The sequence below is a fragment of the Hydractinia symbiolongicarpus genome, chromosome 7, assembly GCF_029227915.1.
Source record: "Hydractinia symbiolongicarpus strain clone_291-10 chromosome 7, HSymV2.1, whole genome shotgun sequence".
NCBI classification, from domain to species: Eukaryota; Metazoa; Cnidaria; class Hydrozoa; order Anthoathecata; family Hydractiniidae; genus Hydractinia; species Hydractinia symbiolongicarpus.
The window spans coordinates 31,540,897-31,612,985 of NC_079881.1; positions in this window are offsets into that span (position 1 = coordinate 31,540,897).

Below are 72,089 nucleotides of genomic sequence, written 5' to 3' on the forward strand. Positions count from 1 at the left end.
ACTGAAGCGGATTGATACCGTTAGAAAGTCAATGAAATTTAGTTTTTGAAACTGTCGCTGCTTCTTTAGCGCGCGATAACGGCTAGGAATGGTGCCACAGTAAAAAATGACTTATTAATCAAAATTTTTGAATGAAGCGCTACCACAGCGCCCAGTGTAATCGCTGAGTCCCGGAAATCCCGTCAAATTAAGAAGAATGTTATTTCTTGGAGTCCAATTGTCTCATTTATCACATTTATCAGGTCACAGTCCAAAGTTAGTTCAATTAAGTCCCACAGTCCTTAGTTTCATTGTTGAAAGCGATGCAACGTAGTAATATCAGAAAAATACCGCTAAATACATGTTAGTACGAGTATGTGACCCAACCGTTGTAACTCTAACGGACTGACACCGTTAGAAAGTCAATGAAATGTAGTTTTTGAAACTGTCGCTATTTCTTCAGCGCGCCATAACGGCTAGGATTGGTCCCACAGTAAAAAATTACTTATTAATCTAAATTTTTAAATGAAGTGCTACCACAGCGCCCAGTGTAATCGCTGAGTTCCGGCAATCATGTCAAATTGAGAAGAATGTTATTTCTTGGAGTCTAATTTTCTCATTTATCACATTTATTAGGTCACAGTCCAAAGTTAGTTCAATTAAGTCCCGCAGGCAATCGTTTCATAGTTAAAAGCGATGCAACCTAGTAATATCAGAAAAATATCGCTAAATACATGTTGGTACGAGTATGTGACCCAACTGTTGTAACTCAAACGGACTGACACCGTTAGAAAGTCAATGAAATGTAGTTTTTGAAACTGTTGCTATTTCTTCAGCGCGCGTTAACGGCTAGGATTGGTCCCATAGTAAAAAAATGACTTTCTTTAGCTTAATTCTTAAATGAAGCGCTACCACAGCGCCCAGTGTAATCGCTGAAGTTCGGCAATCATGTCAAATTAAGAAGAAAGTTATTTTTTGAAGTCCAATTGTCTCATTTATCACATTTATCAGGTCACAGTCCAAGGTTAGTTCAATTAAGTCCCACAGTCATTCGTTTCATTGTTAAAAGCGATGCAACCTAGTAATATCAAAAAAAATGTCGCTAAACACATGTTGGTACGAATATGTGACCCAACCGTTCTAACTCAAACGGACTGACACCGTTAGTAAGTCAATGAGATATAGTTTTTGAAACTGCCGATATTTCTTCAGCGCGCGATAACGGATAGGATTGGTCCCACTGTAAAGAATGACTTATTTATCTAAATTTTTGAATGAAGCGCTACACCAGCATCCAGTGTAATCGCTGTGTTCCGGAAATCACGTCAAATTAAGAAGAATGTTATTTCGTGGAGTCCAATTGTCTCATTTATCACATTTATCAGGTCACAGTCCAAAGTTGGTTCAATTAAGTCCCACAGTCATTCGTTTTATTGTTAAAAGCGATGCAACCTAGTAATATCAAAACCAATATCGCTAAATACATGTTGGTACGAATATGTGACCCAACCGTTGTAACTCAAACGGACTGACACCGTTAGAAAGTCAATGAAATGTAGTTTATGAAACTGCTGATATTTCTTCAGCGCGCGATAACGGCTAGGATTGGTCTCACAGTAAAGAATGACTTATTTATCTAAATTTTCAAATGAAGCGTTACCACAGCGCCCAGTGTAATCGCTGAGATCCGGCAATCATGTCAAATTAAGAAGAATGTTATTTGTTGGAGTCCAGTTGGCTCACTTATAGCATTTATAAGGTCACAGTCAAAAATCAGTTCAATTTAGTCCCACAGTTAATCGTTTCACTGTTAAAATCGATGCAACCTAGTAATATGAGAAAAACATCGCTAAATACATGTTGGTACGAATATGTAACCCAACCGTTGAAACTCAAACGGACTGACATCGTTAGAAATTCAGTGAAAGGTAGCATTTGAAACTGTCTCTATTTCTTTAGCGCGCGCTAACGGCTAGGATTAGTCCCACAGTAAAAAAATGACTTTTTTTAGCCTAATTCTTAAATAAAGCGCCACCACAGCGCCCAGTGTAATCGCTGAAGTCCGGCAATCCCGTCTAATTAAGAAGAATGTTATTTCTTAGAGTCCAATTGTCTCATTTATCACATTTATCAGGTCACAGTCCAAGGTTAGTTCAATTAAGTCCCACAGTCAATCGTTTCATTGTTAAAAGCGATGCAACCTAGTAATATGAAAAAAACATCGCTAAATACATGTTGGTACGAATATTTGACCCAACCTTTGTAACTCAAACGGACTGACACCATTAGAAATTCAATAAAATGTAGTTTTTGAAACTGTTGCTATTACTTCAGCGCGCAATAACGGCTAGGATTGGTCCCACAGTAAAAAATGACTTATTAATCTAAATTTTTAAAAGAAGCGCTATCACAGCGCCCAGTGTAAACGCTGAGTTACGGCAATCATGTCAAATTAAGAAGAATGTTTTTTCTTGGAGACCAATTTTCTCATTTATCACTCTTATTATGTCACAGTCCAAAGTTAGTTCAATTAATTCCACAGTCAATCGTTTCATTGTTAAAAGCAATGCAACCTAGTATTATCAGAAAAATATCGCTAAATACATGTTGGTACGAACAGGTGGCACAACCTTTGTAACTCAAACGGACTGACACCGTTAGAAAGTTAATGAAATGTAGTTTTTGAAACTGTCGCTATTTCTTCAGCGCGCGATAACGGCTAGGATTGGTCCCACAATAAAAAATGACTTATTAATCTAAATTTTTAAATGAAGCGCTACCACAGCGCTCAGTGTAATCGCAGAGTTCCGGCAATCATGTCAAATTAAGAAGAATGTTATTTCTTGGAGTCCAATTGTCTCATTTATCACATTTATCAGGTCACAGTGCAAGGTTAGTTCAATTAAATCCTACAGTCATTCGTTTCATTGTTAAAATCGATGCAACCTAGTAATATCAACAAAAATGTCGCTAAACACATGTTGGTACGAATATGTGACCCAACCGTTGTAACTCAAACGGACTGACACCGTTAGAAAGTCAATGAAATGTAGTTTTTGAAACTGTCGTTATTTCTTCAACGCGCAATAACGGCTACGATTGGTCCCACAGTAAAAAATAACTTATTAATCTAAATTTTTAAAAGAAGCGCTATCACAGCGCCCAGTGTAAACGCTGAGTTCCGGCAATCATGTCAAATTAAGAAGAATGTTATTTCTTGGAGTCCAATTGTCTTATTTATCACATTTATCAGGTCACAGTCCAAAGTTAGTTCAATTAAGTCCCACAGTCAATCGTTTCATTGTTAAAAGCGATGCAACCTAGTAATATCAAAAAAATATCGCTAAATACATGTTGGTACAAATATTTGAGCCAACCTTTATAACTCAAACGGACTGACACCATTAGAAATTCAATAAAATGTAGTTTTTGATACTGTCGCTATTTCTTCAGCGCGCAATAACGGCTAGGATTGGTCCCACAGTAAAAAATGACTTACTAATCTAAATTCTTAAAAGAAGCGCTATCACAGCGCCCAGTGTAAACGCTGAGTTCCGGCAATCATGTCAAATTAAGAAGAATGTTATTTCTTGGAGTCCAATTGTCTCATTTATCACATTTATCAAGTCACAGTCCAAAGTTAGTTCAATTAAGTCCTGCAGTCAATCGTTTCATTGTTAAAAGCGATGCAACCTAGTAATATCAGAAAAATATCGCTAAATACATGTTGGTACGGATAGGTGATCCAACCGTTGTAACTCAAACGGACTGACACCATTAGAAATTCAATAAAATGTAGTTTTTGAAACTGTCGCTATTTCTTCAGCGCGCAATAATGGCTAGGATTGGTCCCACAGTAAAAAATGACTTATTAATCTAAATTTTTAAAAGAAGCGCTATCACAGCGCCCAGTGTAAACGCTGAGTTCCGGCAATCATGTCAAATTAAGAAGAATGTTATTTCTTGGAGTCCAATTGTCTCATTTATCACATTTATCAGGTCACAGTCCAAAGTTAGTTCAATTAAGTCCCACAGTCATTCGTTTCATTGTTAAAAGCGATGCAACCTAGAAATATCAAAACAAATATCGCTAAATACATGTTGGTACGAATATGTGACCCAACCGTTGTAACTTAAACGGACTGACGTCGTTAGAAAGTCAGTGAAATGTAGCATCTGAAACTGTCTCTATTTCGTCAGCGCGCGCTAACAGCTAGGATTGGTCCCACAGTAAAGAAATGACTTTTTTTAGCTTAATTCTTAAATGAAGCGCTGCCACAGCGCCCAGTGTAATCGCTGAAGTTCGGCAATCATGTCAAATTAAGAAGAATGTTATTTCTTGGAGTCCAATTGTCTCATTTATCACATTTATCAGGTCACAGTGCAAGGTTAGTTCAATTAAATCCTACAGTCATTCGTTTCATTGTTAAAATCGATGCAACCTAGTAATATCAACAAAAATGTCGCTAAACACATGTTGGTACGAGTATGTGACCCAACCGTTGTAACTCAAACGGACTGACACCGTTACAAAGTCAATGAAATGTAGTTTTGAAACTGTCGATATTTCTTCAGCGCGCGATAACGGCCAGGATTGGTTCCACAGTAAAAAATGACTTATAAATCTAAATTTTTAAATGAAGTGCTACCACAGCGGCCAGTGTTATCGCTGAGTTCCGGCAATCATGTCAAATTGAGAAGAATGTTATTTCTTGGAGTCAAATTTTCTCATTTATCACATTTATTAGGTCACAGTCCAAAGTTAGTTCAATTAAGTCCCACAGTCAATCGTTTCATTGTTAAAAGCGATGCAACCTAGTAATATCAAAATCATATCGCTAAATACATGTTGGTACGAATATTTGAGCCAACATTTATAACTCAAACGGACTGACACCATTAGAAATTTAATAAAATGTAGTTTTTGAAACTGTCGCTATTTCTTCAGCGCGCAATAACGGCTAGGATTGGTCCCACAGTAAAAAATGACTTATTAATCTAAATTTTTAAAAGAAGCGCTATCACAGCGCCCAGTGCAATCGCTGAGTTCCGGCAATCATGTCAAATTAGGAAGAATGTTTTTTCTTGGAGTCCAACTTTCTCATTTATCACTCTTATTAGGTCACAGTCCAAAGTTAGTTCAATTAATTCCACAGTCAATCGTTTCATTGTTAAAAGCAATGCAACCTAGTAATATCAGAAAAATATCGCTAAATACATGTTGGTACGAATAGGTGACCCAACCTTTGTAACTCAAACGGACTGACACCGTTAGAAAGTCAATGAAATGTAGTTTTTGAAGCTGTCGCTATTTCTTCAGCGCGCGATAACGGCTAGGATTGGTCCCCCAGTAAAAAATGACTTATTATTCTAAATTTTTAAATGAAGCGCTACCACGGCGCCCAGTGTAATCGCTGAGTTCCGGCAATCTTGTCAAATTAAGAAGAATGTTATTTCTTAGAGTCCAATTTTCTCATTTATCACATTTATCAGGTCACAGTCCAAAGTTAGTTCAATTAAGTCCCACAGTCAATCGTTTCATTGTTAAAAGCGATGCAACCTAGTAATATCAGAAAAATATGGCTAAATACATGTTGGTACGAATAGGTGACCCAACCGTTGTAACTCAAACGGACTGACACCGTTAGAAAGTTAGTGAAATGTAGTTTTTGAAACTGTCGCTATTTCTTCAGCGCGCGATAACGGCTAGGATTGGTCCCACAATAAAAAATGGCTTATTAATCTAAATTTTTAAATGAAGCGCTACCACAGCGCTCAGTGTAATCGCAGAGTTCCGGCAATCATGTCAAATTAGGAAGAATGTTTTTTCTTGGAGTCCAATTTTCTCATTTATCACATTTATCAGGTCACAGTTTAAAGTTAGTTCAATTAAGTCCCACGGTCAATCGTTTCACTGTTAAAAGCGATGCAACCTAGTAATATCAGATAATTATCGCTAAATACATGTTGGTACGAATATGTGACCCAACCGTTGTAACTCAAACGGACTGACACCGCTACAAAGTCAATGAAATGTAGTTTTTGAAACTGTCGCTATTTCTTCAGCGCGCGATAACGGCTAGGATTGGTCCCCCAGTAAAAAATGACTAATTATTCTAAATTTTTAAATGAAGCGCTACCACGGCGCCCAGTGTAATCGCTGAGTTCCGGCAATCTTGTCAAATTAAGAAGAATGTTATTTCTTAGAGTCCAATTGTTTCATTTATCACATTTATCAGGTCACAGTCCAAAGTTAGTTCAATTAAGTCCCACAGTCAATCGTTTCATTGTTAAAAGCGATGCAACCTAGTCATATCAGAAAAATATGGCTAAATACATGTTGGTACGAATAGGTGACCCAACCGTTGTAACTCAAACGGACTGACACCGTTAGAAAGTTAATGAAATGTAGTTTTTGAAACTGTCGCTATTTCTTCAGCGCGCGATAACGGCTAGGATTGGTCCCACAATAAAAAATGGCTTATTAATCTAAATTTTTAAATGAAGCGCTACCACAGCGCTCAGTGTAATCGCAGAGTTTCGGCAATCATGTCAAATTAGGAAGAATGTTTTTTCTTGGAGTCCAATTTTCTCATTTATCACATTTATCAGGTCACAGTTTAAAATTAGTTCAATTAAGTCCCACGGTCAATCGTTTCACTGTTAAAAGCGATGCAACCTAGTAATATCAGATAATTATCGCTAAATACATGCTGGTACGAATATGTAACCCAACCGTTGAAACTCAAGCGGACTGACATCGTTAGAAAGTCAGTGAAAGGTAGCATTTGAAACTGTCTCTATTTCTTCAGCGCGCTAACGGCTAGGATTAGTCCCACAGTAAAAAAATGACTTTTTTTAGCCTAATTCTTAAATAAAGCGCCACCACAGCGCCCAGTGTAATCGCTGAAGTCCGGCAATCCCGTCTAATTAAGAAGAATGTTATTTCTTAGAGTCCAATTATCTCATTTATCACATTTATCAGGTCACAGTCCAAGGTTAGTTCAATTAAGTCCCACAGTCATTCGTTTCATTGTTAAAATCTATGCAACCTAGTAATATCAAAAAAATGTCGCTAAATACATGTTGGTACGAATATGTGACCCAACCGATCTAACTCAAACGGACTGACACCGTTAGAAAGTCACTGAAATGTAGTTTTTGAAACTGTCGATATTTCTTCGGCGCGCGATAACGGATAGGTTTGGTCTCACAGTAAAGAATGACTTATTTATCTAAATTTTTGAATGAAGCGCTACACCAGCATCCAGTGTAATCGCTGTGTTCCGGAAATCACGTCAAATTAAGAAGAATGTTATTTCGTGGAGTCCAATTGTCTCATTTATCACATTTATCAGGTCACAGTCCAAAGTTGGTTCAATTAAGTCCCACAGTCATTCGTTTTATTGTTAAAAGCGATGCAACCTAGTAATATCAAAACAAATATCGCTAAATACAAGTTGGTACGAATATGTGACCCAACCGTTGTAACTCAAACGGACTGACACCGTTAGAAAGTCAATGAAATGTAGTTTATGAAACTGCTGATATTTCTTCAGCGCGCGATAACGGCTAGGATTGGTCTCACAGTAAAGAATGACTTATTTATCTAAATTTTTAAATGAAGCGCCACCACAGCGCCCATTGTAATCGCTGAAGTCCGGCAATCATGTCAAATTAAGAAGAATGTTATTTGTTGGAGTCCAGTTGGCTCACTTATAGCATTTATAAGGTCACAGTCAAAAATCAGTTCAATTTAGTCCCACAGTCAATCGTTTCACTGTTAAAATCGATGCAACCTAGTAATATGAAAAAAACATCGCTAAATACATGTTGGTACGATTATGTAACCCAACCGTTGAAACTCAAACGGACTGACATCGTTAGAAATTCAGTGAAAGGTAGCATTTGAAACTGTCTCTATTTCTTTAGCGCGCGCTAACGGCTAGGATTGGTCCCACAGTAAAAAAATGACTTTTTTTAGCCTAATTCTTAAATGAAGCGCCACCACAGCGCCCAGTGTAATCGCTGAAGTCCGGCAATCCCGTCTAATTAAGAAGAATGTTATTTCTTATAGTCCAATTGTCTCATTTATCACATTTATCAGGTCACAGTCCAAGGTTAGTTCAATTAAGTCCCACAGTCAATCGTTTCATTGTTAAAAGCGATGCAACCTAGTAATATCAAAAAAATATCGCTAAAAACATGTTGGTACGAATATTTGACCCAACCTTTGTAACTCAAACGGACTGACACCATTAGAAATTCAATAAAATGTAGTTTTTGAAACTGTTGCTATTACTTCAGCGCGCAATAACGGCTAGAATTGGCCCCACAGTAAAAAATGACTTATTAATCTAAATTTTTAAAAGAAGCGCTATCACAGCGCCCAGTGTAAACGCTGAGTTACGGCAATCATGTCAAATTAAGAAGAATGTTTTTTCTTGGAGACCAATTTTCTCATTTATCACTCTTATTATGTCACAGTCCAAAGTTAGTTCAATTAATTCCACAGTCAATCGTTTCATTGTTAAAAGCAATGCAACCTAGTATTATCAGAAAAATATCGCTAAATACATGTTGGTACGAACAGGTGGCACAACCTTTGTAACTCAAACGGACTGACACCGTTAGAAAGTTAATGAAATGTAGTTTTTGAAACTGTCGCTATTTCTTCAGCGCGCGATAACGGCTAGGATTGGTCCCACAATAAAAAAATGACTTATTAATCTAAATTTTTAAATGAAGCGCTACCACAGCGCTCAGTGTAATCGCAGAGTTCCGGCAATCATGTCAAATTAAGAAGAATGTTATTTCTTGGAGTCCAATTGTCTCATTTATCACATTTATCAGGTCACAGTGCAAGGTTAGTTCAATTAAAACCTACAGTCATTCGTTTCATTGTTAAAATCGATGCAACCTAGTAATATCAACAAAAATGTCGCTAAACACATGTTGGTACGAATATGTGACCCAACCGTTGTAACTCAAACGGACTGACACCGTTAGAAAGTCAATGAAATGTAGTTTTTGAAACTGTCGTTATTTCTTCAACGCGCAATAACGGCTAGGATTGGTCCCACAGTAAAAAATAACTTATTAATCTAAATTTTTAAAAGAAGCGCTATCACAGCGCCCAGTGTAAACGCTGAGTTCCGGCAATCATGTCAAATTAAGAAGAATGTTATTTCTTGGAGTCCAATTGTCTCATTTATCACATTTATCAGGTCACAGTCCAAAGTTAGTTCAATTAAGTCCCACAGTCAATCGTTTCATTGTTAAAAGCGATGCAACCTAGTAATATCAAAAAAATATCGCTAAATACATGTTGGTACAAATATTTGAGCCAACCTTTATAACTCAAACGGACTGACACCATTAGAAATTCAATAAAATGTAGTTTTTGATACTGTCGCTATTTCTTCAGCGCGCAATAACGGCTAGGATTGGTCCCACAGTAAAAAATGACTTACTAATCTAAATTCTTAAAAGAAGCGCTATCACAGCGCCCAGTGTAAACGCTGAGTTCCGGCAATCATGTCAAATTAAGAAGAATGTTATTTCTTGGAGTCCAATTGTCTCATTTATCACATTTATCAAGTCACAGTCCAAAGTTAGTTCAATTAAGTCCTGCAGTCAATCGTTTCATTGTTAAAAGCGATGCAACCTAGTAATATCAGAAAAATATCGCTAAATACATGTTGGTACGGATAGGTGATCCAACCGTTGTAACTCAAACGGACTGACACCATTAGAAATTCAATAAAATGTAGTTTTTGAAACTGTAGCTATTTCTTCAGCGCGCAATAACGGCTAGGATTGGTCCCACAGTAAAAAATGACTTATTAATCTAAATTTTTAAAAAAAACGCTATCACAGCGCCCAGTGTAAACGCTGAGTTCCAGCAATCATGTCAAATTAAGAAGAATGTTATTTCTTGGAGTCCAATTGTCTCATTTATCACATTTATCAGGTCACAGTCCAAAGTTAGTTCAATTAAGTCCCACAGTCATTCGTTTCATTGTTAAAAGCGATGCAACCTAGAAATATCAAAACAAATATCGCTAAATACATGTTGGTACGAATATGTGACCCAACCGTTGTAACTTAAACGGACTGACGTCGTTAGAAAGTCAGTGAAATGTAGCATCTGAAACTGTCTCTATTTCGTCAGCGCGCGCTAACAGCTAGGATTGGTCCCACAGTAGAGAAATGACTTTTTTCAGCTTAATTCTTAAATGAAGCGCTACCACAGCGCCCAGTGTAATCGCTGAAGTTCGGCAATCATGTCAAATTAAGAAGAATGTTATTTCTTGGAGTCCAATTGTCTCATTTATCACATTTATCAGGTCACAGTGCAAGGTTAGTTCAATTAAATCCTACAGTCATTCGTTTCATTGTTAAAATCGATGCAACCTAGTAATATCAACAAAAATGTCGCTAAACACATGTTGGTACGAGTATGTGACCCAACCGTTGTAACTCAAACGGACTGACACCGTTACAAAGTCAATGAAATGTAGTTTTGAAACTGTCGATATTTCTTCAGCGCGCGATAACGGCCAGGATTGGTTCCACAGTAAAAAATGACTTATAAATCTAAATTTTTAAATGAAGTGCTACCACAGCGGCCAGTGTTATCGCTGAGTTCCGGCAATCATGTCAAATTGAGAAGAATGTTATTTCTTGGAGTCAAATTTTCTCATTTATCACATTTATTAGGTCACAGTCCAAAGTTAGTTCAATTAAGTCCCACAGTCAATCGTTTCATTGTTAAAAGCGATGCAACCTAGTAATATCAAAATCATATCGCTAAATACATGTTGGTACGAATATTTGAGCCAACATTTATAACTCAAACGGTTTGACACCATTAGAAATTTAATAAAATGTAGTTTTTGAAACTGTCCCTATTTCTTCAGCGCGCAATAACGGCTAGGATTGGTCCCACAGTAAAAAATGACTTATTAATCTAAATTTTTAAAAGAAGCGCTATCACAGCGCCCAGTGCAATCGCTGAGTTCCGGCAATCATGTCAAATTAGGAAGAATGTTTTTTCTTGGAGTCCAACTTTCTCATTTATCACTCTTATTAGGTCACAGTCCAAAGTTAGTTCAATTAATTCCACAGTCAATCGTTTCATTGTTAAAAGCAATGCAACCTAGTAATATCAGAAAAATATCGCTAAATACATGTTGGTACGAATAGGTGACCCAACCTTTGTAACTCAAACGGACTGACACCGTTAGAAAGTCAATGAAATGTAGTTTTTGAAGCTGTCGCTATTTCTTCAGCGCGCGATAACGGCTAGGATTGGTCCCCCAGTAAAAAATGACTTATTATTCTAAATTTTTAAATGAAGCGCTACCACGGCGCCCAGTGTAATCGCTGAGTTCCGGCAATCTTGTCAAATTAAGAAGAATGTTATTTCTTAGAGTCCAATTGTCTCATTTATCACATTTATCAGGTCACAGTCCAAAGTTAGTTCAATTAAGTCCCACAGTCAATCGTTTCACTGTTAAAAGCGATGCAACCTAGTAATATCAGATAATTATCGCTAAATACATGTTGGTACGAATATGTGACCCAACCGTTGTAACTCAAACGGACTGACACCGCTACAAAGTCAATGAAATGTAGTTTTTGAAACTGTCGCTATTTCTTCAGCGCGCGATAACGGCTAGGATTGGTCCCCCAGTAAAAAATGACTAATTATTCTAAATTTTTAAATGAAGCGCTACCACGGCGCCCAGTGTAATCGCTGAGTTCCGGCAATCTTGTCAAATTAAGAAGAATGTTATTTCTTAGAGTCCAATTGTTTCATTTATCACATTTATCAGGTCACAGTCCAAAGTTAGTTCAATTAAGTCCCACAGTCAATCGTTTCATTGTTAAAAGCGATGCAACCTAGTCATATCAGAAAAATATGGCTAAATACATGTTGGTACGAATAGGTGACCCAACCGTTGTAACTCAAACGGACTGACACCGTTAGAAAGTTAATGAAATGTAGTTTTTGAAACTGTCGCTATTTCTTCAGCGCGCGATAACGGCTAGGATTGGTCCCACAATAAAAAATGGCTTATTAATCTAAATTTTTAAATGAAGCGCTACCACAGCGCTCAGTGTAATCGCAGAGTTTCGGCAATAATGTCAAATTAGGAAGAATGTTTTTTCTTGGAGTCCAATTTTCTCATTTATCACATTTATCAGGTCACAGTTTAAAGTTAGTTCAATTAAGTCCCACGGTCAATCGTTTCACTGTTAAAAGCGATGCAACCTAGTAATATCAGATAATTATCGCTAAATACATGCTGGTACGAATATGTGACCCAACCGTTGTAACTCAAACGGACTGACACCGCTACAAAGTCAATGAAATGTAGTTTTTGAAACTGTCGCTATTTCTTCAGCGCGCGATAACGGCTAGGATTGGTCCCACAGTAAAAATGACTTATTAATCTAAATTTTTAAATGAAGCGCTACCACAGCGCCCAGTGTAATCGCTGAGTTCCGGCAATCATGTCAAATTAGGAAGAATGTTTTTTCTTGGAGTCCAATTTTCTCATTTATCACTCTTATTAGGTCACAGTCCAAAGTTAGTTCAATTAAGTCCCACAGTCAATCGTTTCATTGGTAAAAGCGATGCAACCTAGTAATATCAGAAAAATATCGCTAAATACATGTTGGTACGAATAGGTGACCCAACCGTTGTAATTCAAACGGACTGACACCGTTAGAAAGTCAATGAAATGTAGTTTTTGAAACTGTCGCTATTTGTTCAGCGCACGATAACATCTAGGATTGGTCCCACAATAAAAAATGACTTATTAATCTAAATTTTTAAATGAAGCGCTACCACAGCGCCCAGTGTAATCGCTGAGTTCCAGCAATCATGTCAAATTAGGAAGAATGTTTTTTCTTGGAGTCCAATTTTCTCATTTATCACTCTTATTAGGTCACAGTCCAAAGATAGTTCAATTAAGTCCCACAGTCAATCGTTTCGCTTTTAAAAGCGATGCAACCTAGTAATATCAGATAAATATCGCTAAATACATGTTGGTACGAATATGTGACCCAACCGTTGTAACTCAAACGGACTGACAAAGCTACAAAGTCAATGAAATATAGTTTTTGAAACTATCGCTATTACTTCAACGCGCAATAAAGGCTAGGATTGCTCCCACAGTAAAAAATGACTTATTAATCTAAATTTTTAAATGAAGCGCTACCACAGCGCCCAGCGTAATCGCTGAGTTCCGGCAATCATGTCAAATTAGGAAGAATGTTTTTCATTGGAGTCCAATTTTCTCATTTAGCACTCTTATTAGGTCACAGTCCACAGTTAGTTCAATTAAGTCCCACAGTCAATCGTTTCATTGTTAAAAGCGATGCAACCTAGTAATATCAGAAAAATATCGCTAAATACATGTTGGTACGAATATGTGACCCAACCGTTGTAACTCAAACGGACTGACAACGCTACAAAGTCAATGAAATATAGTTTTTGAAACTATCGCTATTTCTTCAACGCGCAATAACGGCTAGGATTGCTCCCACAGTAAAAAATGACTTATTAATCTAAATTTTTAAATGAAGCGCTACCACAGCGCCCAGCGTAATCGCTGAGTTCCGGCAATCATGTCAAATTAGGAAGAATGTTTTTTCTTGGAGTCCAATTTTCTCATTTATCACTCTTATTAGGTCACAGTCCAAAGTTAGTTCAATTAAGTCCCACAGTCAATCGTTTCATTGTTAAAAGCGATGCAACCTAGTAATATCAGAAAAATATCGCTAAATACATGTTGGTACGAATAGGTGACCCAACCGTTGTAACTCAAACGGACTGACACCGTTAGAATGTCAATGAAATGTAGTTTTTGAAACTGTCGCTATTTCTTCAGCGCGCGATAACGGCTAGGATTGGTCCCAGAATAAAAAATGACTTATTAATCTAAATTTTTAAATGAAGCGCTACCACAGCGCCCAGTGTAATCGCTGAGTTCCGGCAATCATGTGAAATTAGGAAGAATGTTTTTTCTTGGAGTCCAATTTTCCCATTTCTCACTCTTATTAGGTCACAGTCCAAAGTTAGTTCAATTAAGTCCCACAGTCAATCGTTTCATTGTTAAAAGCGATGCAACCTAGTAATATCAGAAAAATATCGCTAAATACATGTTGGTACGAATAGGTGACCCAACCGTTGTAAGTCAAACGGACTGACACCGCTAGAAAGTCAATGAAATGTAGTTTTTGAAACTGTGGCTATCTTTTCAGCGCGTGATAAAGGCTAGGATTGGTCCCACAGTAAAGAATGACTTAATAATCTACGTTTTTAAATGAAGCGCTACCACAGCGTTCAGTGTATTCGATGAGTTCCGGCCATCATGTCAAATTAAGAAGAATGTTATTTCTCGGAGTCCAATTTTTTTCACTTATCACATTTATCAGGTCACAGTCCAAAGTTAGTTCAATGAAGTCCCACAGTCAATCGTTTCACTGCTAAAAGCGATGCAACCTAGTAATATCAAATAAATATCGCTAAATACATGTTGGTACGATTATGTGACCCAACCGTTGAAACTCAAACGGACTGAAACCGTTAGAAAGTCACTGAAATGTAGTATTTGAAATCTGTCTCTATTACTTCAACGCGCGCTAACGGCTAGGATTGGTCCCACAGTAAAAAATGACTTTTTTATCTTAATTTTTAATTGAAGCGCTACCACAGCGCCTAGTGTAATCGCTGAGTTTCGGCAGTCATGTCAAAGTAAAAAGAATGTTATTTCTTGGAGTCCAATTGTCTCACTTTCACATTTTTAAGGTCACAGTCCATAATCAGTTCAATTAAGTCCCACAGTCAATCGTTTCATTGTTAAAAGCGATGCAACCTAGTAATATCAGAAAAAAATCGCTAAATTCATGTTGGTACGAATATGTGACCCAACCGTTATAACTCAAACGGACTGACACCATTAGAATGTCAATGAAATGTAGTTTTTGAAACTGTCGCTATTTCTTCAGCGCGCGATAACGGCTAGGATTGGTCCCACAGTAAAAATTGACTTATTTATCGAAATTTTTAAATGAGGCGCTACCACAGCACCCTGTATATTCGCTGAGTTCCGGCAATCACGTCAAAATAAGAAGAATGTTATTTCTTGGAGTCCAATTGTCTCATTTAACATATTTATCATGTCGCAGTCCAAAGTTAGTTCAATTAAGTCCCACAGTCAATCGTTTCATTGTTAAAGGCGATGCAACCTAGTAATATCAGAAAAATATCGCTAAATACATGTTGGTACGAATAGGTGACCCAACCGTTGTAACTCAAACGGACTGAAACCGTTAGAAAGTCAATGAGATGTATTTTTGAAACTGTCGCTATTTTTTCAGCGCGCGATAACGGCTAGGATTGGTCCTACAGTAAAAATTGACTTATTTATCTAAATTTTTAAATGAAGCGATACCACAGAGCCTACTGTAATCGCTGAGTTTCGGCAATCATGTCAAATTAAGGAGAATGTTATTTCTTGGAGTCCAATTTTCTCATTTATCACATTTATCAGGTCACAGTCCAAAGTTAGTTCAGTTAAGTCCCACAGTAAATCGTTTCACTGTTAAAAACGATGCAACTTAGTAATATCAGATAAATATCGCTAAAGACATGTTCGTACGAATATGTGACCCAACCGTTGTAACTCAAACGGTCTGACACCGCTACAAAGTCAATGAAATGTAGTTTTTGAAACTATCGCTATTTCTTCAGCGCACGATAACGGATAGGATTGGCCCCACTGTAAAGAATGACTTATTTTTCTAAATTTGTAAATGAAGCGCTACCACAGCGCCCAGTGTAATCGCTGAGTTCCGGCAATCACGTCAAATTAAGAAGAATGTTATTTCTTGGAGTCAAATTGTCTCATTTATCATATTTATCAGGTAGCATTCCAAAGTTAGTTTAATTAAGTCCCACAGTCAATCGTTTCATTGTTAAAAGCGATTGAACCTAGTAATATCAGAAAAATATCGCTAAATACATGTTGGTACGAATATGTGACACAACCGTTGAAACTCAAACGGACTGACACTGTTAGAAACTCAGTGAAATGTAGTATTTGAAACTGTCTTTATAACTTCAGCGCGCGCTAACGGCTAGGATTGGTCCCACAGTGAAAAATGACTTTTTTATCTTAATTTTTAATTGAAGCGCTACCACAGCGCCTAGTGTAATCACTGAGATTCGGGAGTCATATCAAATTAAGAAGAATGTTATTTCTTGGAGTCCAATTGTCTCACTTTCACATTTTAAAGGTCACAGTCCATAATCAGTTTAATTAAGTCCCACAGTCAATCGTTTCATTGTTAAAAGCGATGCAACCTAGTAATATCAGAAAAATATCGCTAAATACATGTTGGTACGAATATGTGACCCAACCGTTATAACTCAAACGGACTGACACCGTTAGAAAGTCAATGAAATGCAGTTTTTAAAACTGTCGCCATTTCTTCAGCGCGCGATAACGCCTATGATTGGTCCCACAGTAAAAATTGACTTTTTTATCTTAATTTTAAATTGAAGCGCTACCACAGCGCCTAGTGTAATCGCTGAGTCTCGGCAGTCATATCAAATTAAGAAGAATGTTATTTCTTGGAGACCAATTGTCTCACTTTCACATTTTAAAGGTCACAGTCCATAATCAGTTCAATTAAGTTCCACAGTCAATCGTTTCATTGTTAAAAGCGATGCAACCTAGTAATATCCGAAAAATATCGCTAAATACATGTTGGTACGAATATGTGACCCAACCGTTATAACTCAAACGGACTAACACCGTTAGAAAGTCAATGAAATGTAGTTTTTGAAACTGTAAAGAATGGCTTATTTTTCTAAATTTGTAAATGAAGCGCTACCACAGCGCCCAGTGTAATCGCTGAGTTCCGGCAATCACGTCAAATTAAGAAGAATGTTATTTCTTGGAGTCCAATTTTCTCATTTATCACATTTATCAGGTCACAGTCCAAAGTTAGTTCAGTTAAGTCCCACAGTAAATCGTTTCACTGTTAAAAACGATGCAACTTAGTAATATCAGATAAATATCGCTAAAGACATGTTCGTACGAATATGTGACCCAACCGTTGTAACTCAAACGGTCTGACACCGCTACAAAGTCAATGAAATGTAGTTTTTGAAACTATCGCTATTTCTTCAGCGCGCGATAACAGCTAGGATTGGTCCTACAGTAAAAATTGACTTATTTATCTAAATTTTTAAATGAAGCGATACCACAGCGCCCAGTGTAATCGCTGAGTTTCGGCAATCATGTCAAATTAAGGAGAATGTTATTTCTTGGAGTCCAATTTTCTCATTTATCACATTTATCAGGTCACAGTCCAAAGTTAGTTCAGTTAAGTCCCACAGTAAATCGTTTCACTGTTAAAAACGATGCAACTTAGAAATATCAGATAAATATCGCTAAAGACATGTTCGTACGAATATGTGACCCAACCGTTGTAACTCAAACGGTCTGACACCGCTACAAAGTCAATGAAATGTAGTTTTTGAAACTATCGCTATTTCTTCAGCGCACGATAACGGATAGGATTGGCCCCACTGTAAAGAATGACTTATTTTTCTAAATTTGTAAATGAAGCGCTACCACAGCGCCCAGTGTAATCGCTGAGTTCCGGCAATCACGTCAAATTAAGAAGAATGTTATTTCTTGGAGTCCAATTGTCTCATTTATCATATTTATCAGGTTGCAGTCCAAAGTTAGTTTAATTAAGTCCCACAGTCAATCGTTTCATTGTTAAAAGCGATTGAACCTAGTAATATCAGAAAAATATCGCTAAATACATGTTGGTACGAATATGTGACACAACCGTTGAAACTCAAACGGACTGACACCGTTAGAAACTCAGTCAAATGTAGTATTTGAAACTGTCTTTATAACTTCAGCGCGCGCTAACGGCTAGGATTGGTCCCACAGTAAGAAATGACTCATTAATCTAAATTTTTAAAAGAAGCGCTACCACAGCGCCCAGTGTAATCGCTGAGTTCCGGCAATCATGTCAAATTAAGAAGAATGTTTTTTCTTGGAGTCCAATTGTCTCACTTTCCCCTTTATCAGGTCACAGTCCATAATCAGTTCAATTAAGTCCTACAGTCAATCGTTTCACTGCTAAAAGCGGTGCAACCTAGTAATATCAGAAAAAAATCGCTAAATACATGTTGGTACGAATATGTGACCCAACCGTTATAACTCAAACGGACTGATACCGTTGAAAAGTCAGTGAAATGTAGTATCTGAAACTGCCTCTATTACTTCACCGCCCTAACGGCTAGGATTGGTGCCACAGTGAAAAATGACTTTTTTATCTTATTTTTTAATTGAAGCGCTACCACAGCGCCTAGTGTAATCACTGAGATTCGGAAGTCATATCAAATTAAGAAGAATGTTATTTCTTGGAGTCCAATTGTCTCACTTTCACATTTTAAAGGTCACAGTCCATAATCAGTTTAATTAAGTCCCACAGTCAATCGTTTCATTGTTAAAAGCGATGCAACCTAGTAATATCCGAAAAATATCGCTAAATACATGTTGGTACGAATATGTGACCCAACCGTTATAACTCAAACGGACTACCACCGTTAGAAAGTCAATGAAATGCAGTTTTTGAAACTGTAAAGAATGACTTATTTTTCTAAATTTGTAAATGAAGCGCTACCAAAGCGCCCAGTGTAATCGCTGAGTTCCGGCAATCACGTCAAATTAAGAAGAATGTTATTTCTTGGAGTCCAATTGTCTCATTTATCATATTTATCAGGCCACAGTCCATAATCAGTTCAATTAAGTCCTACAGTCAATCGTTTCACTGCTAAAAGCGGTGCAACCTAGTAATATCAGAAAAAAATCGCTAAATACATGTTGGTACGAATATGTGACCCAACCGTTGTAACTCAAACGGACTGACAACGCTACAAAGTCAATGAAATGTAGTTTTTGAAACTATCGCTATTTCTTCAACGCGCAATAACGGCTAGGATTGGTCCCCCAGTAAAAAATGACTTATTAATCTAAATTTTTAAATGAAGCGCTACCACAGCGAACAGTGTAATCGCTGAGTTCCGGCAATCATGTCAAATTAGGAAGAATGTTTTTTCTTGGAGTCCAATTTTCTCATTTATCACTCTTATTAGGTCACAGTTCAAAGTTAGTTCAATTAAGTCCCACAGTCAATCGTTTCATTGTTAAAAGCGATGCAACCTAGTAATATCAGAAAAATATCGCTAAATACATGTTGGTACGGATAGGTGATCCAACCGTTGTAGCTCAAACGGACTGACACCGTTAGAAAGTCAATGAAGTGTAGTTTTTGAAACTGTCGCTATTTCTTCAGCGCGCGATAACGGATAGGTTTGGTCCTACAGTAAAAAATGACTTATTTCTCTAAATTTTTAAATGAAGAGCTACCACAGCGCCCAGTGTAATCGCTGAGTTCCGGCAATCATGTCAAATTAAGAAGAATGTTTTTTCTTGGAGTCCAATTTTCTCATTTATCACTCTTATTAGGTCACAGTCCAAAGTTAGTTCAATTATGTCTCACAGTCAATCGTTTCACTGTTAAAAGCGATGCAACCTAGTAATATCAGATAAATATCGCTAAATACATGTTGGTGCGAATATGTGACCCAATCGTTGTAACTCAAACGGACTGACAACGCTACAAAGTCAATGAAATGTAGTTTTTGAAACTATCGCTATTTCTTCAACGCGCAATAACGGATAGGATTGGTCCCACAGTAAAGAATGACTTATTTCTCTAAATTTTTAAATGAAGCGCTACCACAGCGCCCAGTATATTCGCTGAGTTCCGGCAATCACGTCAAAATAAGAAGAATGTTATTTCTTGGAATCCAATTGTCTCATTTAACATATTTATCATGTCGCAGTCCAAAGTTAGTTCAATTAAGTCCCACAGTCAATCGTTTCATTGTTAAAAGCGATGCAACCTAGTAATATCAGAAAAATATCGCTAAATACATGTTGGTACGAATAGGTGACCCAACTGTTGTAACTCAAACGGACTGAAACCGTTAGAAAGTCAATGAAATGTATTTTTGAAACTGTCGCTATTTTTTCAGCGCGCGATAACGGCTAGGATTGGTCCCCCAGTAAAAGATGACTTATTAATCTGAATTTTTAAATGAAGCGCTACCACGGCGCCCAGTGTAATCGCTGAGATCCGGCAATCATGTCAAATTAAGAAGAATGTTAATTCTTGGAGTCCAATTTTTTTCATTTATCACATTTATCAGGTCACAGTCCAAAGTTAGTTCAATTAAGTCCCACAGTCAATCGTTTCATTGTTAAAAGTGATGCAACCTAGTAATATCAGATAAATATCGCTAAATACATGTTGGTACGAATAGGTGACCCAACCGTTGTAAGTCAAACGGACTGACACCGCTAGAAAGTCAATGAAATGTAGTTTTTGAAACTGTGGCTATTTCTTCAGCGCGCGATAACGACTAGGATTAGTCCCACAGTAAAAAATGACTTAATAATCTACGTTTTTAAATGAAGCGCTACCACAGCGCCCAGTGTATTCGATGAGTTCCGGCCATCATGTCAAATTAAGAAGAATGTTATTTCTCGGAGTCCAATTTTTTTTTCACTTATCACATTTATCAGGTCACAGTCCAAAGTTAGTTCAATGAAGTCCCACAGTCAATCGTTTCACTGCTAAAAGCGATGCAACCTAGTAATATCAGATAAATATCGCTAAATACATGTTGGTACGATTATGTGACCCAACCGTTGAAACTCAAACGGACTGAAACCGTTACAAAGTCACTGAAATGTAGTATTTGAAATCTGTCTCTATTACTTCAACGCGCGCTAACGGCTAGGATTGGTCCCACAGTAAAAAATGACTTTTTTATCTTAATTTTTAATTGAAGCGCTACCACAGCGCCTAGTGTAATCGCTGAGTTTCGGCAGTCATGTCAAAGTAAAAAGAATGTTATTTCTTGGAGTCCAATTGTCTCACTTTCACGTTTTTAAGGTCACAGTCCATAATCAGTTCAATTAAGTCCCACAGTCAATCGTTTCATTGTTAAAAGCAATGCAACCTAGTAATATCAGAAAAATATCGCTAAATACATGTTGGTACGAATATGTGACCCAACCGTTATAACTCAAACGGACTGACACCATTAAAATGTCAATGAAATGTAGTTTTTGAAACTGTCGCTATTTCTTCAGCGCGCGATAACGGCTAGGATTGGTCCCACAGTAAAAATTGACTTATTTATCGAAATTTTTAAATGAAGCGCTACCACTGGGCCAAGTGTAATCGCTCAGTTTCGGCAATCATGTCAAATTAAGAAGTATGTTACTTCTTGGAGTCCAATTGTCTCACTTATAACATTTATAAGGTCGCAGTACAAAATCAGTTCAATTATGTGCCACGGTCCATCCTTTCACTATTAAAAGCAATGCAACCAAGTAATATGAGAAAAATATCGCTAAATACATGTTGGTACGAATATGTGACACAACCATTGTAACTCAAACGGACTGACACCGTTAGAAAGTAAATGAAATGTAGTTTTTGAAACTGTCGCTATTACTTCAACGCGCGATAACGGCTAGGATTGGCCCCCGAGTAAAAAATGACTTATTAATCTAAATTTTTAAATGAAGCGCTACCACAGCGCCCAGTGTAATTGCTGAGTTCCGGCAATCATGTCAAATTAAGAAGAATTTCATTTCTTAGAGTCCAATTTTTTTCATTTATCACATTTATCAGGTCACAGTTCAAAAATAGTTCAATTAAATCCCACAGTCAATCGTTTCACTGCTAAAAGCGATGCAACCTAGTGATATCAGATAAATATCGCTAAATACATGTTGGTACGATTATGTGACCCAACCGTTGAAACTCAAACGGACTGAAACCGTTAGAAAGTCACTGAAATGTAGTATTTGAAATCTGTCTCTATTACTTCAACGCGCGCTAACGGCTTGGATTGGTCCCACAGTTAAAAATGACTTTTTTTATCTTAATTTTTAATTGAAGCGCTACCACAGCGCCTAGTGTAATCGCTGTGTTTCAGCAGTCATGTCAAAATAAGAAGAATGTTATTTCTTGGAGTCCAATTGTCTCACTTTCACATTTTTAAGGTCACAGTCCATAATCAGTTCAATTAAGTCCCACAGTCAATCATTTCATTGTTAAAAGCGATGTAACCTAGTAATATCAGAAAAAAATCGCTAAATACATGTTGGTACGAATATGTGACCCAACCGTTATAACTCAACCGGACTGACACCGTTAGAAAGTCAATGAAACGTAGTTTTTGAAACTGTCGCTATTTCTTCAGCGCGCGATAACGGCTAGGATTGGTCCTACAGTAAAAATTGACTTATTTATCTAAATTTTTAAATGAAGCGATACCACAGCGCCCAGTGTAATCGCTGAGTTTCGGCAATCATGTCAAATTAAGGAGAATGTTATTTCTTGGAGTCCAATTTTCTCATTTATCACATTTATCAGGTCACAGTCCAAAGTTAGTTCAGTTAAGTCCCACAGTAAATCGTTTCACTGTTAAAAACGATGCAACTTAGTAATATTAGATAAATATCGCTAAAGACATGTTCGTACGAATATGTGACCCAACCGTTGTAACTCAAACGGTCTGACACCGCTACAAAGTCAATAAAATGTAGTTTTTGAAACTATCGCTATTTCTTCAGCGCACGATAACGGATAGGATTGGCCCCACTGTAAAGAATGACTTATTTTTCTAAATTTGTAAATGAAGCGCTACCACAGCGCCCAGTGTAATCGCTGAGTTCCGGCAATCACGTCAAATTAAGAAGAATGTTATTTCTTGGAGTCCAATTGTCTCATTTATCATATTTATCAGGTCGCAGTCCAAAGTTAGTTTAATTAACTCCCACAGTCAATCGTTTCATTGTTAAAAGCGATTGAACCTAGTAATATCAGAAAAATATCGCTAAATACATGTTGGTACGAATATGTGACACAACCGTTGAAACTCAAACGGACTCACACCGTTAGAAACTCAGTGAAATGTAGTATTTGAAACTGTCTTTATAACTTCAGCGCGCGCTAACGGCTAGGATTGGTCCCACAGTAAGAAATGACTCATTAATCTAAATTTTTAAAAGAAGCGCTACCACAGCGCCCAGTGTAATCGCTGAGTTCCGGCAATCATGTCAAATTAAGAAGAATGTTATTTCTTGGAGTCCAATTGTCTCACTTTCCCCTTTATCAGGTCACAGTCCATAATCAGTTCAATTAAGTCCTATAGTCAATCGTTTCACTGCTAAAAGCGGTGCAACCTAGTAATATCAGAAAAAAATCGCTAAATACATGTTGGTACGAATATGTGACTCAACCGTTATAACTCAAACGGACTGATACCGTTGAAAAGTCAGTGAAATGTAGTATCTGAAACTGCCTCTATTACTTCACCGCCCTAACGGCTAGGATTGGTGCCACAGTGAAAAATGACTTTTTTATCTTAATTTTTAATTGAAGCGCTACCACAGCGCCTAGTGTAATCACTGAGATTCGGGAGTCATATCAAATTAAGAAGAATGTTATTTCTTGGAGTCCAATTGTCTCACTTTCACATTTTAAAGGTCACAGTCCATAATCAGTTCAATTAAGTCCCACAGTCAATCGTTTCATTGTTAAAAGCGATGCAACCTAGTAATATCAGAAAAATATCGCTAAATACATGTTGGTACGAATATGTGACCCAACCGTTATAACTCAAACGGACTGACACCGTTAGAAAGTCAATGAAATGCAGTTTTTGAAACTGTCGCCATTTCTTCAGCGCGCGATAACGCCTATGATTGGTCCTACAGTAAAAATTGACTTATTTATCAAAACTTTTAAATGAAGCGATACCACAGCGCCCAGTGTAATCGCTGAGTTTCGGCAATCATGTCAAATTAAGGAAAATGTTATTTCTTGGAGTCCAATTTTCTCATTTATCACATTTATCAGGTCACAGTCCAAAGTTAGTTCAGTTAAGTCCCACAGTAAATCGTTTCACTGTTAAAAACGATGCAACTTAGTAATATCAGATAAATATCGCTAAAGACATGTTCGTACGAATATGTGACCCAACCGTTGTAACTCAAACGGTCTGACACCGCTACAAAGTCAATGAAATGTAGTTTTTAAAACTATCGCTATTTCTTCAGCGCACGATAACGGATAGGATTGGCCCCACTGTAAAGAATGACTTATTTTTTTAAATTTGTAAATGAATCGCTACCACAGCGCCCAGTGTAATCGCTGAGTTCCGGCAATCCAGTCAAATTAAGAAGAATGTTATTTCTTGGAGTCCAATTGTCTCATTTATCATATTTATCAGGTCGCAGTCCAAAGTTAGTTTAATTAAGTCCCACAGTCAATCGTTTTATTGTTAAAAGCGATTGAACCTAGTAATATCAGAAAAATATCGCTAAATACATGTTGGTACGAATATGTGCCACAACCGTTGAAACTCAAACGGACTGACACCGTTAGAAACTCAGTGAAATGTAGTATTTGAAACTGTCTTTATAACTTCAGTGCGCGCTAACGGCTAGGATTGGTCCCACAGTAAGAAATGACTCATTAATCTAAATTTTAAAAAAAAGCGCTACCACAGCGCCCAGTGTAATCGCTGAGTTCCGGCAATCATGTCAAATTAGGAAGAATGTTATTTCTTGGAGTCCAATTGTCTCATTTATCATATTTATCAGGTCGCAGTCCAAAGTTAGTTTAATTAAGTCCCACAGTCAATCGTTTTATTGTTAAAAGCGATTGAACCTAGTAATATCAGAAAAAAATCGCTAAATACATGTTGGTACGAATATGTGACCCAACCGTTATAACTCGAACGGACAGATACCGTTGAAAAGTCAGTGAAATGTAGTATCTGAAACTGCCTCTATTACTTCACCGCCCTAACGGCTAGGATTGGTGCCACAGTGAAAAATGACTTTTTTATCTTAATTTTTAATTGAAGCGCTACCACAGCGCCTAGTGTAATCACTGAGATTCGGGAGTCATATCAAATTAAGAAGAATGTTATTTCTTGGAGTCCAATTGTCTCACTTTCACATTTTAAAGGTCACAGTCCATAATCAGTTCAATTAAGTCCCACAGTCAATCGTTTTATTGTTAAAAGCGATGCAACCTAGTAATATCAGAAAAATATTGCTAAATACATGTTGGTACGAATATGTGACCCAACCGTTATAACTCAAACGGACTGACACCGTTAGAAAGTCAAAGAAATGCAGTTTTTCAAACTGTCGCCATTTCTTCAGCGCGCGATAACGCCTATGATTGGTCCCACAGTAATAATTGACTTTTTTATCTTAATTTTAAATTGAAGCGCTACCACAGCGCCTAGTGTAATCGCTGAGTCTCGGCAGTCATATCAAATTAAGAAGAATGTTATTTCTTGGAGTCCAATTGTCTCACTTTCACATTTTAAAGGTCACAGTCCATAATCAGTTCAATTAAGTCCCACAGTCAATCGTTTCATTGTTAAAAGCGATGCAACCTAGTAATATCCGAAAAATATCGCCTAATACATGTTGGTACGAATATGTGACCCAACCGTTATAACTCAAACGGACTGACACCGTTAGAAAGTCAATGAAACGTAGTTTTTGAAACTGTCGCTATTTCTTCAGCGCGCGATAACGGCTAGGATTGGTCCTACAGTAAAAATTGACTTATTTATCTAAATTTTTAAATGAAGCGCTACCAAAGCGCACAGTGTAACCGCTGAGTTTCGGCAATCATGTCAAATTAAGGAGAATGTTATTTCTTGGAGTCCAATTTTCTCATTTATCACATTTATCAGGTCACAGTCCAAAGTTAGTTCAGTTAAGTCCCACAGTAAATCGTTTCACTGTGAAAAACGATGAACTTAGTAATATCAGATAAATATCGCTAAATACATGTTGGTACGAATATGTGACCCAACCGTTGTAACTCAAACGGACTGACACCGTTAGAAACTCAGTGAAATGTAGTATTTGAAACTGTCTTTATAACTTCAGCGCGCGCTAACGGCTAGGATTGGTCGCACAGTAAGAAATGACTCATTAATCTAAATTTTTAAAAGAAGCGCTACCACAGCGGCCAGTGTAATCGCTGAGTTTCGGCAATCATGTCAAATTAAGGAAAATGTTATTTCTTGCAGTCCAATTTTCTCATTTATCACATTTTTCAGGTCACAGTCCATAATCAGTTCAATTAAGTCCTACAGTCAATCGTTTCACTGCTAAAAGCGGTGCAACTTAGTAATATAAAATAAATATCGCTAAATACATGTTGGTACGAATATGTGACCCAAATGTTGTAGCTCAAACGGACTGACACCGCTACAAAGTTAATGAAATGTAGTTTTTGAAACTATCGCTATGTCTTCAGCGCACGATAACGGATAGGATTGGCCCCACTGTAAAGAATGACTTACTAATCTAAATTTGTAAATGAACGCTACCACAGCAGCCAATATAATCGCTGAGTTCCGACAATCACGTCAAATTAAGAAGAATGTTATTTCTTGGAGTCCAATTGTCTCATTTATCATATTTATCAGGTCGCAGTCCAAAGTTAGTTCAATTAAGTCCCACAGTCAATCGTTTCATTGTTAAAAGCGGTTGAACCTAGTATTATCAGAAAAATATCGCTAAATACATGTTGGTACGAATATGTGACACAACCGTTGAGACTCAAACGGACTGACACCGTTAGAAACTCAGTGAAATGTAGTATTTGAAACTCTCTTTATAACTTCAGCGCGCTAACGTCTAGGATTGGTCCCACAGTAAGAAATGACTCATTAATCTAAATTTTTAAAAGAAGCGCTACCACAGCGCCCAGTGTAACCGCTGAGTTCCGGCAATCATGTCAAATTAAGAAGAATGTTATTTCTTGGAGTCCAATTGTCTCACTTTCACCTTTTTCAGGTCACAGTCCATAATCAGTTCAATTAAGTCCTACAGTCAATCGTTTCACTGCTAAAACCGGTGCAACCTAGTAATATCAGAAAAAAATCGCTAAATACATGTTGGTACAAATATGTGACCCAAATGTTGTAGCTCAAACGGACTGACACCGCTACAAAGTCAATGAAATGTACTTTTTGAAACTATCGCTATTTCTTCAGCGCACGATAACGGATAGGATTGGCCCCACTGTAAAGAATGACTTACTTATCTAAATTTGTAAATGAAGCGCTACCACAGCACCCAATATAATTGCTGAGTTCCGGCAATCACGTCAAATTAAGAAGAATGTTATTTCTTGGAGTCCAATTGTCTCATTTATCATATTTATCAGGTCGCAGTCCAAAGTTAGTTCAATTAAGTCCCACAGTCAATCGTTTCATTGTTAAAAGCGATTGAACCTAGTAATATCAGAAAAATATCGCTAAATACATGTTGGTACGAATATGTGACACAACCGTTGAAACTCAAACGGACTGACACCGTTAGAAACTCAGTGAAATGTAGTATTTGAAACTCTCTTTATAACTTCAGCGCGCTAACGGCTAGGATTGGTCCCACAGTAAGAAATGACTCATTACTCTAAATTTTTAAAAGAAGCGCTACCACAGCGCCCAGTGTAATCGCTGAGTTCCGGCAACCATGTCAAATTAAGAAGAATGTTATTTCTTGGAGTCCAATTGTCTCACTTTCACCTTTTTCAGGTCACAGTCCATAATCAGTTCAATTAAGACCTACAGTCAATCGTTTCACTGCTAAAAGCGGTGCAACCTATTAATATCAGAAAAAAATCGCTAAATACATGTTGGTACGAATATGTGACCCAACCGTTATAACTCAAACGGACTGATACCGTTAAAAAGTCAGTGAAATGTAGTATTTGAAACTACCTCTATTACTTCAGCGCGCTAACGGCTAGGATTGGTCCCACAGTAAAGAATGACTTACTTATCTAAATTTGTAAATGAAGCGCTACCACAGCAGCCAATATAATCGCTGAGTTCCGGCAATCACGTCAAATTAAGAAGAATGTTATTTCTTGGAGTCCAATTGTCCCCATTTAACATATTTATCAGGTCGCAGTCCAAAGTTAGTTCAATTAAGTCCCACAGTAAATCGTTTCACTGTTAAAAACGATGCAACTTAGTAATATCAGATAAATATCGCTAAATACATGTTGGTACGAATATGTGACCCAAATGTTGTAGCTCAAACGGACTGACACCGCTACAAAGTCAATGAAATGTAGTTTTTGAAACTATCGCTATTTCTTCAGCGCACAATAACGGATAGGATTGGCCCCACTGTAAAGAATGACTTACTTATCTAAATTTGTAAATGAAGCGCTACCACAGCAGCCAATATAATTGCTGAGTTCCGGCAATCACGTCAAATTAAGAAGAATGTTATTTCTTGGAGTCCAATTGTCTCATTTATCATATTTATCAGGTCGCAGTCCAAAGTTAGTTCAATTAAGTCCCACAGTCAATCGTTTCATTGTTAAAAGCGATTGAACCTAGTAATATCAGAAAAATATCGCTAAATACATGTTGGTGCAAATATGTGACACAACCGTTGAAACTCAAACGGACTGACACCGTTAGAAACTCAGTGAATTGTAGTATTTGAAACTCTCTTTATAACTTCAGCGCGCGCTAACGGCTAGGATTGGTCCCACAGTAAGAAATGACTCATTAATCTAAATTTTTAAAAAAAGCGCTACCACAGCGCCCAGTGTAATCGCTGAGTTCCGGCAATCATGTCAAATTAAGAAGAATGTTATTTCTTGGAGTCCAATTGTCTCACTTTCACCTTTTTCAGGTCACAGTCCATAATCAGTTCAATTAAGTCCTACAGTCAATCGTTTCATTGTTAAAAGCGATTGAACCTAGTAATATCAGAAAAATATCGCTAAATACATGTTGGTGCAAATATGTGACACAACCGTTGAAACTCAAACGGACTGACACCGTTAGAAACTCAGTGAATTGTAGTATTTGAAATTCTCTTTATAACTTCAGCGCGCGCTAACGGCTAGGATTGGTCCCACAGTAAGAAATGACTCATTAATCTAAATTTTTAAAAAAAGCGCTACCACAGCGCCCAGTGTAATCGCTGAGTTTCGGCAATCATGTCAAATTAAGGAGAATGTTATTTCTTGGAGTCCAATTTTCTCATTTATCACATTTATCAGGTCACAGTCCTAAGTTAGTTCAGTTAAGTCCCACAGTAAATCGTTTCACTGTTAAAAACGATGCAACTTAGTAATATCAGATAAATATCGCTAAATACATGTTGGTACGAATATGTGACCCAACCGTTATAACTCAAACGGACTGACACCGTTAGAAAGTCAATGAAATGTAGTATTTGAAACTGTCGCTATTACTTCACCGCCCTAACGGCTAGGATTGGTGCCACAGTAAAAAATGACTTTTTTATCTTAATTTTTAATTGAAGCGCTACCACAGCGCCTAGTGTAATCGCTGAGATTCGGAAGTCATATCAAATTAAGAAGAATGTTATTTCTTGGAGTCCAATTGTCTCACTTTCACATTTTAAAGGTCACAGTCCATAATCAGTTCAATTAAGTCCCACAGTCAATCGTTTCATTGTTAAAAGCGATGCAACCTAGTAATATCAGAAAAATATCGCTAAATACATGTTGGTACGAATATGTGACCCAACCGTTATAACTCAAACGGACTGACACCGTTAGAAAGTCAATGAAATGGTGTTTTTGAAACTGTCGCTATTTCTTCAGCGCGCGGTAACGCCTAGGATTGGTCCCACAGTAAAATTGACTTATTTATCTAAATTTTTAAATAAAGCGCTACCACAGCGCCCAGTGTAATCGCTGAGTTTCGGCAATCATGTCAAATTAAGGAGAATGTTATTTCTTGGAGTCCAATTTTCTCATTTATCACATTTATCAGGTCACAGTCTAAAGTTAGTTCAGTTAAGTCCCACAGTAAATCGTTTCATTGTTAAAAACGATGCAACTTAGTAATATCAGATAAATATCGCTAAATACATGTTGGTACGAATATGTGACCCAACCGTTGTAACTCAAACGGACTGACACCGCTACAAAGTCATTGAAATGTAGTTTTTGAAACTATCGCTATTTCTTCAGTGCACGATAACGGATAGGATTGGCCCCACTGTAAAGAATGACTTATTTATCTAAATTTGTAAATGAAGCGCTACCACAGCAGCCAATATAATCGCTGAGTTCCGGCAATCACGTCAAATTAAGAAGAATGTTATTTCTTGGAGTCAAATTGTCTCATTTATCATATTTATCAGGTCGCAGTCCAAAGTTAGTTTAATTAAGTTCCACAGTCAATCGTTTCATTGTTAAAAGCGATTGAACCTAGTAATATCAGAAAAATATCGCTAAATACATGTTGGTGCGAATATGTGACACAACCGTTGAAACTCAAACGGACTGACACCGTTAGAAACTCAGTGAAATGTAGTATTTGAAACTGTCTTTATAACTTCAGCGCGCGCTAACCGCTAGGATTGGTCCCACAGTAAGAAATGACTCATTAATCTAAATTTTTAAAAGAAGCGCTACCACAGCGCCCAGTGTAATCGCTGAGTTCCGGCAATCATGTCAAATTAAGAAGAATGTTATTTCTTGGAGTCCAATTGTCTCACTTTCACCTTTATCAGGTCACAGTCCATAATCAGTTCAATTAAGTCCTACAGTCAATCGTTTCACTGCTAAAAGCGGTGCAACCTAGTAATATCAGAAAAAAATGGCTAAATACATGTTGGTACGAATATGTGACCCAACCGTTATAACTCAAACGGACTGATACCGTTAGAAAGTCAGTGAAATGTAGTATTTGAAACTGTCGCTATTTCTTCAGCGCGCGATAACGCCTAGGATTGGTCCCACAGTAAAAATTGACTTATTTATCTAAATTTTTAAATGAAGCGCTACCACAGCGCCCAGTATAATCGCTGAGTTCCGGCAATCATGTCAAATTACGAAGAATGTTATTTCTTGGAGTCAAATTGTCACACTTTCACCTTTATCAGGTCACAGTCCATAATCAGTTCAATTAAGTCCTACAGTCAACCGTTTCATTGTTAAAAGCGATGCAACCTAGTAATATCAGAAAAATATCGCTAAGTACATGTTGGTACGAATAGGTGTCCAATCGTTGTAACTCAAACGGACTGACACCGTTAGAAAGTCAATGAAATGTAGTTTTTGAAGATGTCGCTATTTCTTCCGCGCGCGATAACGGCTAGGATTGGTCCCCAGTGAAAAATGAATTATTAATCTAAATTTTTAAATGAAGTGCAGTGCCCAGTGTAATGGCTGAGTTCCGGCAATCATGTCAAATTAAGAAGAATGTTATTTCTTGGATCCAATTTTCTTCATTTGTCACATTTATCAGGTCACAGTCCAAAGTTAGTTCAGTTAAGTCCCACAGTAAATCGTTTCACTGTTAAAAACGATGCAACTTAGTAATATCAGATAAATATCGCTAAATACATGTTGGTACGAATATGTGAACCAACTGTTGTAACTCAAACGGACTGACACCGCTACAAAGTCAATGAAATGTTGTTTTTGAAACTATCGCTATTTCTTCAGCGCACGATAACGGATAGGATTGGCCCCACTGTAAAGAATGACTTATTTATCTAAATTTGTAAATGAAGCGCTACCACAGCAGCCAATATAATCGCTAAGTTCCGGCAATCACGTCAAATTAAGAAGAATGTTATTTCTTGGAGTCCAATTGTCTCATTTATCATATTTATCAGGTCGCAGTCCAAAGTTAGTTCAATTAAGTCCCACAGTCAATCGTTTCATTGTTAAAAGCGATGCAACCTAGTAATATCAGAAAAATATCGCTAAATACATGTTGGTACGAATAGGTGCCCAATCGTTGTAACTCAAACGGACTGACACCGTTAGAAAATCAATGAAATGTAGTTTTTGAAACTGTCGCTATTTCTTCAGCGCGCGATAACAGCTAGGATTGGTCCGACAGTAAAGAATGACTTATTTATCTAAATTTTTTAATGAAGCGCTACCACAGCGCTCAGTGTAATCCCTGAGTTTCGGCAATCACGTCAAATTAAGAAGAATGTTATTTCTTGGAGTCCAATTTTTTTCATTTATCACGTTTATCAGGTCACAGTCCAAAATTAGTTCAATTAAGTCCCACAGTCAATCGTTTCACTGCTAAAGCGATGCAACCTAGTAATATTAGATAAATATCGCTAAATACATGTTGGTACGAATATGTGACCCAACTGTTGAAACTCAAACGGACTGACGCCGTTAGAAAGTCAGTGAAATGTAGTATTTGAAACTGTCTCTATTACTTCAGTGCGCTAACGGCTAGGATTAGTCCCACAGTAAAAAATGACTTTTTTATCTTAATTTTTAATTGAAGCGCTACCACAGCGCCTAGTGTAATCGCTGAGATTTGGCAGTCATATCAACCTAAGAAGAATGTTATTTCTTGGAGTCCAATTGTCTCACTTTCACCTTTATCAGGTCACAGTCCATAATCAGTTCAATTAAGTCCTACAGTCAACCGTTTCATTGTTAAAAGCGATGCAACCTAGTAATATCAGAAAAATATCGCTAAGTACATGTTGGTACGAATAGGTGTCCAATCGTTATAACTCGAACGGACTGACACCGTTAGAAAGTCAATGAAATGTAGTTTTTGAAGATGTCGCTATTTCTTCCGCGCGCGATAACGGCTAGGATTGGTCCCCAGTGAAAAATGACTTATTAATCTAAATTTTTAAATGAAGTGCAGTGCCCAGTGTAATGTCTGAGTTCCGGCAATCATGTCAAATTAAGAAGAATGTTATTTCTTGGATCCAATTTTCTTCATTTGTCACATCTATCAGGTCACAGTCCAAAGTTAGTTCAGTTAAGTCCCACAGTAAATCGTTTCACTGTTAAAAACGATGCAACTTAGTAATATCAGATAAATATCGCTAAATACATGTTGGTACGAATATGTGAACCAACTGTTGTAACTCAAACGGACTGACACCGCTACAAAGTCAATGAAATGTTGTTTTTGAAACTATCGCTATTTCTTCAGCGCACGATAACGGATAGGATTGGCCCCACTGTAAAGAATGACTTATTTATCTAAATTTGTAAATGAAGCGCTACCACAGCAGCCAATATAATCGCTGAGTTCCGGCAATCACGTCAAATTAAGAAGAATGTTATTTCTTGGAGTCCAATTGTCTCATTTATCATATTTATCAGGTCGCAGTCCAAAGTTAGTTCAATTAAGTCCCACAGTCAATCGTTTCATTGTTAAAAGCGATGCAACCTAGTAATATCAGAAAAATATCGCTAAATACATGTTGGTACGAATAGGTGACACAACCGTTGAAACTCAAACGGACTGACACCGTTAGAAACTCAGTGAAATGTAGTATTTGAAACTGTCTTTATAACTTCAGCGCCAGCTAACGGCTAGGATTGGTCCCACAGAAAGAAATGACTCATTAATCTAAATTTTTAAAAGAAGCGCTACCACAGCGCCCAGTGTAATCGCTGAGTTCCGGCAATCATGTCAAATTTCGAAGAATGTTATTTCTTGGAGTCAAATTGTCTCACTTTCACCTTTATCAGGTCACAGTCCATAATCAGTTCAATTAAGTCCTGCAGTCAATTGTTTCATTGTTAAAAGCGATGCAACCTAGTAATATCAGAAAAATATCGCTAAGTACATGTTGGTACGAATATGTGACCCAACCGTTATAACTCAAACGGACTGACACTGTTAGAAAGTCAATGAAATGCAGTTTTTGAAACTGTCGCTATTTCTTCAGCGCGCGATAACGCCTAGGATTGGTCCGACAGTAAAAATTGACTTATTTATCTAAATTTTTAAATGAAGCGATACCACAGCGCCCAGTATAATCGCTGAGTTCCGGCAATCACGTCAAACTAAGAAGAATGTTATTTCTTGGAGTCCAATTGTCTCATTTATCATATTTATCAGGTCGCAGTCCAAAGTTAGTTCAATTTAGTCCTACAGTCAATCGTTTTATTGTTAAAAGCGATGCAACCTAGTAATATCAGAAAAATATCGCTATATACATGTTGGTACGAATAGGTGTCCAATCGTTGTAACTCAAACGGACTGACACCGTTAGAAAGTCAATGAAATGTAGTTTTTAAAGATGTCGCTATTTCTTTAGCACGCGACAACGGCTAGGATTGGTCCCACAGTAAGAAATGACTCATTAATCTAAATTTTTAAAAGAAGCGCTACCACAGCGCCCAGTGTAATCGCTGAGTTCCGGCAATCATGTCAAATTAAGAAGAATGTTATTTCCTGAAGTCCAATTTTCTCATTTATCACATTTATCAGGTCACAGTCCAAAGTTAGTTTAGTTAAATCCCACAGTCAATCTTTTCACTGTTAAAAACAATGCAACCTAGTAATATCAGATAAATATCGCTAAATACATGTTGGTACGAATATGTGACCCAACCGTTGTAACTCAAACGGACTGACACCGCTACAAAGTCAATGAAATGTAGTTTTTGAAACCATCCCTATTTCTTCAGCGCGCGATAACGGCTAGGATTGGTCCCACAGTAAAAAATGACTTATTAATCTAAACTTTTAAATGAAGCGCTACCACAGCGCCCAGCGTAATCGCTGAGTTTCGGCAATTATGTCAAATTAAGAAGAATGTTATTTCTTGGAGTCCAATTTTTTTCATTTATCACATTTATCAGGTCGCAGTCCGATGTTAGTTCAATTAAGTCCTACAGTCAATCGTTTCATTGTTAAAAGCGACGTAACCTAATAATATCAGAAAAATATCGCTAAATACATCTTGGTACGAATAGGTGATCCAATCGTTGTAACTCAAACGGACTGACACCGTTAGAAAGTCAATGAAATGTAGTTTTTGAAACTGTCGCTATTTCTTCCGCGCGCGATAACGGCTAGGATTGGTCCCCCAGTGAAAAATGACTTATTAATCTAAATTTTTAAATGAAGTGCAGTGCCCAGTGTAATGGCTGAGTTCCGGTAATCATGTCAAATTAAGAAGAATGTTATTTCTTGGAGTCCAATTTTCTTCATTTGTCACATTTATCAGGTCACAGTCCAAAGTTAGTTCAGTTAAGTCCCACAGTAAATCGTTTCACTATTAAAAACGATGCAACTTAGTAATATCAGATAAATATCGCTAAATACATGTTGGTACGATTATGTGACCCAACCGTTGTAACTCAAACGGACTGACACCGCTACAAAGTCAATGAAATGTAGTTTTTGAAACTATCGCTATTTCTTCAGCGCACGATAACGGATAGGATTGGCCCCACTGTAAAGAATGACTTATTTATCTAAATTTGTAAATGAAGTGCTACCACAGCAGTCAATATAATCGCTGAGTTCCGGCAATCACGTCAAATTAAGAAGAATGTTATTTCTTGGAGTCCAATTGTCTCATTTATCATATTTATTAGGTCGCAGTCCAAAGTTAGTTCAATTAAGTCCCACAGTCAATCGTTTCATTGTTAAAAGCGATGCAACCTAGTAATATCAGAAAAATATCGCTAAATACATGTTGGTACGAATAGGTGACACAGCAGTTGAAACTCAAACGGACTGACACCGTTAGAAGCTCAGTGAAATATAGTATTTGAAACTGTCTTTATAACTTCAGCGCCAGCTAACGGCTAGGATTGGTCCCACAGAAAGATATGACTCATTAATCTAAATTTTTAAAAGAAGCGCTACCACAGCGCCCAGTGTAATCGCTGAGTTCCGGCAATCACATCAAATTAAGAAGAATGTTATTTCTTGGAGTCCAATTGTCTCATTTATCATATTTATCAGGTCGCAGTCCAAAGTTAGTTCAATTAAGTCCCACAGTCAATCGTTTCATTGTTAAAAGCGATGCAACCTAGTAATATCAGAAAAATATCGCTAAATACATGTTGGTACGAATAGGTGACACAACCGTTGAAACTCAAACGGACTGACACCGTTAGAAACTCAGTGAAATGTAGTATTTGAAACTGTCTTTATAACTTCAGCGCCAGCTAACGGCTAGGATTGGTCCCACAGAAAGAAAAGACTCATTAATCTAAATTTTTAAAAGAAGCGCTACCACAGCGCCCAGTGTAATCGCTGAGTTCCGGCAATCATGTCAAATTTCGAAGAATGTTATTTCTTGGAGTCAAATTGTCTCACTTTCACCTTTATCAGGTCACAGTCCATAATCAGTTCAATTAAGTCCTGCAGTCAATTGTTTCATTGTTAAAAGCGATGCAACCTAGTAATATCAGAAAAATATCGCTAAGTACATGTTGGTACGAATATGTGACCCAACCGTTATAACTCAAACGGACTGACACTGTTAGAAAGTCAATGAAATGCAGTTTTTGAAACTGTCGCTATTTCTTCAGCGCGCGATAACGCCTAGGATTGGTCCGACAGTAAAAATTGACTTATTTATCTAAATTTTTAAATGAAGCGATACCACAGCGCCCAGTATAATCGCTGAGTTCCGGCAATCACGTCAAACTAAGAAGAATGTTATTTCTTGGAGTCCAATTGTCTCATTTATCATATTTATCAGGTCGCAGTTCAAAGTTAGTTCAATTTAGTCCTACTGTCAATCGTTTTATTGTTAAAAGCGATGCAACCTAGTAATATCAGAAAAATATCGCTATATACATGTTGGTACGAATAGGTGTCCAATCGTTGTAACTCAAACGGACTGACACCGTTAGAAAGTCAATGAAATGTAGTTTTTAAAGATGTCGCTATTTCTTTAGCACGCGACAACGGCTAGGATTGGTCCCACAGTAAGAAATGACTCATTAATCTAAATTTTTAAAAGAAGCGCTACCACAGCGCCCAGTGTAATCGCTGAGTTCCGGCAATCATGTCAAATTAAGAAGAATGTTATTTCCTGAAGTCCAATTTTCTCATTTATCACATTTATCAGGTCACAGTCCAAAGTTAGTTTAGTTAAATCCCACAGTCAATCTTTTCACTGTTAAAAACAATGCAACCTAGTAATATCAGATAAATATCGCTAAATACATGTTGGTACGAATATGTGACCCAACCGTTGTAACTCAAACGGACTGACACCGCTACAAAGTCAATGAAATGTAGTTTTTGAAACCATCCCTATTTCTTCAGCGCGCGATAACGGCTAGGATTGGTCCCACAGTAAAAAATGACTTATTAATCTAAACTTTTAAATGAAGCGCTACCACAGCGCCCAGTGTAATCGCTGAGTTCCGGCAATTATGTCAAATTAAGAAGAATGTTATTTCTTGGAGTCCAATTTTTTTCATTTATCACATTTATCAGGTCGCAGTCCGATTTTAGTTCAATTAAGTCCTACAGTCAATCGTTTCATTGTTAAAAGCGACGTAACCTAATAATATCAGAAAAATATCGCTAAATACATGTTGGTACGAATAGGTGATCCAATCGTTGTAACTCAAACGGACTGACACCGTTAGAAAGTCAATGAAATGTAGTTTTTGAAACTGTCGCTATTTCTTCCGCGCGCGATAACGGCTAGGATTGGTCCCCCAGTGAAAAATGACTTATTAATCTAAATTTTTAAATGAAGTGCAGTGCCCAGTGTAATGGCTGAGTTCCGGTAATCATGTCAAATTAAGAAGAATGTTATTTCTTGGAGTCCAATTTTCTTCATTTGTCACATTTATCAGGTCACAGTCCAAAGTTAGTTCAGTTAAGTCCCACAGTAAATCGTTTCACTATTAAAAACGATGCAACTTAGTAATATCAGATAAATATCGCTAAATACATGTTGGTACGATTATGTGACCCAACCGTTGTAACTCAAACGGACTGACACCGCTACAAAGTCAATGAAATGTAGTTTTTGAAACTATCGCTATTTCTTCAGCGCACGATAACGGATAGGATTGGCCCCACTGTAAAGAATGACTTATTTATCTAAATTTGTAAATGAAGTGCTACCACAGCAGTCAATATAATCGCTGAGTTCCGGCAATCACGTCAAATTAAGAAGAATGTTATTTCTTGGAGTCCAATTGTCTCATTTATCATATTTATCAGGTCGCAGTCCAAAGTTAGTTCAATTAAGTCCCACAGTCAATCGTTTCATTGTTAAAAGCGATGCAACCTAGTAATATCAGAAAAATATCGCTAAATACATGTTGGTACGAATAGGTGACACAGCAGTTGAAACTCAAACGGACTGACACCGTTAGAAGCTCAGTGAAATATAGTATTTGAAACTGTCTTTATAACTTCAGCGCCAGCTAACGGCTAGGATTGGTCCCACAGAAAGATATGACTCATTAATCTAAATTTTTAAAAGAAGCGCTACCACAGCGCCCAGTGTAATCGCTGAGTTCCGGCAATCATGTCAAATTACGAAGAATGTTATTTCTTGGAGTCCAATTGTCTCACTTTCACCTTTATCAGGTCACAGTCCATAATCAGTTCAATTAAGTCCTACAGTCAACCGTTTCATTGTTAAAAGCGATGCAACCTAGAAATATCAGAAAAATATCGCTAAGTACATGTTGGTACGAATTTGTGACCCAACCGTTATAACTCAAACGGACTGACACTGTTAGAAAGTCAATGAAATGCAGTTTTTGAAACTGTCGCTATTTCTTTAGCGCGCGATAACGCCTAGGATTGGTCCGACAGTAAAAATTGAATTATTTATCTAAATTTTTAAATGAAGCGATACCACAGCGCCCAGTATAATCGCTGAGTTCCGGCAATCACGTCAAACTAAGAAGAATGTTATTTCTTGGAGTCCAATTGTCTCATTTATCATATTTATCAGGTCGCAGTCCAAAGTTAGTTCAATTTAGTCCTACAGTCAATCGTTTTATTGTTAAAAGCGATGCAACCTAGTAATATCAGATAAATATCGCTAAATACATGTTGGTACGAATATGTGACCCAACCGTTGTAACTCAAACGGACTGACACCGCTACAAAGTCAATGAAATGTAGTTTTTGAAACCATCCCTATTTCTTCAGCGCGCGATAACGGCTAGGATTGGTCCCACAGTAAAAAATGACTTATTAATCTAAACTTTTAAATGAAGCGCTACCACAGCGCCCAGTGTAATCGCTGAGTTCCGGCAATTATGTCAAATTAAGAAGAATGTTATTTCTTGGAGTCCAATTTTTTTCATTTATCACATTTATCAGGTCGCAGTCCGATGTTAGTTCAATTAAGTCCTACAGTCAATCGTTTCATTGTTAAAAGCGACGTAACCTAATAATATCAGAAAAATATCGCTAAATACATGTTGGTACGAATAGGTGATCCAATCGTTGTAACTCAAACGGACTGACACCGTTAGAAAGTCAATGAAATGTAGTTTTTGAAACTGTCGCTATTTCTTCCGCGCGCAATAACGGCTAGGATTGGTCCCCCAGTGAAAAATGACTTATTAATCTAAATTTTTAAATAAAGTGCAGTGCCCAGTGTAATGGCTGAGTTCCGGTAATCATGTCAAATTAAGAAGAATGTTATTTCTTGGAGTCCAGTTTTCTTCATTTGTCACATTTATCAGGTCACAGTCCAAAGTTAGTTCAGTTAAGTCCCACAGTAAATCGTTTCACTATTAAAAACGATGCAACTTAGTAATATCAGATCAATATCGCTAAATACATGTTGGTACGATTATGTGACCCAACCGTTGTAACTCAAACGGACTGACACCGCTACAAAGTCAATGAAATGTAGTTTTTGAAACTATCGCTATTTCTTCAGCGCACGATAACGGATAGGATTGGCCCCACTGTAAAGAATGACTTATTTATCTAAATTTGTAAATGAAGTGCTACCACAGCAGTCAATATAATCGCTGAGTTCCGGCAATCACGTCAAATTAAGAAGAATGTTATTTCTTGGAGTCCAATTGTCTCATTTATCATATTTATCAGGTCGCAGTCCAAAGTTAGTTCAATTAAGTCCCACAGTCAACCGTTTCATTGTTAAAAGCGATGCAACCTAGTAATATCAGAAAAATATCGCTAAATACATGTTGGTACGAATAGGTGACACAGCAGTTGAAACTCAAACGGACTGACACCGTTAGAAGCTCAGTGAAATATAGTATTTGAAACTGTCTTTATAACTTCAGCGCCAGCTAACGGCTAGGATTGGTCCCACAGAAAGATATGACTCATTAATCTAAATTTTTAAAAGAAGCGCTACCACAGCGCCCAGTGTAATCGCTGAGTTCCGGCAATCATGTCAAATTACGAAGAATGTTATTTCTTGGAGTCCAATTGTCTCACTTTCACCTTTATCAGGTCACAGTCCATAATCAGTTCAATTAAGTCCTACAGTCAACCGTTTCATTGTTAAAAGCGATGCAACCTAGAAATATCAGAAAAATATCGCTAAGTACATGTTGGTACGAATTTGTGACCCAACCGTTATAACTCAAACGGACTGACACTGTTAGAAAGTCAATGAAATGCAGTTTTTGAAACTGTCGCTATTTCTTCAGCGCGCGATAACGCCTAGGATTGGTCCGACAGTAAAAATTGACTTATTTATCTAAATTTTTAAATGAAGCGATACCACAGCGCCCAGTATAATCGCTGAGTTCCGGCAATCACGTCAAACTAAGAAGAATGTTATTTCTTGGAGTCCAATTGTCTCGTTTATCATATTTATCAGGTCGCAGTCCAAAGTTAGTTCAATTTAGTCCTACAGTCAATCGTTTTATTGTTAAAAGCGATGCAACCTAGTAATATCAGAAAAATATCGCTATATACATGTTGGTACGAATAGGTGTCCAATCGTTGTAACTCAAACGGACTGACACCGTTAGAAAGTCAATGAAATGTAGTTTTTAAAGATGTCGCTATTTCTTTAGCACGCGACAACGGCTAGGATTGGTCCCACAGTAAGAAATGACTTATTAATCTAAATTTTTAAAAGAAGCGCTACCACAGCGCCCAGTGTAATCGCTGAGTTCCGGCAATCATGTCAAATTAAGAAGAATGTTATTTCCTGAAGTCCAATTTTCTCATTTATCACATTTATCAGGTCACAGTCCAAAGTTAGTTTAGTTAAATCCCACAGTCAATCTTTTCACTGTTAAAAACAATGCAACCTAGTAATATCAGATAAATATCGCTAAATACATGTTGGTACGAATATGTGACCCAACCGTTGTAACTCAAACGGACTTACACCGCTACAAAGTCAATGAAATGTAGTTTTTGAAACCATCCCTATTTCTTCAGCGCGCGATAACGGCTAGGATTGGTCCCACAGTAAAAAATGACTTATTAATCTAAACTTTTAAATGAAGCGCTACCACAGCGCCCAGTGTAATCGCTGAGTTCCGGCAATTATGTCAAATTAAGAAGAATGTTATTTCTTGGAGTCCAATTTTTTTCATTTATCACATTTATCAGGTCGCAGTCCGATGTTAGTTCAATTAAGTCCTACAGTCAATCGTTTCAGTGTTAAAAGCGACGTAACCTAATAATATCAGAAAAATATCGCTAAATACATGTTGGTACGAATAGGTGATCCAATCGTTGTAACTCAAACGGACTGACACCGTTAGAAAGTCAATGAAATGTAGTTTTTGAAACTGTCGCTATTTCTTCCGCGCGCAATAACGGCTAGGATTGGTCCCCCAGTGAAAAATGACTTATTAATCTAAATTTTTAAATAAAGTGCAGTGCCCAGTGTAATGGCTGAGTTCCGGTAATCATGTCAAATTAAGAAGAATGTTATTTCTTGGAGTCCAATTTTCTTCATTTGTCACATTTATCAGGTCACAGTCCAAAGTTAGTTCAGTTAAGTCCCACAGTAAATCGTTTCACTATTAAAAACGATGCAACTTAGTAATATCAGATAAATATCGCTAAATACATGTTGGTACGATTATGTGACCCAACCGTTGTAACTCAAACGGACTGACACCGCTACAAAGTCAATGAAATGTAGTTTTTGAAACTATCGCTATTTCTTCAGCGCACGATAACGGATAGGATTGGCCCCACTGTAAAGAATGACTTATTTATCTAAATTTGTAAATGAAGCGCTACCACAGCAGTCAATATAATCGCTGAGTTCCGGCAATCACGTCAAATTAAGAAGAATGTTATTTCTTGGAGTCCAATTGTCTCATTTATCATATTTATCAGGTCGCAGTCCAAAGTTAGTTCAATTAAGTCCCACAGTCAATCGTTTCATTGTTAAAAGCGATGCAACCTAGTAAGATCAGAAAAATATCGCTAAATACATGTTGGTACGAATAGGTGACACAGCAGTTGAAACTCAAACGGACTGACACCGTTAGAAGCTCAGTGAAATATAGTATTTGAAACTGTCTTTATAACTTCAGCGCCAGCTAACGGCTAGGATTGGTCCCACAGAAAGATATGACTCATTAATCTAAATTTTTAAAAGAAGCGCTACCACAGCGCCCAGTGTAATCGCTGAGTTCCGGCAATCATGTCAAATTACGAAGAATGTTATTTCTTGGAGTCCAATTGTCTCACTTTCACCTTTATCAGGTCACAGTCCATAATCAGTTCAATTAAGTCCTACAGTCAACCGTTTCATTGTTAAAAGCGATGCAACCTAGAAATATCAGAAAAATATCGCTAAGTACATGTTGGTACGAATTTGTGACCCAACCGTTATAACTCAAACGGACTGACACCGTTAGAAAGTCAATGAAATGCAGTTTTTGAAACTGTCGCTATTTCTTCAGCGCGCGATAACGCCTAGGATTGGTCCGACAGTAAAAATTGACTTATTTATCTAAATTTTTAAATGAAGCGATACCACAGCGCCCAGTATAATCGCTGAGTTCCGGCAATTACGTCAAATTAAGAAGAATGTTATTTCTTGGAGTCCAATTGTCTCATTTATCATATTTATCAGGTCGCAGTCCAAAGTTAGTTCAATTTAGTCCTACAGTCAATCGTTTTATTGTTAAAAGCGATGCAACCTAGTAATATCAGAAAAATATCGCTATATACATGTTTGTACGAATAGGTGTCCAATCGTTGTAACTCAAACGGACTGACACCGCTACAAAGTCAATGAAATGCAGTTTTTGAAACCATCCCTATTTCTTCAGCGAGCGATAACGGCTAGGATTGGTCCCACAGTAAAAAATGACTTATTAATCTAAATTTTTAAATGAACCGCTACCAAAGGGCCCAGTGTAATCGCTGAGTTCCGGCAATTATGTCAAATTAAGAAGAATGTTATTTCTTGGAGTCCAATTTTTTTCATTTATCACATTTATCAGGTCGCAGTCCGATGTTAGTTCAATTAAGTCCTACAGTCAATCGTTTCATTGTTAAAAGCGATGCAACCTAGTAATATCAGAAAAATATCGCTAAATACATGTTGGTACGAATAGGTGATCCAATCGTTGTAACTCAAACGCACTGACACCGTTAGAAAGTCAATGAAATGTAGTTTTTGAAACTGTCGCTATTTCTTCCGCGCGCGATAACGGCTAGGATTGGTCCCCCAGTGAAAAATGACTTATTAATCTAAATTTTTAAATGAAGTGCAGTGCCCAGTGTAATGGCTGAGTTCCGGCAATCATGTCAAATTAAGAAGAATGTTATTTCTTGGAGTCAAATTTTCTTCATTTGTCACATTTATCAGGTCACAGTCCAAAGTTAGTTCAGTTAAGACCCACAGTAAATCGTTTCATTGTTAAAAACGATGCAACTTAGTAATATCAGATAAAAATCGCTAAATACATGTTGGTACGATTATGTGACCCAACCGTTGTAACTCAAACGGACTGACACCGCTACAAAGTCAATGAAATGTAGTTTTTGAAACTATCGCTATTTTTTCAGCGCACGATAACGGATAGGATTGGCCCCACTGTAAAGAATGACTTATTTATCTAAATTTGTAAATGAAGCGCTACCACAGCAGTCAATATAATCGCTGAGTTCCGGCAATCACGTCAAATTAAGAAGAATGTTATTTCTTGGAGTCCAAATGTCTCATTTATCATATTTATCAGGTCGCAGTCCAAAGTTAGTTCAATTAAGTCCCACAGTCAATCGTTTCATTGTTAAAAGCGATGCAACCTAGTAATATCAGAAAAATATAGCTAAATACATGTTGGTGCGAATAGGTGACACAGCAGTTGAAACTCAAACGGACTGACACCGTTAGAAGCTCAGTGAAATGTAGTATTTGAAACTGTCTTTATAACTTCAGCGCCAGCTAACGGCTAGGATTGGTCCCACAGAAAGAAATGACTCATTAATCTAAATTTTTAAAAGAAGCGCTACCACAGCGCCCAGTGTAATCGCTGAGATCCGGCAATCATGTCAAATTACGAAGAATGTTATTTCTTGGAGTCCAATTGTCTCACTTTCACCTTTATCAGGTCACAGTCCATAATCAGTTCAATAAAGTCCTACAGTCAACCGTTTCATTGTTAAAAGCGATGCAACCTAGTAATATCAGAAAAATATCGCTAAGTACATGTTGGTACGAATTTGTGACCAACCGTTATAACTCAAACGGACTGACACCGTTAGAAAGTCAATGAAATGCAGTTTTTGAAACTGTTGCTATTTCTTCAGCGCGCGATAACGCCTAGGATTGGTCCGACAGTAAAAATTGACTTATTTATCTAAATTTTTAAATGAAGTGATACCACAGCGCCCAGTATAATCGCTGAGTTCCGGCAATCACGTCAAATTAAGAAGAATGTTATTTCTTGGAGTCCAATTGTCTCATTTATCATATTTATCAGGTCGCAGTCCAAAGTTAGTTCAATTTAGTCCTACAGTCAATCGTTTTATTGTTAAAAGCGATGCAACCTAGTAATATCAGAAAAATATTGCTATATACATGTTGGTACGAATAGGTGTTCAATCGTTGTAACTTAAACGGACTGACACCGTTAGAAAGTCAATGAAATGTAGTTTTTGAAGATGTCGCTATTTCTTCAGCACGCGATAACGGCTAGGATTGGTCCCACAGTAAGAAATGACTCATTAATCTAAATTTTTAAAAGAAGCGCTACCACAGAGCCCAGTGTAATCGCTGAGTTCCGGCAATTATGTCAAATAAAGAAGAATGTTATTTCTTGGAGTCCAATTTTTTTCATTTATCACATTTATCAGGTCGCAGTCCGATGTTAGTTCAATTAATTCCTACAGTCAATCGTTTGATTGTTAAAAGCGATGCAACCTAGTAATATCAGAAAAATATCGCTAAATACATGTTGGTACGAATAGGTGATCCAATCGTTGTAACTCAAACGGACTGACACCGTTAGAAAGTCAAAGAAATGTAGTTTTTGAAACTGTCGCTATTTCTTCCGCGCGCGATAACGGCTAGGATTGGTCCCGCAGTAAAAAATGACTTATTAATCTGAATTTTTTAATGAAGCGCTACCACAGCGCCCAGTATAATCGCTGAGTTCCGGCAATCACGTCAAATTAAGAAGAATGTTATTTGCTGGAGTCCAATTTTCTCATTTATCACATTTATCAGGTCACAGTCCAAGGTTAGTTTAGTTAAATCCCACAGTCAATCTTTTCGCTGTTAAAAACGATGCAACCTAGTAATATCAGATAAATATCGCTAAATACATGTTGGTACGAATATGTGACCCAACCGTTGTAACTCAAACGGACTGACACCGCTACAAAGTCAATGAAATGCAGTTTTTGAAGCTATCCCTATTTCTTCAGCGCGCGATAACGGATAGGATTGGTCCCACAGTAAAGAATGACTTATTTATCTAAATTTTTAAATGAAGCGCTACCACAGCGCCCAGTATAATCGCTGAGTTCCGGCAATTATGTCAAATTAAGAAGAATGTTATTTCTTGGAGTCCAATTTTTTTCATGTATCACATTTATCAGGTCGTAGTCCGATGTTAGTTCAATTAAGTCCTACAGTCAATCGTTTCATTGTTAAAAGCGATGCAACCTAGTAATATCAGAAAAATATCGCTAAATACATGTTGGTACGAATAGGTGATCCAATCGTTGTAACTCAAACGGTCTGACACCGTTAGAAAGTCAAAGAAATGTAGTTTTTGAATTTGTCGCTATTTCTTCCGCGCGCGATAACGGCTAGGATTGGTCCCGAAGTAAAAAATGACTTATTAATCTGAATTTTTTAATGAAGCGCTACCACAGCGCCCAGTGTAATGGCTGAGTTCCGGCAATCATGTCAAATTAAGAAGAATGTTATTTCTTGGAGTCCAATTGTCTCATTTATCATATTTATCAGGTCGCAGTCCAAAGTTAGTTCAATTAAGACCCACAGTCAATCGTTTCATTGTTAAAAGCAATGCAACCTAGTAATATCAGAAAAATATCGCAAAATACATGTTGGTACGAATAGGTGACACAGCAGTTGAAACTCAAACGGACTGACACCGTTAGAAGCTTAGTGAAATGTAGTATTTGAAACTGTCTTTATAACTTCAGCGCCAGCTAACGGCTAGGATTGGTCCCACAGAAAGAAATGACTCATTAATCTAAATTTTTAAAAGAAGCGCTACCACAGCGCCCAGTGTAATCGCTGAGTTCCGGCAATCATGTCAAATTACGAAGAATGTTATTTCTTGGAGTCCAATTGTCTCACTTTCACCTTTATCAGGTCACAGTCCATAATCAGTTCAATTAAGTCCTACAGTCAACCGTTTCATTGTTAAAAGCGATGCAACCTAGTAATATCAGAAAAATATCGCTAAGTACATGTTGGTACGAATTTGTGACCCAACCGTTATAACTCAAACGGACTGACACCGTTAGAAAGTCAAAGAAATGTAGTTTTTAAAACTGTCGCTATTTCTACCGCGCGCGATAACGGCTAGGATTGGTCCCGCAGTAAAAAATGACTAATTAATCTAAATTTTTTAATGAAGCGCTACCACAGCGCCCAGTGTAATGGCTGAGTACCGGCAATCATGTCAAATTACGAAGAATGTTATTTCTTGGAGTCCAATTGTCTCACTTTCACCTTTATCAGATCACAGTCCATAATCAGTTCAATTAAGTCCTACAGTCAACCGTTTCATTGTTAAAAGCGATGCAACCTAGTAATATCAGAAAAATATCGCTAAGTACATGTTGGTACGAATATGTGACCCAACCGTTATAACTCAAACGGACTGACACCGTTAGAAAGTCAATGAAATGCAGTTTTTGAAACTGTCGCTATTTCTTCAGCGCGCGATAACGCCTAGGATTGGTCCGACAGTAAAAATTGACTTATTTATCTAAATTTTTAAATGAAGCGATACCACAGCGCCCAGTATAATCGCTGAGTTCCGGCAATCACGTCAAATTAAGAAGAATGTTATTTCTTGGAGTCCAATTGTCTCATTTATCATATTTATCAGGTCGCAGTCCAAAGTTAGTTCAATTTAGTCCTACAGTCAATCGTTTTATTGTTAAAAGCGATGCAACCTAGTAATATCAGAAAAATATCGCTATATACTTGTTGGTACGAATATGAGACCCAACCGTTGTAACTCAAACGGACTGACACCGTTAAAAAGTCAATGAAATGTAGTTTTTGAAGATGTCGCTATTTCTTCAGCACGCGACAACGGCTAGGATTGGTCCCACAGTAAGAAATGACTCATTAATCTAAATTTTTAAAAGAAGCGCTACCACAGCGCCCAGTGTAATCGCTGAGTTCCGGCAATCATGTCAAATTAAGAAGAATGTTATTTCCTGGAGTCCAATTTTCTCATTTATCACATTTATCAGGTCACAGTCCAAAGTTAGTTTAGTTAAATCCCAGAGTCAATCTTTTCACTGTTAAAAACGATGCAACCTAGTAATATCAGATAAATATCGCTAAATACATGTTGGTACGAATATGAGACCCAACCGTTGTAACTCAAACGGACTGACACCGCCACAAAGTCAAGGAAATGTAGTTTTTGAAACCATCCCTATTTCTTCAGCGCGCGATAACGGCTAGGATTGGTCACACAGTAAAAAATGACTTATTAATCTAAATTTTTAAATGAAGCGCTACCACAGCCCCCAGTGTAATCGCTGAGTTCCGGCAATTATGTCAAATTAAGAAGAATGTTATTTCTTGGAGTCCAATTTTTTTCATTTATCACATTTATCAGGTCGCAATCCGATGTTAGTTCAATTAAGTCCTATAGTCAATCGTTTCATTGTTAAAAGCGATGCAACCTAGTAATATCAGAAAAATATCGCTAAATACATGTTGGTAAGAATAGGTGATCCAATCGTTGTAACTCAAACGGACTGACACCGTTAGAAAGTCAATGAAATGTAGTTTTTGAAATTGTCGCTATTTCTTCCGCGCGCGATAACGGCTAGGATTGGTTCCCCAGTGAAAAATGACTTATTAATCTAAATTTTTAAATGAAGTGAAGTGCCCAGTGTAATGGCTGAGTTCCGGCAATCATGTCAAATTAAGAAGAATGTTATTTCTTGGAGTCCAATTTTCTTCATTTGTCAAATTTATCAGGTCACAGTCCAAAGTTAGTTCAGTTAAGTCACACAGTAAATCGTTTCACTGTTAAAAACGATGCAACTTAGTAATATCAGATAAATATCGCTAAATATATGTTGGCACGATTATGTGACCCAACCGTTGTAACTTAAACGGACTGACACCGCTACAAAGTCAATGAAATTTAGTTTTTGAAACTATCGCTATTTCTTCAGCGCACGATAACGGATAGGATTGGCCCAACTGTAAAGTATGACTTATTTATCTAAATTTGTAAATGAAGCGCTACCACAGCAGTCAATATAATCGCTGAGTTCCGGCAATCACGTCAAATTAAGAAGAATTTTATTTCTTGGAGTCCAATTGTCTCATTTATCATATTTATCAGGTCGCAGTCCAAAGTTAGTTCAATTAAGTCCCACAGTCAATCGTTTTATTGTTAAAAGCGATGCAACCTAGTAATATCAGAAAAATATCGCTAAATACATGTTGGTACGAATAGGTGACACAGCCGTTGTAACTCAAACGGACTGACACCGCTACAAAGTCAATGAAATGTAGCTTTTGAAGCTATCCCTAATTCTTCAGCGCGCGATAACGGATAGGATTGGTCCCACAGTAAAGAATGACTTATTTATCTAAATTTTTAAATGAAGCGCTACCACAGCGCCCAGTATAAACGCTGAGTTCCGGCAATTATGTCAAATTAAGAAGAATGTTATTTCTTGGAGTCCAATTTTTTTCATTTATCACATTTATCAGGTCGCAGTCCGATGTTAGTTCAATTAAGTCCTACAGTCAATCGTTTCATTGTTAAAAGCGATGCAACCTAGTAATATCACAAAAATATCGCTAAATACATGTTGGTACGAATAGGTGATCCAATCGTTGTAACTCAAACGGACTGACACCGTTAGAAAGTCAATGAAATGTAGTTTTTGAAACTGTCGCTATTTTTTCCGCGTGCGATAACGGCTAGGATTGGTCCCCCAGTGAAAAATGACTTATTAATCTAAATTTTTAAAAGAAGCGCTACCACAGCGCCCAGTGTAATCGCTGAGTTCCGGCAATCATGTCAAATTACGAAGAATGTTATTTCTTGGAGTCCAATTGTCTCACTTTCACCTTTATCAGGTCACAGTCCATAATCAGTTCAATTAAGTCCTACAGTCAACCATTTCATTGTTAAAAGCGGTGCAACCTAGTAATATCAGAAAAATATCGCTAAGTACATGTTGGTACGAATTTGTGACCCAACCGTTATAACTCAAACGGACTGACACCGCTACAAAGTCAATGAAATGTAGTTTTTGAAGCTATCCCTATTTCTTCAGCGCGCGATAACGGATAGGATTGGTCCCACAGTAAAGAATGACTTATTTATCTAAATTTTTAAATGAAGCGCTACCACAGCGCCCAGTATAAACGCTGAGTTCCGGCAATTATGTCAAATTAAGAAGAATGTTATTTCTTGGAGTCCAATTTTTTTCATTTATCACATTTATCAGGTCGCAGTCCGATGTTAGTTCCATTAAGTCCTACAGTCAATCGTTTCATTGTTAAAAGCGATGCAACCTAGTAATATCAGAACAATATCGCTAAATACATGTTGGTACGAATAGGTGACACAGCCGTTGAAACTCAAACGGACTGACAGCGTTAGAAGCTCAGTGAAATGCAGTTTTCGAAACTGTCGCTATTTTATCAGCGCGCGATAACGCCTAGGATTGGTCCGACAGTAAAAATTGACTTATTTATCTAAATTTTTAAATGAAGCGATACCACAGCGCCCAGTATAATCGCTGAGTTCCGGCAATCACGTCAAATTAAGAAGAATGTTATTTCTTGGAGTCCAATTGTCTCATTTATCATATTTATCAGGTCGCAGTCCAAAGTTAGTTCAATTTAGTCCTACCGTCAATCGTTTTATTGTTAAAAGCGATGCAACCTAGTATCATCAGAAAAATATCGCTATATACATGTTGGTACGAATAGGTGTCCAATCGTTGTAACTCAAACGGACTGACACCGTTAGAAAGTCAATGAAATGTAGTTTTTGAAGATGTCGCTATTTCTTCAGCACGCGATTACGGCTAGGATTGGTCCCGCAGTAAAAAATGACTTATTAATCTAAATTTTTTAATGAAGCGCTACCACAGCGCCCAGTGTAATGGCTGAGTTCCAGCAATCATGTCAAATTAAGAAAAATGTTATTTCTTGGAGTCCAATTGTCTCATTTATCATATTTATCAGGTCGCAGTCCAAAGTTAGTTCAAATAAGACCCACAGTCAATCGTTTCATTGTTAAAAGCGATGGAACCTAGTAATATCAGAAAAATATCGCTAAATACATGTTGGTACGAATAGGTGACACAGCCGTTGAAACTCAAACGGACTGACACCGTTAGAAGCTCAGTGAAATGTAGTATTTAAAACTGTCTTTATAACTTCAGCGCCAGCTAACGACTAGGATTGGTCCCACAGAAAGAAATGACTCATTAATCTAAATTTTTAAAAGAAGCGCTACAACCGCGCCCAGTGTAATCGCTGAGTTCCGGCAATCATGTCAAATTACGAAGAATGTTATTTCTTGGAGTCCAATTGTCTCACTTTCACCTTTATCAGGTCACAGTCCATAATCAGTTCAATTAAGTCCTACAGTCAACCGTTTTACTGTTAAAAGCGATGCAACCTAGTAATATCAGAAAAATATCGCTAAGTACATGTTGGTACGAATTTGTGACCCAACCGTTATAACTCAAACGGACTGACACCGTTAGAAAGTCAATGAAATGCAGTTTTTGAATCTGTCGCTATTTCTTCAGCGCGCGATAACGCCTAGGATTGGTCCGACAGTAAAAATTGACTTATTTATCTAAATTTTTAAATGAAGCGATACCACAGCGCCCAGTATAATCGCTGAGTTCCGGTAATCACGTCAAATTAAGAAGAATGTTATTTCTTGGAGTCCAATTGTCTCATTTATCATATTTATCAGGTCGCAGTCCAAAGTTAGTTCAATTTAGTCCTACAGTCAATCGTTTTATTGTTAAAAGCGATGCAACCTAGTATCATCAGAAAAATATCGCTATATACATGTTGGTACGAATAGGTGTCCAATCGTTGTAACTCAAACGGACTGACACCGTTAGAAAGTCAATGAAATGTAGTTTTTGAAGATGTCGCTATTTCTTCAGCACGCGATAACGGCTAGGATTGGTCCCACAGTAAGAAATGACTCATTAATCTAAATTTTTAAAAGAAGCGCTACCACAGCGCCCAGTGTAATCGCTGAGTTCCGGCAATCATGTCAAATTAAGAAGAATGTTATTTCCTGGAGTCCAATTTTCTCATTTATCACATTTATCAGGTCACAGTCCAAAGTTAGTTTAGTTAAATCCCACAGTCAATCTTTTCACTGTTAAAAACGATGCAACCTAGTAATATTAGATAAATATCGCTAAATACATGTTGGTACGAATATGTGACCCAACCGTTGTAACTCAAACGGACTGACACCGCTACAAAGTCAATGAAATGTAGTTTTTGAAGCTATCCCTATTTCTTCAGCGCGCGATAACGGATAGGATTGGTCCCACAGTATAGAATGACTTATTTATCTAAATTTTTAAATGAAGCGCTACCACAGCGCCCAGTATAATCGCTGAGTTCCGGCAATTATGTCAAATTAAGAAGAATGTTATTTCTTGGAGTCCAATTTTTTTCATTTATCACATTTATCAGGTCGCAGTGCGATGTTAGTTCAATTAAGTCCTACAGTCAATCGTTTCATTGTTAAAAGCGATGCAACCTAGTAATATCAGAAAAATATCGCTAAATACATGTTGGTACGAATAGGTGATCCAATCGTTGTAACTCAAACGGACTGACACCGTTAGAAAGTCAATGAAATGTAGTTTTTGAAACTATCGCTATTTCTTCAGTGCACGATAGCGGATAGGATTGGCCCCACTGTAAAGAATGACTTATTTATCTAAATTTGTAAATGAAGCGCTACCACAGCAGCCAATATAATCGCTGAGTTCCGGCAATCACGTCAAATTAAGAAGAATTTTATTTCTTGAAGTCCAATTGTCTCATTTATCATATTTATCAGATCGCAGTCCAAAGTTAGTTCAATTAAGTCCCACAGTCAATCGTTTCATTGTTAACAGCGATGCAACCTAGTATTATCAGAAAAATATCGCTAAATACATGTTGGTACGAATAGGTGACACAACCGTTGAAACTCAAACGGACTGACACCGTTAGAAGCTCAGTGAAATGTAGTATTTAAAACTGTCTTTATAACTTCAGCGCCAGCTAACGACTAGGATTGGTCCCACAGAAAGAAATGACTCATTAATCTAAATTTTTAAAAGAAGCGCTACAACCGCGCCCAGTGTAATCGCTGAGTTCCGGCAATCATGTCAAATTACGAAGAATGTTATTTCTTGGAGTCCAATTGTCTCACTTTCACCTTTATCAGGTCACAGTCCATAATCAGTTCAATTAAGTCCTACAGTCAACCGTTTTACTGTTAAAAGCGATGCAACCTAGTAATATCAGAAAAATATCGCTAAGTACATGTTGGTACGAATTTGTGACCCAACCGTTATAACTCAAACGGACTGACACCGTTAGAAAGTCAATGAAATGCAGTTTTTGAATCTGTCGCTATTTCTTCAGCGCGCGATAACGCCTAGGATTGGTCCGACAGTAAAAATTGACTTATTTATCTAAATTTTTAAATGAAGCGATACCACAGCGCCCAGTATAATCGCTGAGTTCCGGTAATCACGTCAAATTAAGAAGAATGTTATTTCTTGGAGTCCAATTGTCTCATTTATCATATTTATCAGGTCGCAGTCCAAAGTTAGTTCAATTTAGTCCTACAGTCAATCGTTTTATTGTTAAAAGCGATGCAACCTAGTATCATCAGAAAAATATCGCTATATACATGTTGGTACGAATAGGTGTCCAATCGTTGTAACTCAAACGGACTGACACCGTTAGAAAGTCAATGAAATGTAGTTTTTGAAGATGTCGCTATTTCTTCAGCACGCGATAACGGCTAGGATTGGTCCCACAGTAAGAAATGACTCATTAATCTAAATTTTTAAAAGAAGCGCTACCACAGCGCCCAGTGTAATCGCTGAGTTCCGGCAATCATGTCAAATTAAGAAGAATGTTATTTCCTGGAGTCCAATTTTCTCATTTATCACATTTATCAGGTCACAGTCCAAAGTTAGTTTAGTTAAATCCCACAGTCAATCTTTTCACTGTTAAAAACGATGCAACCTAGTAATATTAGATAAATATCGCTAAATACATGTTGGTACGAATATGTGACCCAACCGTTGTAACTCAAACGGACTGACACCGCTACAAAGTCAATGAAATGTAGTTTTTGAAGCTATCCCTATTTCTTCAGCGCGCGATAACGGATAGGATTGGTCCCACAGTATAGAATGACTTATTTATCTAAATTTTTAAATGAAGCGCTACCACAGCGCCCAGTATAATCGCTGAGTTCCGGCAATTATGTCAAATTAAGAAGAATGTTATTTCTTGGAGTCCAATTTTTTTCATTTATCACATTTATCAGGTCGCAGTGCGATGTTAGTTCAATTAAGTCCTACAGTCAATCGTTTCATTGTTAAAAGCGATGCAACCTAGTAATATCAGAAAAATATCGCTAAATACATGTTGGTACGAATAGGTGATCCAATCGTTGTAACTCAAACGGACTGACACCGTTAGAAAGTCAATGAAATGTAGTTTTTGAAACTATCGCTATTTCTTCAGTGCACGATAGCGGATAGGATTGGCCCCACTGTAAAGAATGACTTATTTATCTAAATTTGTAAATGAAGCGCTACCACAGCAGCCAATATAATCGCTGAGTTCCGGCAATCACGTCAAATTAAGAAGAATTTTATTTCTTGAAGTCCAATTGTCTCATTTATCATATTTATCAGATCGCAGTCCAAAGTTAGTTCAATTAAGTCCCACAGTCAATCGTTTCATTGTTAACAGCGATGCAACCTAGTATTATCAGAAAAATATCGCTAAATACATGTTGGTACGAATAGGTGACACAACCGTTGAAACTCAAACGGACTGATACCGTTAGAAACTCAGTGAAATGTAGTATTTGAAACTTTCTTTATAACTTCAGCGCGAGCTAACGGCTAGGATTGGTCCCACAGAAAGAAATGACTCATTAATCTAAATTTTTAAAAGAAGCGCTACCACAGCGCCCAGTGTAATCGCTGAGTTCCGGCAATCATGTCAAATTAAGAAGAATGTTATTTCTTGGAGTCCAATTGTCTCACTTTCACCTTTATCAGGTCACTGTCCATAATCAGTTCAATTAAGTCCTACAGTCAACCGTTTCATTGTTAAAAGCGATGCAACCTAGTAATATCAGAAAAATATCGTTAAGTACATGTTGGTACGAATATGTGACCCAACCGTTATAACTCAAACGGACTGACACCGTTAGAAAGTCAATGAAATGCAGTTTTTGAAACTGTCGCTATTTCTTCAGCGCGCGGAAACGCGTAGGATTGGTCCGACAGTAAAAATTGACTTATTTATCTAAATTTTTAAATAAAGCGATACCACAGCGCCCAGTATAATCGCTGAGTTCCGGTAATCACGTCAAATTAAGAAGAATTTTAATTCTTGGAGTCCAATTGTCTCATTTATCATATTTATCAGGTCGCAGTCCAAAGTTAGTTCAGTTAAGTCCTACAGTCAATCGTTTCATTGTTAAAAGCGATGCAACCTAGTAATATCAGAAAAATATCGCTATATACATGTTGGTACGAATAGGTGTCCAATCGTTGTAACTCAAACGGACTGACTCCGTTAGAAAGTCAATGAAATGTAGTTTTTGAAGATGTCGCTATTTCTTCAGCACGCGATAACGGCTACGATTGGTCCCACAGTAAAAAAAAGACTCATTAATCTAAATTTTTAAAAGAAGCGCTACCACAGCGCCCAGTGTAATCGCTGAGTTCCGGCAATCATGTCAAATTAAGAAGAATGTTATTTCCTGGAGTCCAATTTTCTCATTTATCACATTTATCAGGTCACAGTCCAAAGTTAGTTTAGTTAAATCCCACAGTCAATCTTTTCACTGTTAAAAACGATGCAACCTAGTAATATCAGATAAATATCGCTAAATACATGTTGGTACGAATATGTGACCCAACCGTTGTAACTCAAACGGACTGACACCGCTACAAAGTCAATGAAATGTAGTTTTTGAAACTATCCCTATTTCTTCAGCGCTCGATAACGGATAGGATTGGTCCCACAGTAAAGAATGACTTATTTATCTAAATTTTTAAATGAAGCGCTACCACAGCGCCCAGTATAATCGCTGAGTTCCGGCAATCACGTCAAAGTAAGAAGAATGTTACTTCTTGGAGTCCAATTGTCTCATTTATCATATTTATCAGGTCGCAGTCCAAGGTTAGTTCAATTAAGTCCTACAGTCAATCGTTTCATTGTTAAAAGCGATGCAACCTAGTAATATCAGAAAAAAATCGCTAAATACATGTTGGTACGAATAGGTGATCCAATCGTTGTAACTCAAACGGACTGACACCGTTAGAAAGTCAAAGAAATGTAGTTTTTTAAACTGTCGCTATTTCTTCCGCGCGCGATAACGGCTAGGATTGGTCCGACAGTAAAAATTTACTTATTTATCTAAATTTTTAAATGAAGCGATACCACAGCGCCCAGTATAATCGCTGAGTTCCGGCAATCACGTCAAATTAAGAAGAATGTTAATTCTTGGAGTCCAATTGTCTCATTTATCATATTTATCAGGTCGCAGTCCAAAGTTAGTTCAATTAAGTCCTACAGTCAATCGTTTCATTGTTAAAAGCGATGCAACCTAGTAATATCAGAAAAATATCGCTATATACATGTTGGTACGAATAGGTGTCCAATCGTTGTAACTCAAACGGACTGACACCGTTAGAAAGTCAATGAAATGTAGTTTTTGAAGATGTCACTATTTCTTCAGCACGCGATAACGGCTAGGATTGGTCCCACAGTAAAAAAAGACTCATTAATCTAAATTTTTAAAAGAAGCGCTACCACAGCGCCCAGTGTAATCGCTGAGTTCCGGCAATCATGTCAAATTAAGAAGAATGTTATTTCCTGGAGTCCAATTTTCTCATTTATCACATTTATCAGGTCACAGTCCAAAGTTAGTTTAGTTAAATCCCACAGTCAATCTTTTCACTGCTAAAAACGATGCAACCTAGTAATATCAGATAAATATCGCTAAATACATGTTGGTGCGAATATGTGACCCAACCGTTGTAACTCAAACGGAGTGACACCGCTACAAAGTCAATGAAATGTAGTTTTTGAAACTATCCCTATTTCTTCAGCGCGCGATAACGGATAGGATTGGTCCCACAGTAAAGAATGACTTATTTATCTAAATTTTTAAATGAAGCGCTACCACAGCGCCCAGTATAATCGCTGAGTTCCGGCAATCACGTCAAATTAAGAAGAATGTTACTTCTTGGAGTCCAATTGTCTCATTTATCATATTTATCAGGTCGCAGTCCAAAGTTAGTTCAATTACGTCCTACAGTCAATCGCTTCATTGTTAAAAGCGATGCAACCTAGTAATATCAGAAAAATATCGCTATATACATGTTGGTACGAATAGGTGATCCAATCGTTGTAACTCAAACGGACTGACACCGTTAGAAAGTCAAACAAATGTAGTTTTTTAAACTGTCGCTATTTCTTCCGCGCGCGATAACGGCTAGGATTGGTCCCGCAGTAAAAAATGACTTATTAATCTAAATTTTTTAATGAAACGCTACCACAGCGCCCAGTGTAATGGCTGAGTTCCGGCAATCATGTCAAATTAAGAAGAATGTTATTTCTTGGAGTCCAATTGTCTCATTTATCATATTTATCAGGTCGCAGTCCAAAGTTAGTTCAATTAAGTCCTACAGTCAATCGTTTCATTGTTAAAAGCGATGCAACCTAGTAATATCAGAAAAATATCGCTAAATGCATGTTGGTACGAATAGGTGACACAACCGTTGAAACTCAAACGGACTGACACCGTTAGAAACTCAGTGAAATGTAGTATTTGAAACTGTCTTTATAACTTCAGCGCGAGCTAACTGCTAGGATTGGTCCCACAGAAAGAAATGACTCATTAATCTAAATTTTTAAAAGAAGCGCTACCAGAGCGCCCAGTGTAATCGCTGAGTTCCGGCAATCATGTCAAATTAAGAAGAATGTTATTTCTTGGAGTCCAATTGTCTCACTTTCACCTTTTTCAGGTCACAGTTCATAATCAGTTCAATTAAGTCCTACAGTCAACCGTTTCATTGTTAAAAGCGATGCAACCTAGTAATATCAGAAAAATATCGCTAAGTACATGTTGGTACGAATATGTGACCCAACCGTTATAACTCAAACTGACTGACACCGTTAGAAAGTCAATGAAATGCAGTTTTTGAAACTGTCGCTATTTCTTCAGCGCGCGGTAACGTCTAGGATTGGTCCGACAGTAAAATTTGACTTATTTATCTAAATTTTTAAATGAAGCGATACCACAGCGCCCAGTATAATCGCTGAGTTCCGGCAATCACGTCAAATTAAGAAGAATGTTAATTCTTGGAGTCCAATTGTCTCATTTATCATATTTATCAGGTCGCAGTCCAAAGTTAGTTCAATTAAGTCGTACAGTCAATCGTTTCAGTGTTAAAAGCGATGCAACCTAGTAATATCAGAAAAATATCGCTATATACATGTTGGTACGAATAGGTGTCCAATCGTTGTAACTCAAACGGACTGACACCGTTAGAAAGTCAATGAAATGTAGTTTTTAAAGATGTCGCTATTTCTTCAGCACGCGATAACGGCTAGGATTGGTCCCACAGTAAAAAAAGACTCATTAATCTAAATTTTTAAAAGAAGCGCTACCACAGCGCCAAGTGTAATCGCTGAGTTCCGGGAATCATGTCAAATTAAGAAGAATGTTATTTCCTGGAGTCCAATTTTCTCATTTATCACATTTATCAGGTCACAGTCCAAAGTTAGTTTAGTTAAATCCCACAGTCAATCTTTTCACTGTTAAAAACGATGCAACCTAGTAATATCAGATAAATATCGCTAAATACATGTTGGTACGAATATGTGACCCAACCGTTGTAACTCAAACGGACTGACACCGCTACAAAGTCAATGAAATGTAGTTTTTGAAACTATCGCTATTTCTTCAGCGCGCGATAACGGATAGGATTGGTCCCACAGTAAAGAATGACTTATTTATCTAAATTTTTAAATGAAGAGCTACCACAGCGCCCAGTATAATCGCTGAGTTCCGGCAATCACGTCAAATTAAGAAGAATGTTACTTCTTGGAGTCCAATTGTCTCATTTATCATATTTATCTGGTCGCAGTCCAAAGTTAGTTCAATTAAGTCCTACAGTCAATCGTTTCATTGTTAAAAGCGATGCAACCTAGTAATATCAGAAACATATCGCTTTATACATGTTAGTACGAATAGGTGTCCAATCGTTGTAACTCAAACGGACTGACACCGTTAGAAAGTCAATGAAATGTAGTTTTTGAAACTGTCGCTATTTCTTCAGCACGCGATAACGGCTAGGATTGGTCCCACAGTAAAAAATGACTTATTAATCTGAATTTTTAAATGAAGCGCTACCACAGCGCCCACTGAAATCGTTGATTTCCGGCAATCATGTCAAATTAAGAAGAATGTTATTTCTTGGAGTCCAATTGTCTCACTTTCACTTTTATCAGATCACAGTCCATAATTAGTTCAATTAAGTCCTACAGTCAACCGTTTCATTGTTAAAAGCGATGCAACCTAGTAATATCAGAAAAATATCGCTAAGTACATGTTGGTACAAATATATGACCCAACCGTTATAACTCAAACGGACTGACACCGTTAGAAAGTCAATGAAATGCAGTTTTTGAAACTGTCGCTATTTCTTCAGCGCGCAGTAACGCCTAGGATTGGTCCGACAGTAAAAATTGACTTATTTATCTAAATTTTTAAATGAAGCGATACCACAGCGCCCAGTATAATCGCTGAGTTCCGGCAATCACGTCAAGATAAGAAGAATGTTAATTCTTGGAGTCCAATTGTCTCATTTATCATATTTATCAGGTCGCAGTCCAAAGTTAGTTCAATTAAGTCCTACAGTCAATCGTTTCATTGCTAAAAGCGATGCAACCTAGTAACATCAGAAAAATATCGCTATATACATGTTGGTACGAATAGGTGTCCAATCGTTGTAACTCAAACGGACTGACACTTTTAGAAAGTCAATGAAATGTAGTTTTTGAAGATGTCGCTATTTCTTCAGCACGCGATAACGGCTAGGATTGGTCCTACAGTAAAAAAAGACTCATTAATCTAAATTTTTAAAAGAAGCGCTACCACAGCGCCCAGTGTAATCGCTGAGTTCCGGCAAGCATGTCAAATTAAGAAGAATGTTATTTCCTGGAGTCCAATTTTCTCATTTATCACATTTATCAGGTCACAGTCCAAAGTTAGTTTAGTTAAATCCAACAGTCAATCTTTTCACCGTTAAAAACGATGCAACCTAGTAATATCAGATAAATATCGCTAAATACATGTTGGTACGAATATGTGACCCAACCGTTGTAACTCAAACGGACTGACACCGCTACAAAGTCAATGAAATGCAGTTTTTGAAACTGTCGCTATTTCTTCAGCGCGCGGTAACGCCTAGGATTGGTCCGACAGTAAAAATTGACTTATTTATCTAAATTTTTAAATGAAGCGATACCACAGCGCCCAGTATAATCGCTGAGTTCCGGCAATCACGTCAAATTAAGAAGAATGTTAATTCTTAGAGTCCAATTGTCTCATTTATCATAATTATCAGGTCGCAGTCCAAAGTTAGTTCAATTAAGTCCTACAGTCAATCGTTTCATTGTTAAAAGCGATGCAACCTAGTAATATCAGAAAAATATCGCTAAATACATGTTGGTACGAATAGGTGATCCAATCGTTGAAACTCAAACGGACTGACACCGTTAGAAAGTCAAAGAAATGTAGTTTTTTAAACTGTCGCTATTTCTTCCGCCCGCGATAACGGCTAAGATTGGTCCCGCAGTAAAAAATGACTTATTAATCTAAATTTTTTAATGAAGCGCTACCACAGCGCCCAGTGTAATGGCTGAGTTCCGGCAATCATGTCAAATTAAGAAGAATGTTATTTCTTGGAGTCTAATTGTCTCATTTATCATATTTATCAGGTCGCAGTCCAAAGTTAGTTCAATTAAGTCCTACAGTCAATCGTTTCATTGTTAAAAGCGATGCAACCTAGTAATATCAGAAAAATATCGCTAAGTACATGTTGGTACGAATATGTGACCCAACCGTTATAACTCAAACGGACTGACACCGTTAGAAAGTCAATGAAATGCAGTTTTTGAAACTGTCGCTATTTCTTCAGCGCGCGGTAACGCCTAGGATTGGTCCGACAGTAAAAATTGACTTATTTATCTAAATTTTTAAATGAAGCGATACCACAGCGCCCAGTATAATCGCTGAGTTCCGGCAATCACGTCAAGATAAGAAGAATGTTAATTCTTGGAGTCCAATTGTCTCATTTATCATATTTATCAGGTCGCAGTCCAAAGTTAGTTCAATTAAGTCCTACAGTCAATCGTTTCATTGCTAAAAGCGATGCAACCTAGTAATATCAGAAAAATATCGCTATATACATGTTGGTACGAATAGGTGTCCAATCGTTGTAACTCAAACGGACTGACACCTTTAGAAAGTCAATGAAATGTAGTTTTTGAAGATGTGGCTATTTCTTCAGCACGCGATAACGGCTAGTATTGGTCCCACAGTAAAAAAAGACTCATTAATCTAAATTTTTAAAAGAAGCGCTACCACAGCGCCCAGTGTAATCGCTGAGTTCCGGCAATCATGTCAAATTAAGAAGAATGTTATTTCCTGGAGTCCAATTTTCTCATTTATCACATTTATCAGGTCACAGTCCAAAGTTAGTTTAGTTAAATCCCACAGTCAATCTTTTCACCGTTAAAAACGATGCAACCTAGTAATATCAGATAAATATCGCTAAATACATGTTGGTACGAATATGTGACCCAACCGTTGTAACTCAAACGGACTGACACCGCTACAAAGTCAATGAAATGCAGTTTTTGAAACTGTCGCTATTTCTTCAGCGCGCGGTAACGCCTAGGATTGGTCCGACAGTAAAAATTGACTTATTTGTCTAAATTTTTAAATGAAGCGATACCACAGCGCCCAGTATAATCGCTGAGTTCCGGCAATCACGTCAAGATAAGAAGAATGTTAATTCTTGGAGTCCAATTGTCTCATTTATCATATTTATCAGGTCGCAGTCCAAAGTTAGTTCAATTAAGTCCTACAGTCAATCGTTTCATTGTTAAAAGCGATGCAACCTAGTAATATCAGAAAAATATCGCTATATACATGTTGGTACGATTAGGTGTCCAATCGTTGTAACTCAAACGGACTGACACCGTTAGAAAGTCAATGAAATGTAGTTTTTGAAGATGTCGCTATTTCTTCAGCACGCGATAACGGCTAGGATTGGTCCCACAGTAAAAAAAGACTCATTAATCTAAATTTTTAAAAGAAACGCTACCACAGCGCCCAGTGTAATCGCTGAGTTCCGGCAATCATGTCAAATTAAGAAGAATGTTATTTCCTGGAGTCCAATTTTCTCATTTATCACATTTATCAGGTCACAGTCCAAAGTTAGTTTAGTTAAATCCCACAGTCAATCTTTTCACTGCTAAAAACGATGCAACCTAGTAATATCAGATAAATATCGCTAAATACATGTTGGTGCGAATATGTGACCCAACCGTTGTAACTCAAACGGAGTGACACCGCTACAAAGTCAATGAAATGTAGTTTTTGAAACTATCCCTATTTCTTCAGCGCGCGATAACGGATAGGATTGGTCCCACAGTAAAGAATGACTTATTTATCTAAATTTTTAAATGAAGCGCTACCACAGCGCCCACTATAATCGCTGAGTTCCGGCAATCACGTCAAATTAAGAAGAATGTTACTTCTTGGAGTCCAATTGTCTCATTTATCATATTTATCAGGTCGCAGTCCAAAGTTAGTTCAATTACGTCCTACAGTCAATCGTTTCATTGTTAAAAGCGATGCAACCTAGTAATATCAGAAAAATATCGCTATATACATGTTGGTACGAATAGGTGATCCAATCGTTGTAACTCAAACGGACTGACACCGTTAGAAAGTCAAACAAATGTAGTATTTGAAACTGTCTTTATAACTTCAGCGCGCGATAACGGCTAGGATTGGTCCCGCAGTAAAAAATGACTTATTAATCTAAATTTTTTAATGAAACGCTACCACAGCACCCAGTGTAATGGCTGAGTTCCGGCAATCATGTCAAATTAAGAAGAATGTTATTTCTTGGAGTCCAATTGTCTCACTTTCACCTTTATCAGGTCACAGTTCATAATCAGTTCAATTAAGTCCTACAGTCAACCGTTTCATTGTTAAAAGCGATGCAACCTAGTAATATCAGAAAAATATCGCTAAGTACATGTTGGTACGAATATGTGACCCAACCGTTATAACTCAAACGGACTGACACCGTTAGAAAGTCAATGAAATGCAGTTTTTGAAACTGTCGCTATTTCTTCAGCGCGCGGTAACGCCTAGGATTGGTCCGACAGTAAAATTTGACTTATTTATCTAAATTTTTAAATGAAGCGATACCACAGCGCCCAGTATAATCGCTGAGTTCCGGCAATCACGTCAAATCAAGAAGAATGTTAATTCTTGGAGTCCAATTGTCTCATTTATCATATTTATCAGGTCGCAGTCCAAAGTTAGTTCAATTAAGTCCTACAGTCAATCGTTTCATTGTTAAAAGCGATGCAACCTAGTAATATCAGAAAAATATCGCTATATACATGTTGGTACGAATAGGTGTCCAATCGTTGTAACTCAAACAGACTGACACCGTTAGAAAGTCAATGAAATGTAGTTTTTGAAGATGTCGCTATTTCTTCAGCACGCGATAACGGCTAGGATTGGTCCCACAGTAAAAAAAGACTCATTAATCTAAATTTTTAAAAGAAGCGCTACCACAGCGCCCAGTGTAATCGCTGAGTTCCGGGAATCATGTCAAATTACGAAGAATGTTATTTCCTGGAGTCCAATTTTCTCATTTATCACATTTATCAGGTCACAGTCCAAAGTTAGTTTAGTTAAATCCCACAGTCAATCTTTTCACTGTTAAAAACGATGCAACCTAGTAATATCAGATAAATATCGCTAAATACATGTTGGTACGAATATGTGACCCAACCGTTGTAACTCAAACGGACTGACACCGCTACAAAGTCAATGAAATGTAGTTTTTGAAACTATCGCTATTTCTTCAGCGCGCGATAACGGATAGGATTGGTCCCACAGTAAAGAATGACTTATTTATCTAAATTTTTAAATGAAGAGCTACCACAGCGCCCAGTATAATCGCTGAGTTCCAGCAATCACGTCAAATTAAGAAGAATGTTACTTCTTGGAGTCCAATTGTCTCATTTATCATATTTATCTGGTCGCAGTTCAAAGTTAGTTCAATTAAGTCCTACAGTCAATCGTTTCATTGTTAAAGGCGATGCAACCTAGTAATATCAGAAAAATATCGCTAAATACATGTTGGTACGAATAGGTGATCCAATCGTTGTAACTCAAACGGACTGACACCGTTAGAGAGTCAAAGAAATGTAGTTTTTTAAACTGTCGCTATTTCTTCCGCGCGCGATAACGGCTAGGATTGGTCCCGCAGTAAAAAATGACTTATTAATCTAAATTTTTTAATGAAGCGCTACCACAGCGCCCAGTGTAATGGCTGAGTTCCGGCAATCATGTCAAATTAAGAAGAATGTTATTTCTTGGAGTCCAATTGTCTCATTTATCATATTTATCAGGTTGCAGCCAATGTTAGTTCAATTAAGTCCTACAGTCAATCGTTTCATTGTTAAAAGCGATGCAACCTAGTAATATCAGAAACATATCGCTTTATACATGTTAGTACGAATAGGTGTCCAATCGTTGTAACTTAAACGGACTGACACCGTTAGAAAGTCAATGAAATGTAGTTTTTGAAACTGTCGCTATTTCTTCAGCACGCGATAACGGCTAGGATTGGTCCCACAGTAAAAAATGACTTATTAATCTGAATTTTTAAATGAAGCGCTACCACAGCGCCCAGTGAAATCGCTGATTTCCGGCAATCATGTCAAATTAAGAAGAATGTTATTTCTTGGAGTCCAATTGTCTCACTTTCACCTTTATCAGATCACAGTCCATAATTAGTTCAATTAAGTCCTACAGTCAACCGTTTCATTGTTAAAAGCGATGCAACCTAGTAATATCAGAAAAATATCGCTAAGTACATGTTGGTACGAATATGTGACCCAACCGTTATAACTCAAACGGACTGACACCGTTAGAAAGTCAATGAAATGCAGTTTTTGAAACTGTCGCTATTTCTTCAGCGCGCGGTAACGCCTAGGATTGGTCCGACAGTAAAAAAAGACTCATTAATCTAAATTTTTAAAAGAAGCGCTACCACAGCGCCCAGTGTAATCGCTGAGTTCCGGCAATCATGTCAAATTAAGAAGAATGTTATTTCCTGGAGTCCAATTTTCTCATTTATCACATTTATCAGGTCACAGTCCAAAGTTAGTTTAGTTAAATCCCACAGTCAATCTTTTCACCGTTAAAAACGATGCAACCTAGTAATATCAGATAAATATCGCTAAATACATGTTGGTACGAATATGTGACCCAACCGTTGTAACTCAAACGGACTGACACCGCTACAAAGTCAATGAAATGCAGTTTTTGAAACTGTCGCTATTTCTTCAGCGCGCGGTAACGCCTAGGATTGGTCCGACAGTAAAAATTGACTTATTTATCTAAATTTTTAAATGAAGCGATACCACAGCGCCCAGTATAATCGCTGAGTTCCGGCAATTACGTCAAGATAAGAAGAATGTTAATTCTTGGAGTCCAATTGTCTCATTTATCATATTTATCAGGTCGCAGTCCAAAGTTAGTTCAATTAAGTCCTACTGTCAATCGTTTCATTGCTAAAAGCGATGCAACCTAGTAATATCAGAAAAATATCGCTATATACATGTTGGTACGAATAGGTGTCCAATCGTTGTAACTCAAACGGACTGACACTGTTAGAAAGTCAATGAAATGTAGTTTTTGAAGATGTCGCTATTTCTTCAGCGCGCGATAACGGATAGGATTGGTCCCACAGTAAAGAATGACTTATTTATCTAAATTTTTAAATGAAGCGCTACCACAGCGCCCAGTATAATCGCTGAGTTCCGGCAATCACGTCAAATTAAGAAGAATGTTAATTCTTAGAGTCCAATTGTCTCATTTATCATATTTATCAGGTCGCAGTCCAAAGTTAGTTCAATTAAGTCCTACAGTCAATCGTTTCATTGTTAAAAGCGATGCAACCTAGTAATATCAGAAAAATATCGCTAAATACATGTTGGTACGAATAGGTGATCCAATCGTTGAAACTCAAACGGACTGACACCGTTAGAAAGTCAAAGAAATGTAGTTTTTAAACTGTCGCTATTTCTTCCGCCCGCGATAACGGCTAAGATTGGTCCCGCAGTAAAAAATGACTTATTAATCTAAATTTTTTAATGAAGCGCTACCACAGCGCCCAGTGTAATGGCTGAGTTCCGGCAATCATGTCAATTTAAGAAGAATGTTATTGCTTGGAGTCTAATTGTCTCATTTATCATATTTATCAGGTCGCAGTCCAAAGTTAGTTCAATTAAGTCCTACAGTCAATCGTTTCATTGTTAAAAGCGATGCAACCTAGTAATATCAGAAAAATATCGCTAAGTACATGTTGGTACGAATATGTGACCCAACCGTTATAACTCAAACGGACTGACACCGTTAGAAAGTCAATGAAATGCAGTTTTTGAAACTGTCGCTATTTCTTCAGCGCGCGGTAACGCCTAGGATTGGTCCGACAGTAAAAATTGACTTATTTATCTAAATTTTTAAATGAAGCGATACCACAGCGCCCAGTATAATCGCTGAGTTCTGGCAATCACGTCAAGATAAGAAGAATGTTAATTCTTGGAGTCCAATTGTCTCATTGATCATATTTATCAGGTCGCAGTCCAAAGTTAGTTCAATTAAGTCCTAAAGTCAATCGTTTCATTGCTAAAAGCGATGCAACCTAGTAATATCAGAAAAATATAGCTATATACATGTTGGTACGAATAGGTGTCCAATCGTTGTAACTCAAACGGACTGACACCTTTAGAAAGTCAATGAAATGTAGTTTTTGAAGATGTCGCTATTACTTCAGCACGCGATAACGGCTAGTATTGGTCCCACAGTAAAAAAAGACTCATTAATCTAAATTTTTAAAAGAAGCGCTACCACAGCGCCCAGTGTAATCGCTGAGTTCCGGCAATCATGTCAAATTAAGAAGAATGTTATTTCCTGGAGTCCAATTTTCTCATTTATCACATTTATCAGGTCACAGTCCAAAGTTAGTTTAGTTAAATCCCACAGTCAATCTTTTCACCGTTAAAAACGATGCAACCTAGTAATATCAGATAAATATCGCTAAATACATGTTGGTACGAATATGTGACCCAACCGTTGTAACTCAAACGGTCTGACACCGCTACAAAGTCAATGAAATGCAGTTCTTGAAACTGTCGCTATTTCTTCAGCGCGCGGTAACGCCTAGGATTGGTCCGACAGTAAAAAAAGACTCATTAATCTAAATTTTTAAAAGAAGCGCTACCACAGCGCCCAGTGTAATCGCTGAGTTCCGGCAATCATGTCAAATTAAGAAGAATGTTATTTCCTGGAGTCCAATTTTCTCATTTATCACATTTATCAGGTCACAGTCCAAAGTTAGTTTAGTTAAATCCCACAGTCAATCTTTTCACTGTTAAAAACGATGCAACCTAGTAATATCAGATAAACATCGCTAAATACATGTTGGTACGAATATGTGACCCAACCGTTGTAACTCAAACGGTCTGACACCGCTACAAAGTCAATGAAATGCAGTTTTTGAAACTGTCGCTATTTCTTCAGCGCGCGGTAACGCCTAGGATTGGTCCGACAGTAAAAATTGACTTATTTGTCTAAATTTTTAAATGAAGCGATACCACAGCGCCCAGTATAATCGCTGAGTTCCGGCAATCACGTCAAGATAAGAAGAATGTTAATTCTTGGAGTCCAATTGTCTCATTTATCATATTTATCAGGTCGCAGTCCAAAGTTAGTTCAATTAAGTCCTACAGTCAATCGTTTCATTGTTAAAAGCGATGCAACCTAGTAATATCAGAAAAATATCGCTAAATATATGTTGGTACGACGAGGTGATCCAATCGTTGAAACTCAAACGGACTGACACCGTTAGAAAGTCAAAGAAATGTAGTTTTTTAAACTGTCGCTTTTTCTTCCGCCCGCGATAACGGCTAAGATTAGTCCCGCAGTAAAAAATGACTTATTAATCTAAATTTTTTAATGAAGCGCTACCACAGCGCCCAGTGTAATGGCTGAGTTCCGGCAATCATGTCAAATTAAGAAGAATGTTATTTCTTGGAGTCTAATTGTCTCATTTATCATATTTATCAGGTCGCAGTCCAAAGTTAGTTCAATTAAGTCCTACAGTCAATCGTTTCATTGTTAAAAGCGATGCAACCTAGTAATATCAGAAAAATATCGCTTTATACATGTTGGTACGAATAGGTGTCCAATCGTTGTAACTCAAACGGACTGACACCGTTACAAAGTCAATGAAATATAGTTTTTGAAACTGTCGCTATTTCTTCAGCACGCGATAACGGCTAGGATTGGTCCCACAGTAAAAAATGACTTTTTTATCTTAATTTTTAATTGAAGCGCTACCGCAGCGCCTAGTGTAATCGCTGAGTTTCGGCAGTCATATCAGATTAAGAAGAATGTTATTTCTTGGAGTCCAATTGTTTCACTTTCACATTTTAAAGGTCACAGTCCATAATCAGTTCAATTAAGTCCCACAGTCAATCGTTTCATTGTTAAAAGCGATGCAACCTAGTAATATCAGAAAAATATCGCTAAATACATGTTGGTACGAATATGTAACCCGACCGTTGTAACTCAAACGGACTGACACCACTACAAAGTCAATGAAATGTAGTTTTTCAAACTATCGCTGTTTCTTCAGCACGCGATAACGGCTAGGATTAGTCCCACAGTAAAAATTGACTTATTTATCTAAATTTTTAAATGAAGCGATACCACAGCGCCCAGTATAATCGCTGAGTTCCGGCAATCACGTCAAGATAAGAAGAATGTTAATTCTTGGAGTCCAATTGTCTCATTTATCATATTTATCAGGTCGCAGTCCAAAGTTAGTTCAATTAAGTCCTACAGTCAATCGTTTCATTGCTAAAAGCGATGCAACCTAGTAATATCAGAAAAATATCGCTATATACATGTTGGTACGAATAGGTGTCCAATCGTTGTAACTCAAACGGACTGACACCTTTAGAAAGTCAATGAAATGTAGTTTTTGAAGATGTCGCTATTTCTTCAGCACGCGATAACGGCTAGTATTGGTCCCACAGTAAAAAAAGACTCATTAATCTAAATTTTTAAAAGAAGCGCTACCACAGCGCCCAGTGTAATCGCTGAGGTCCGGCAATCATGTCAAATTAAGAAGAATGTTATTTCCTGGAGTCAAATTTTCCCATTTATCACATTTATCAGGTCACAGTCCAAAGTTAGTTTAGTTAAATCCCACAGCCAATCTTTTCACCGTTAAAAACGATGCAACCTAGTAATATCAGATAAATATCGTTAAATACATGTTGGTACGAATATGTGACCCAACCGTTGTAACTCAAACGGACTGACACCGCTACAAAGTCAATGAAATGCAGTTTTTGAAACTGTCGCTATTTCTTCAGCGCGCGGTAACGCCTAGGATTGGTCCGACAGTAAAAATTGACTTATTTGTCTAAATTTTTAAATGAAGCGATACCACAGCGCCCAGTATAATCGCTGAGTTCCGGCAATCACGTCAAGATAAGAAGAATGTTAATTCTTGGAGTCCAATTGTCTCATTTATCATATTTATCAGGTCGCAGTCCAAAGTTACTTCAATTAAGTCCTACAGTCAATCGTTTCATTGCTAAAAGCGATGCAACCTAATAATATCAGAAAAATATCGCTATATACATGTTGGTACGAATAGGTGTCCAATCGTTGTAACTCAAACGGACTGACACCGTTAGAAAGTCAATGAAATGTAGTTTTTGAAGATGTCGCTATTTCTTCAGCGCGCGATAACGGATAGGATTGGTCCCACAGTAAAGAATGACTTATTTATCTAAATTTTTAAATGAAGCGCTACCACAGCGCCCAGTATAATCGTTGAGCTCCGGCAATCACGTCAAATTAAGAGGAATGTTATTTCTTGGAGTCCAATTGTCTCATTTATCATATTTATCAGGTCGCAGTCCAAAGTTAGTTCAATTAAGTCCCACAGTCAATCGTTTCATTGTTAAAAGCGATGCAACCTAGTATATCAGAAAAATATCGCTAAATACATGTTGGTACGAATAGGTGATCCAATCGTTGAAACTCAAACGGACTGACACCGTTAGAAAGTCAAAGAAATGTAGTTTTTTAAACTGTCGCTATTTCTTCCGCCCGCGATAACGGCTAAGATTGGTCCCGCAGTAAAAAATGACTTATTAATCTAAATTTTTTAATGAAGCGCTACCACAGCGCCCAGTGTAATGGCTGAGTTCCGGCAATCATGTCAAATTAAGAAGAATGTTATTTCTTGGAGTCTAATTGTCTCATTTATCATATTTATCAGGTCGCAGTCCAAAGTTAGTTCAATTAAGTCCTACAGTCAATCGTTTCATTGTTAAAAGCGATGCAACCTAGTAATATCAGAAAAATATCGCTTTATACATGTTGGTACGAATAGGTGTCCAATCGTTGTAACTCAAACGGACTGACACTGTTAGAAAGTCAATGAAATGTAGTTTTTGAAACTGTCGCTATTTCTTCAGCACGCGATAACGGCTAGGATTGGTCCCACAGTAAAAAATGACTTTTTTATCTTAATTTTTAATTGAAGCGCTACCACAGCGCCCAGTATAATGGCTGAGTTCCGGCAATCACGTCAAATTAAGAAGAATGTTATTTCTTGGAGTCCAATTGTATTATTTATCATATTTATCAGGTCGCAGTCCAAAGTTAGTTCAATTAAGTCCTACAGTCAATCGTTTCATTGTTAAAATCGATGCAACCTAGTAATTTCAGAAAAATATCGCTAAATACATGTTGGTACGAATAGGTGCTCAATCGTTGTAACTCAAACGGACTGACACTGTTATAAAGTCAATGAAATGTAGTTTTTGAAACTGTCGCTATTTCTTCAGCGCGCGATAACGGCTAGGATTGGTCCGACAGTAAAGAATGACTTATTTATCTAAATTTTTTAATGAAGCGCTACCACAGCGCTCAGTGTAATCCCTGAGTTTCGGCAATCACGTCAAATTAAGAAGAATGTTATTTCTTGGAGTCCAATTTTTTTCATTTATCACATTTATCAGGTCGCAGTCCAATGTTAGTTCAACTAAGTCCTACAGTCAATCGTTTCATTGTTAAAAGCGATGCAACCTAGTAATATCAAAAAAATATCGCTAAATACATGTTGGTACGAATATGAAACCCAACCGTTGTAACTCAAACGGACTGACACCGTTAGAAAGTCATTGAAATGTAGTTTTTGAAACTGTGTCTATTACTTCAGCGCGCTAACGTCTAGGATTGGTCCCACAGTAAAAAATGACTTTTTTTATCTTAATTTTTAATTGAAGCGCTACCACAGCGCCTATTGTAATCGCTGAGATTCGGCAGTCATATCAATTTAAGAAGAATGTTATTTCTTGGAGTCCAATTATCTCACTTTCACATTTTAAAGGTCACAGTCCATAATCAGTTCAATTAAGTCCCACAGTCAATCGTTTCATTGTTAAAAGCGATGCAACCTAGTAATATCAGAAAAGTATCGCTAAATACATGTTAGTACGAATATGTGACCCGACCGTTGTAACTCAAACGGACTGACACCACTACAAAGTCAATGAAATGTAGTTTTTCAAACTATCGCTGTTTCTTCAGCACGCGATAACGGCTAGGATTAGTCCCACAGTAAAAATTGACTTATTTATCTAAATTTTTAAATGAAGCACTACCACAGCGCCCAGTATAATCGCTGAGTTCCGGCAATCACGTCAAATTAAGAAGAATGTTACTTTTTGGAGTCCAATTGTCTCATTTATCATATTTATCAGGTCGCAGTCCAAAGTTAGTTCAATTATGTGCCACAGTCAATCGTT